The following is a 60,948-nucleotide window of genomic DNA, read 5'->3' on the forward strand; positions in this document are numbered from 1 at the left end:
AGTTATCCACATCAAAAAGTTCCAAGGGTATGATGACATCAAACCAAAAACCACGGGCAAAGACTAGACAAATAGTCCCTGTTATACCACAGTAACATTTGCTTGCTCATAGTGTCAAGTAGTCCAGGCTGCCTCTAAACTAATGTGTATCCAAGGATAATCCTGAACTTCTGCCTCTCCTGCCTTTATCTCCCTGAGCCAGGGAATATTGTCCTGTGTCTCCTCTTCCAATATTCCAAAGGTAATTTTTGAATTTTGACGTATGCACTGAGCAAAATGAGGTTGCACAATTCCTTACCGTGGAGACAAACATGAGGCATGAAACTGAAGTCTCCTATGTCATTCTGTCCCAAGACAGGTTTGTGGATTCTCTGACACCAAGAAGCAACAGCCCCAGGAAGAGCTTCTTTGTTCTTGCTAGACAGCAGTGTCAGTGCCTGACCACCAATCAACACCCTGCCCCTTTCTTGTCACCCAGTGAGATTGTAATAGCTGGGCTGCTGTAAACTTGTTTTCTTACAAAAAAAATCCCACTCTTGTTCTCTACAAACAGCCTGTAGATACCTCTCTAGTACACCATTTTAGGAATGGTTTTCCCAGTGGCTAGGATTCCCTTTTTCCTCCCTGGGTGGTTACCCTCACTCTGCTCACTCTGTCTCTTTGGAACTCTTTGTTTGTATACTTGGTGTGCCTTAATTTGACTTCTGGTTAAATCATTTGGACCACTGGCATGGGAGTGAATGCCTGAGAATACATGCACAGACACACAGACACACATACACACACACACACAGACACACACACAGATACACACAGACACACACACAGATACACACAGACACACACACAGATACACACAGACATACACACAGATACACACAGACACACACACACACACACACAGATACACACAGACACACACACAGATACACACAGATACACATAGAGATACACACACACAGAGACACAGACACAGACACACACACAGATACACACAGACACAGACACACAGATACACACAGACACACATAGAGATACACACACAGAGACACAGACACACAGATACACACAGACACACATAGAGATACACACACAGAGACACAGACACACAGACACAGACACAGACACAGACACAGACACACACACACACACACACACACACACACACCAGGAGGGGGAATCTCATCATTTCATAGCTTGAGAGCGATCTTCCGCTTTCCTTACTTCTGTCTGAAGGTCTCTCGGCAGTGTGCTCTCTGTCTCTGGAGGTGCTTATTGTCTTCTTGACTTTAAGGAGACTTAACATTCTAGTTTTTGTATTTAAAAGTGAGACTTCATATGGTCTTATAGTGTAGTGGTTCTCAACCTTCCTAATGCTGTGAACCTTTAATACAGTTTTTCATGTTGTGGTGACCCTCAATTATCAGGAATCAGCAAGTAGAAATGAAAAACAAACAGGTGGTCTTCCTGAGGCGGGTCTGCCTTAGATGAAAATCTACAACAGATTTGCTCTGGTAGGCAAGGCCCAGGAGAAATCCACCTTAGGAAAGATTACTGCTATTAATATGCTTTTCTGTTATTATTAAATATATATAACAACCACTAGGTATTAGCCTACCCTCTTGAGTAGATCTTTTCAGAATAACAAAGATGCTATATATACAAATAGATGATATTTTAATCTTTAATGATGATCCTATAAGAATTCCTAAAATTATAGTAATTATTAAGCTCCTTTATAATACACTGTTATCGAATCTTTTTGATAGTCAAAACTGCAATGATAACTCTGATATTCCGTAGTGTCATGAGTCAATTGCTTCTTAGATAACAAGAAGGCATCTACTACTCAGACCATATTCCAAGAGGTTGTAAAACCATTAACCAAAGTTCATAAAAAGGGAACTAACAATTTACTATAGGTGCTAGGACAGAGGATAAAACATTGACTGGGTTTATCTATACAAAACTAATATTTAGTCACAAAAGGTTATGGTGTTTAACTCTCCATGAACCTATAGAGCTGTGACAGATGACAAATGTTTAGCCAGATAATTTCTTCTAATTACTTATTCAATTTATGGTTTGAATTTATGTGTAATGCCAGGCATGGTGGCGCACGCCTTTAATCCCAGCACTTGAGAGGCAGAGGCAGGCAGATTTCTGAGTTCGAGGCCAGCTTGGTCTACAGAGTGAGTTCCAGGACAGCCAGAGCTACACAGAGAAATCCTGCCTGGAAAAACAAAACAAAACAAAACAAAACAAAACAAAACAAAACAAAACAAAGCAAGGAAGGAAGGAAGGAAGGAAGGAAGGAAGGAAGAAAGAAAGAAAGAAAGAAAGAAATTTATGTGTAAACTTTTTATCATGTAATCATGTATTCTGAAAGTTGTATAAGTGCTGAGGATGAAGAGAGGAAAAAGAACTGAGCTGAGATTTTGCAGGCTGCATTTCCATTAGGTTAGTGGCGGCAATCTGAGCCATCCGAGCCACCACCATGACGGTGGGCAAGAGCGCAAGATGCTGCAGCACATTGACTACAGGATGAGGTGCATCCTGCAAGATGGCCGGATCTTCATCAGGACCTTCAAAGCCTTTGACAAGCACATGAATTTGATCCTGTGTGATTGTGATGAGTTCAGGATTATCAAGCCAAAGAACTCCAACAAGCAGAAAGGGAAGAAAAGCAAGTCCTTGGTCTGGTATTGCTTGGGGGGTAGGGGTGGGGGTGGGGGGAGAACCTGGTATCCATGACAGTAGAAGGACCTCTTCCCAAAGATACTGGCATTGCCTGAGTGGCACTTGCTGGAGCTGCTGTCGGGCCAGGCATCAGCAGGGCTGCTGGCAGAGGAATCCCGGCTGGTGTTCCCATGCCCCAAGCTCCTGCAGGACTTGCTGGGCCAGTCGAGGTGTTGGAGGGCCATATCCCAACAAATGATGACCCCACAAGGAAGAGGCACTGTTGCAGCTGCTGTAGCTGCAGCCACAGCCAGTATTGCAGGAGCCCCAACTCAGTACCCACCTGGCCATGGGGCCCCTCCTTCAGGTATGGTGGGCCCACCTCTTGGCATGTGGCCTCCCATAGGTCCCCCAATGGAGCTCCCTCCTGGCCGAGGAACTCTAATGGCCATGCCCCCTCCTGGGATGTGGCCTCCTCCTCCAGGCACTTGAGTTCTGCTTTTATCTTCCGCACAGCATTACTGTGCATAGCTCAGAGATGTGGACCCTGTTCCCCAGGGTCAGGTTACCACAGACCTGTTTGTTTGTTAGGCAGTTCATGGAGTCTCACTGGATCTGGTTTCCCTTTCAGGGCTCCCTCCCTGGGAAATGTGCCCTCCAAGGCCCTAGACTCATCTTGGTCCTCCTCAGCTCCTTGCCTGTTTCCTTCTCAAAAGGCTGTATTACACAGTCCTTTTTCTCTGTGGCCTACGAAGCTGGTTTATAATAAACTAAGAGAATGTTATACATAAAAAAAAAAAAAAAGAACTGAGCTGAGCACATCTTTTTTAGACAGAACTTTTTAGACAGAACTGAAGTCAAGAACAACTTAGAAGTAAAGGCATAGCGTTGGGAGAAACGGCATTGAGAGTAAGGGCATTATTGTGACATTAGAGAAGGAGGAAAGAGCAAGATTAGAAGGAGAATGCAGAGTGCACTAACTTAGAAACTGGAGGTAACATAAAAAAACTGAGAGCAATGGAGAGGAATGTAGAGGAAAGAGGAAAAAGAAGCAGCAGAGAGCAGAAGGAGCAGGCAGGCTTCTCATTACCATGGGACAGAACAAGTCTTTTCTTAATAGCAAGGCGGGCTTAGTCTTTTAAAGAAAACAAAGCTTTCTTCTTACAGACTTGGGTTTAACTCATTTACCAATAAAAGGGTGGATGTTTTTTCTTTCTCTATGCAATAAAGATTGGAGCTCTTTTTTTTTTTTTTTTTTTAAATCCAGAATGAGTGAGTTTTTTCTGCACTGGTACCATGAAAGGCAGCTTGGTTTCTGGTTGACCTAAGGCTTGAAACCCTGGTGACCTTGCAGGGGACAGTAGGCATTTTGCCATGCTCCTGGACACCAGGCTCCTGGCATGAGGTCACAGCTCTCCATAGGTCTGTAGCCATCAGTCACATAAGGGCAATGCCCCAAGCCCCTGCACAGGTAGAGGATGCGACCACAGATCACATTACCTGAAGACAGATCTCCATGGTAATGAGGTACCTATAGGCCTGGAGGCTTAGCCAATAAACTTCCCTTCCCAGACACTCCTCCCTGCAAAAGGCATTTAACCTCAGACCCGCTCTGAGAAAGTGGGGTACGGTTTTACTCATTGCCACCATGACAATAAATACCTTAAAACTATGGGCTGTCCCTTTCCATCAGGATCCACCATGGGGAGCAATGGAGCAGGTCTTCACCTAAAGAGCTGCGTCTAATCTCCTGCAGAAGGCCTCTCAGCGCTCCCTGCCTTTCCCCCTCAGCCCCGGGGCTAGATCCAGCTCGAGGGCCCCCACTCCATTCTCAGCTCTTCTGCAGCATCCAACAATGTCTGAGTACCCAAGAACCTGAGAACCAGTGGCCCTGGCCCCGTGCAGGCCCGGGGAATCCCAAGAGTCCCTGCGCTCCCCTCACCCAGAGCCGGTGTTCAGCAGCTTCACTTAGCGCAGTCAAAACTCCTTTTTTACTCCTGCTTTTACCAGTAGAAGCCCTGTGGCAGAGTGGAAGCGGGACACCCCAATAACCCAACAGTACTTGGTGTGTGTGTGTGTGTGTGTGTGTGTGTGTGTGAAAGTATGTAATTATGAGTTAGTATAGTATGGGCCCATACTGGTTTGAATGGAGATTTTTTAAGAACATATATGCGGCTACGGCCATACCACCCTGAACGCGCCGGATCTCGTCTGATCTCGGAAGAACGTATATGCATACATCTGTATACGAATTTATGGAAGTTTATGCATACTTGATTGGGTAAAAGTTTTTCCTTCTGCAAGCATGATTCTCTTCTGGTTCAATGCAAGGTTATTGCTCCAAACTTCCCCTAGCCTGACAAGTGAGAGGCATCCGGACAGGAGGGAAAAGGCTCTAGCAATTAATCCTTGCTTAATCTCCTGCTGGTTTAAATTGAGGTGCTAAGTGCCAGAGACTTCAGTTTCTAGTCTCAGAGGAACTCAGAAGGCAGGCCAGCTACTGAAGCAAAGTGACTTAGATTAAAGATACGTAAACATTTTTTTTTTATTATACAGCAACCTTAAATATCTCATAAGACCAAGTCTTATTTCACACTATGCCCTTCCCCCTCCACTGCCTCAAGAAGAACCAAACAAGAAAGAAGACCTGCTGGGGCTGGCCTCCAGCACTCAACCATAATATTATTTCATTGCTACTTCGTAACTGTAACTTTGCTACTGTTATGGATCATAATGTAAACATTTTTGGAGAAAGAGGTTTGCCACAGTGGGTTGAGAACCACTGTTACAGAGGATCAACAATGTTTCCTCAATGTGACTCCACATTTCTGGAATGCACAGTGCAAAAGTCAGTGTAGAAAAAGCCAACTGTTTATATATGTGAACTGGGAAAGAACTAGAGATTGTCTCATCCAAAAATTATCCTGAAAGAAATCCTAATAGGCCCCATGACTGTGCACTTCTAAAGCAAAAAATGTGACTATTTCTAGGAAGCATTTTCACATACTTAACAACAGTTAGTCATTTCTGGAAACGATTTGATCAGTGCTACGGCTCTGGTGGAGTCAGCTTGACAGATGAAAGTCTGGAAGCTTTCTCATGAGGAAATAGTTTCAAGGAAACTTCCTCCTGGAGTTTTGGCCATCCCCCTAACCCATAAAATTAAATTTCCACGTTAGTCTAGTGTATGGATCCACGTGCCCTCTATTAAGCATTACCCTATAATAGTGCCTTTTAAGATTGTATCCTGAATTAGCTAAAGCCTCTCCCAGTGTTCCAAGATTCCAGTTAGCAGCAAGGAGCTTAACCTATTCAGTAACTAATTAAGCACTACAATAAAATCAAAGCCATTATCTCAGTTGTCTACAGTAAGAGACTAAAATTCTCACTGAGATAAAAATTTCATTACAGACTACATTCCATACCAAGAGTGAGTTAATATGCTATCCTAATTCTCCAGACAAGATAAAATTTAACAAGGCCTAGAGAATTTCGGGGTCAGTGACACTACATTATTCTTGAAGCCTGTCAAGAGTTAATAACCCCCTGGTGCTATTAACACTAAAGTGTGAAACTCTTGCCTGGCACAGGGCTGATCTGAGGCAGGATGTTAATTCCTAGTGTAAACATTTATCTGATTCCTGCAAATTCCCTTTGAAGTCACTCCTCTTGCATCTGTGCTAATCTCTAGGGTTAAACATTTATCTGGTTCCTTTTGAAGTCACTCCTCTTGCACCTGGAAAACTTCAATGTGCCTTATTCTGTTATGATTTACAATTTACTCTGTATTATAAAAAGTCTGAGGCTCGAGCAGAACATTACATTCAGATCCAACACCTCTTTTGCGTGTTTGTCTGTTTGTCAAATTAATCCTAAGCTTTGCCCACCTACTCTAGAGACCCGTTTTACTCAGACACAGGGACCCGGAGGGTCTGCGGCAGATCAGATTCTTGCTTACAGGTTAGTGTCTAAGGTCAAGCTGCTACAGAAATGAGACAAGGAGTCGAATTTATAAATATTAAAAAGACATTTGTTTATTTACTTTTGAGACACAGATTCACTGTGTACCCCAAGCTAGCATTGAGCTCTTGATCCTCTTGCCTCAGTCTCCCTAGAACAGAAATTAGAAGCACATGCCACTTTGCTCAGCTAAAGGATGGTAAATTATTTTTGTCATAATTTCAGATTTATTGAAAGTTGCAAGAGTGGGATAAAAAATGCTATGTGTCCTCCAGCAACTTAAGTTTTAATATTTTGCCTTATTTATTTTCTTTCACATCTTGTACGTACATTTTATATAAATGAAAATGTTTATAGACATTTTAAAATATTTTTCTTTTTTATTGGGTATTTTATTTATTTATATTTCAAATGTTATCTCCTTTCTCATTTTCCCTTCTGGAAATCTCCTATCTCATCCCCCCTTCCCCTGCTTCTGTGAGGGTACTCCCTACCCATTCACCTACCCACTCCCACCTCACCGCCCTGGCATTCCCCTATACTGGGGCATTGACCAAGGGCCTCTTTTCCCATTGATGCCAGACAAGGCCATCTTCTACTACATACAGGGCTGGAGCAATGGGTCCCTCAATGTGTATCCTTTGGTTGGTGGTTTAGTCCCTGGGAGCTCGGGGGTGGGGTGGTGTGGTGTTTGGTTGGTTGTTATTGTTGTTCTTCTTATGGGGTTGCAACCCCCTTCAGCTCCTTCAGTCTTTCTCCTAACTCCTCCATTGGGGACCCTGTGCTCAATCTAATGGTTGGCTGCAAGTATCCGCCTCTGTATTTGTCAGGCTCTGGCAGACTTCTCGGGAGACAGATATATCAGGCTCCTGATAGTAAGCACTTCTTGGAATCCACAATAGTGTCTCTGGATGACCTTTCCTTCAGTCTCTGCTCTACACTTTGTCCCCATATTTCCTTTAAACAGGAGCAATTCTGGGTTAAAAATTTGGAGATGAGTGGGTGGCCCCATCCCCCAGCCAAAGGCCTTGCCTAACCCCTGGATATGGTTTATACAGATTTTCTCTCCCCTTTTTTGAGCATTTCAGCTAATCTCATCCCCACTGGGTCCTGGGAGTCTCTTGCTTTCCTGGCATCTGGGACTTTCTAGTGGCTACATCCAGTTCCCCAAACCCCATTGCTATACACCTCTGTTCAAATTCCTGACCCTCTGTATATCATCCCCATCTTCTCTCATACCTGATCCTGTCCCCCTTCTATGCCTTCCCCCTCCATTTTTCCTCCCAAGTCCTTCCCATTCTCTACCTCCCATGAGTATTTTGTTCACCCTTCTAAGAAGAACTGACTGAAGCTTCCACACTTTGGTTTTTCTTCTTCTTGAGCTTATATGATCTGTGAATTGTATCTTGGGTATTCTGAGCTTTTGGGCTAATATCCACTTATCAGTGAGTGCATACCATGTGTGTTCTTTTGTGACTGGGTTACCTCACTCAGGATGATGATATTTTCTAGTTCCATCCATTTGACTGCGAATTTCATTAAGTCATTGATTTTAATAGCTGATTAGTACTCCATTGTGTATATGTACCACATTTTCTGGACCTATTCCTCTGTTGAAGGACATCTGGGTTCTTTCCAGCTATTATAAATAATGCTGCTATGAAAACAGTGGAACACATATTCTTGTTATATGTTGGAGCATCTTTTGGGTCTATGCCCAGGAGTGATATAGCTGGGTCCTCATATAGTACTATGTCCAATTTTCTGAGGAACTGCCAGACTGATTTCCAGAGTGGTTGTACCAGCTTGCAATCCCACCAGCAACGGATTCCTCTTTCTCCACATCCTCACGAGCATCTGCTGTCACCTGAGTTTTTGATCTTAGCCATTCTGACTGGTGTGAGGTGGAATCTCAGGATTGTTTTGATTTGCATTTCCCTGATGACTAAGGATATTGAACATTTCTTTAGGTGCTTTTCTGCCATTCCATGTTCCTCAGTTGAGAATTCTTTATTTAGCTCTATACCTCATTTTTTTTTGAAATTTTATTTATTTATTAATATTTATTTACTTATTATATGTAAGTACACTATAGCTGTCTTCAGACACTCCAGAAGAGGGAGTCAGATCTTGTTACGGATGGTTGGTTGCTGGGATTTGAACTCACGACCTTTGGAAGAGCAGTCGGTGCTCTTAACCGCTGAGCCATCTCACCAGCCCTCTATACCTCATTTTTAATAGGGCTCCTTGGTTCTCTGGAGTCTTTAACTTCTTGAATTCCTTGTATATATTGGATATTAGCCCTCTATTGGATGTAAGATTGGTAAAGATCTTTTCCCAATCTGTTGGTTGCTGTTTTGTCCTATTGACAATGTCCTATGCCTTACAGAATCTTTGCAACTTTATAAGGTAACATTTGTAGATTGTTGATCTTAGAGCATAAGCCTTTGGTGATCTGTTCAGGAAATTTCTCCCTGTGCAGACATGTTTGAGGCTTTCCCCCACTTTCTCTTCTATTAGTTTCAGTGTATCTGGTTTTATGTGGAGGTCCTTGATCCACTTGGACTTGAGGTTTGTTCAGGAAGATAAGAGTGGATCAATTTGCATTCTTCTGCTTGCTGACTGCCGGTTGAAACGGCACCATTTGTTGAAAATGCTTTTTTATACTAGATGGTTTTAGCTCCTTTGTCAAAGATCAAGTGACCATAGGTGTGTGGGTTCATTTTGAAAGAGTAGTAAACTCAATGCTCCAAGGTATGCTAATCATAAAACAGATAGCAACATTCCTTCCTCCACCCACCCGCTTCCTGGGTTCAAAGAGTGTTCATTCAAAGAAAGTCACCCTGACCCACCCTGACCATTGCTGGAACCTGCAATGCAAATGTGCTATTGTTAGGGGCTCTTAGAAACTGTCTTGAGAGTTAACAATTACCAGGTATTCCTTGTGACACCTGTGACTTTGTACTTCCTTGTGACTCTTATCTGGTATTTTTGGTATTTTCCAACAACGCCCTTCCCACCTCCTTGAGTTGTGTTTTTTTCCTTTAAATACCCCCTTTCTCAGCTACTCGGGGCGCCACAGTCCTCTACCCCTGCGTGGTGTATGACCGTGGGCCCGAGAGCGCTCTTGAATAAAAATCCTCTTGCAATTTGCAGCAAGAACGTTTCTCGTTGGTGATTTTGGGGTGTCGCCTCTCCTGAGTCAGAACGTGGGGGAGTCCTCACGTTGTGGGTCTTTCATTTTCTGGGTCTTCAATTCTATTCCATTGATCTTCCTGCCTGTCGCTGTACCAATACCATGCAGTTTTTATCTATTGCTCTATAGTATAGCTTGAGGTCAGGGATGGTGATTGCCCAAGAAGTTATTTTATTGTTGAGAATAGTTTTCACTATCCTAGGGTTTTTGTTATTCCAAATGAATTTGAGAATTGTTCTTTCTTACTCTATGAAGAATTGAGTTGGAATTTTGATGGGATTGCATTGAATCTGCAGATTGCTTTCGGAAAGATGGCCATTATTAATCCTGCCAGTCTGTGAGCATGGGAGAATTTTCCATCCTCTTAGATATTCTTCAATTTCTTTCTTCAGAGACTTGAAATTCTTGTCATACAGATCTTTCACTTGCTTGGTTAGAGTCACACCAAGATTTTTTTTTTTTTTGTTTTGTTTTAGTTTTTTGAGACAGGTTTCTCTGTATAGTCCTGGCTGTCCTGGAACTCACTTTGTAGACCAGGCTGGCCTCAAACTCAGAAATCTGCCTGCCTCTGCCTCCCGAGTGCTGGGATTAAAGGCATGCGCCACCACGCCCAGCTAAGATATTTTATATTATCTGTGACTATTGTGAAGGGCATTGTTTCCCTAATTTCTTTCTCAACCTATTTATCCTTTGAGTAGAAGAAGGGTACTTATTTGAGTTAATTTTATATCCAGTCACTTTGCTGAAGTTGTTTATCAGGTTTAGGAGTTCTTTGGTGGAATTTTTAGTGTCACTTAAGTATACTAACATATCATCTGCAAATACTGATATTTTGACTTCTTCATTTTAAATTTTTATCCCTTTGACCTCCTTTTGTTGTCTAATTGTCTTAGGCTAGGACTTTAAGTACTATATTGAATAGGTAGGGAGAGAATGGGCAGCCTTAGCTAGTTCTTGATTTTAGTGGGGTTGCTTCAAGTTTCTCTCCATTTAGTGTGATGTTGGCTATTGGTTTGCTGCATATTGCTTTTATTATGTTTAGGTATAAGCCTTGAATTCCTGATCTTTCCAAGCCTTTTACCATGAAGGGGTGTTGAATTTTGTCAAATGCTTTCACAGCATCTAATGAGATGATCATGTGTTTTTTTTTTTTTTCTCTCTTTGGGTTTGTTTATATAGTGGATTACATTGATGGATTTCTGTATATTGAACAATCTCTGCATCTTTGGGATGAAGCCTACTTGATCATGGTGAATGATCATTTTGATGTGTTCTTGGATTTTGTTTGCAAAAATTTTATTGAGTATTTTTGCATCAATATTCATAAGAGAAATTGGTCAGAAGTTCTCTTTCTTTGTTAGATCTTTGTTTGGTTAAGGTATAAATGCAATTATGGATCTGATGATTTTTTAAAATTTCCTTGGTTTCTGTTGTTACATCTCCCTTTTCATTCCTGATTTTGTTAATTTGGATACTATCTCTGTGCCCTCTGGTTAGTCTGGTTAAGGGTTTATCTACCTTGTTGATTTTTCTCAAAAAACCAGCTCCTGGTTTTGTTGATTCTTTGTATAGTTCTTGTTTCTACTTGGTTGATTTCAGCCCTGAGTTTGATTATGTCCTGCCTTCTATTCCTCTTGGGTGAATTTGCTTCTTTTTTGTTCTAGACTTTCAGGTGTGCTGTCAAGCTGCTAGTGTATGTTCTCTCCAGTTTCTTTTTGGATGCATGCAGAGCCATGAGTTTTCCTCTTAGGACTGCTTTCATTGTGTCCCATTTAGGTATGTTGTGGCTCCATTTTCATCAAATTCTAAAAAGTCTTTAATTTCTTTATTTCTTCCTTGACCAAGTTATCCCTGAATAGAGCGTTGTTCAGCTTCCAAGTGTATGTGGGCTTTCTGTTGTTTTTGTTGTTACTGGAGACCAGCTTTAGACTGTGGTGATCTGATAGGATGCATGGGATTATTTCAATCTTCTTGCATCTCTTGAGGCTGGTTTTATGACTGATTATATGGTCAATTTTGGTACCATGAGGTGCTGAGAAGAAAGTATATTATTTGTTTTATGTTGAAATGTTCTATAGATATCTGTTATATCCATTTGGTTCATAACTTCTGTTAGTTTCACTGCATCTCTGTTTCCATGATCTGTCCATTGATGAGAGTAGGGTCCCCCACTATTATTGTGTGAGGGACAATTCATGTTGTGAGCTTTAGTAAAGTTTCTTTTACAAATGTGGGTATCCTTGCATTTGGAGCATAGATGTTCAGAGTTGAGAGTTCATCTTGGTGGGATTTTTCCTTTGATAAGTATGAAGTGTCCTTCCTCATCTTTTTTGATAACTTTTGGTTGAAAGTCAATTTTATTTGATATTAAAATGGCTACTTCAGCTTGTTTCTTGGGACCACTTGCTTAGAAGAAATTTATCCAGGCTCATTCTCTGAGGTAGTGTCTGTCTTTGTCACTGAGGGGTGTTTCCTGTATCCAACAAAATAAACTTTCAACCAAAAGTTATGAAAATAGAAGGGAAGGACACTACATATTCATCAAAGGAAAAAAATCCCACCAAGATGAACTCTCAATTCCAAACATCTATGCCCCAAATGCAAGGGCACCCACATTTGTAAAAGAAACATTTCTAAAGCTCAAAGCACACATTGAACCTAACACAATAATAGTTGGACATTTCAACACCCCACTCACACCATTGAACAGATCATGGAAACAGAAACCAAACAGAGAGACAGTGAAACTAAAAAAAGTTATGTTATATCTGAGATAAAGTGGTCTTTTAGTTGGACAAAAAGGGGGAAATGTGGATTGCCCTGGTGCTGTTTGTATTTTGATGATAACTCCTCTTCCCCAAGAGAGTTTGCCTGGGACAAGGAGTGAATCAAGGGCTCAGGTGATTGTAGGTGAACCTAATGAATAAAGATTTCAAGGAACCAATCAGTGAGCAAGTAGGCAGGACTTCTGGGTTGGAGAGAGGAAGAGGGGAAGCAGGAGAAGGATACTTGCCTTTGGGACAGGAGAGTTGATGGAGGACAAAATGTAGGTAGCAGAGGGCCCCGGTTCAGGTGGTGGATCCCTGGGATCCATTACCAGAGGATTTGTAACTTAGAATAGCTTACAAATTAGGATGCTAGTTTCTGTGCCCAACAATGGTGTTACCTGTTGATTCTAGACTAAGTTTGCATGATATTTTCCTTCATGGTGTGTCTCAACTGGGTTCCAGAGAGAATGGTATGGGTGGGAAAGCATGGGTGTGCAAGAAGTGCACCCCAACTAACTGTGGGAATTTGAAAGCATGGGGCTCCCATGGCAATGACCCGCCATAGGAACTTAGGTAGCCAGGTGGAGAGATTTCAGAGCTCTGGGTCAGAGAACCTGCTGGACTGAGAACAAGCTGGCCTGTCTGCCAGTGCCTTGCTGGCAGTAATATGGATTGCTTATTAAATATTTCCCGTTACAGTTATGAACCAAATGAATTTAACACACACACACACACACACACACACACACACACACACACACACACACATATATATATCCAACATGATCAAGTAGGCTTCATCCCAGGGATGCAGGGATGGTTCAATATACAGAAATCCATCAATATAATTCACTATGTAAACAAACTCAAAGGGAAAAAAAAAACATGATCATTTCATTAGATGCTAAGAAAGCACTTTGCAAAATAAAACACCTATTCATGTTAAAAGTATTGGAAAGATCAGGAATTCAAGGTGCATACCTAAATATAATAAAAGTAATATACAGCAAACCAGTAGCCAACATCACACTAAATGGAGAGAAACTTGAAGCAATCCCACTAAAATCAGGGACAAGACAAGGCTGCCCACTCTCTCTCTCTCCATATTCAATATACTACTCGAAGTCCTAGCCCGAGCAATCAGACAACAAAAGAAGGTCAAAGGGATACAAATTGGAAAGGAAGAAGTAAAAATATCACTATTTGCAGATGATATGTTAGTATACTTAAGTGACCCCAAAAATTCCACCAGAAAATTCCTAAACCTGATAAACAACTTCAGCAAAGTAGCTGGATACAAAATTAACTAAAAAAAATTAGTACCCTTCCTCTACTCAAAGGATAAACAGTCTGAGAAAGAAATTAGGCAAGCAACACCCTTCACAATAGTCAGAAATAATATAAAATATCTTGGTGTGACTCTAACCAAGCAAAGCGAAAGATCTGTATGACAAGAACTTCAAGTCTCTGAAGAAAGGAATTGAAGAAGACCTCAGAAAATGGAAAGATCTCCCATGCTCATGGATTGGCAGAATTAATATAGTAAAAATGGCCATCTTACCAAAAGCAATCTACAGATTCAATGCAATCCCCATTAAAATTCCAACTCAATTCTTCATAGAGTAAGAAAGACAAATTCTCAAATTCATTTGGAATAACTAAAATCCTAGGATAGTGAAAACTATTCTAGACAATAAAAGAACTTCTGGGGCAATCACTGTCCCTGACCTCAAGCTATACTATAGAGCAATAGATAAAAACTGCATGGTATTGGTACAACGACAGGCAAGAAGATCAATGGAATAGATTCAAAGACCCAGAAATGAACCCACACACCTATAGTCACTTGATCTTTGGCAAAGGAGCTAAAATCATCCAGTGGAAAAAAGCATTTTCAACAAATGGTGCCAGTTCAACCGACAGTCAGCAAGTAGAAGAATGCAAATTGATCCACTCTTATTTCTTTGTACAAAGCTCAAGTCCAAGTGGATTAAGGACTGTTGTGGGAAATATTAAAAATGAATCCGCCAATTCTCTGCACTCCAACTGTACTCTGCCTGCCAACTCTCCAGTGGGGCCTGAGTGACAGGCTTCCCGAGCTCCTCCCGCTGGCATCTCTCTAGCTAGCCCCTGTATGAACATCCACTGTGTGGTTAGCCATCACAACACCCGTTTACCTGGTAGAATCAAGACTCTAGAAGCTTATAATTTACCAATCAGATTTATGTATCAACAATTTCTCAATTTACAAGATGCCAATAATTAAAATTATTATAATTAATTAATAATTAATAATTATTTTAGAACCAATTGATAATGATAAAAGTTTTATCCCAATTATTCTAACCTTATGATATCCTAACTACCTATGGGTGGTAAGAGCCACGCTGGTTCACCTCATCCATGTTTACCTTTCTCCTTCTCCCCTGAGACACTCTCTATCTCTCTGCAACTCTTTTTTTTGGAAGATCAAAGTTTATTTTACTACCTACATACAAAAACATATTGCACATCAAATAACCAAAATCAAAAAAGGGGGGAGAAAAAAAAAGAAAAAAGGGTAGAAAGAAAATGTGAAAGGTACTCTACTGAAGACTAAACATGTAGTTTATACAAAATAAACCTTCTGGAAATTGATCTTTTCAGTAGTTCAGGCTATGTCTGAATGGACATGATTAATCAGCTTAGTGTTTCAATGAAAGCTATGTTTGATTTTTAAATACTGTACACTTAAATAAGTAAACCAAACAAAGCCTCAATGTAGAACAGTCACTGCCAATATCACCCAGTATCCCTGCAGATGAGTTAATATGTATTTCCAGTAGTCTGCAGAATTGCCTCTACAAACAGCATTTAAAAAACACATTAAACAGACCAGTTCCCAGACTAAACTAATGAAGAAATTACAATTCAGTGCAAAATATTTTAGACTGCTTCATTCTAGTTTTCCTCAGGTGAAGAAGTGGTTGCATATTATTAAAAATGTAACAAAAGCAGCTAATGCTCTCATAAAGAATATTAAGTTAGGGACCCACTATTGCCTGAGCATTTGCCCCCGCCGGCAAGAACACACTCAGGACAACAGGAATCTTCTGCAGCAAAGCTTTTATTGCTTGCTTATCAGGAGGGAAGACCCCGAACCGGGAAAATGGCACTGCTTATATAGCCCACAGCATGACGTTTCAGCACCTGATGTGGTGTGACAGCTCCTGATTCGTTGCTCACCTATCACCCCATTACTACGCCGCGAGATGGGCAGTGACTAGGCATGAGTTCACTCTTGCACTTGTGCATAAGACTTGTTTACTAGTTAGGCGCAGTGGAAGCCAGCGCCATCTTATAATGGCGATTGCTCATGGCACACACGCGATTGCTCGCGGCACGGCTCTCCACATCTCCCCCTTTTTATTTTATTAAAATTTGAGGCTGGTCTAGGCCTCTGCAGGCATGTCCATCTGCTGTGGCTCCTGTCTTAGGTCATTCCTCCAATGTCATAGCCTTTCCTGTCATAGGGTAACCCTATCGCCACCGGGTCCCATGTCTTAGGTTGGTTGGTGCATGAGGAAAGTTGCCCGTCTCTGGATACCGCAGTACTGTGTGACAGTAACTGCTAAATGACCTAGGGCGAACTCTATAAAAGAGGCCAGCCAAAAAACGAATTAGTAAACCTCAGCGAGGTGTAAGTGCTGATCAATGAGTGTTGAGTCTCTTACGTCCCAGTACAATGTATCCACAAATCCGTGGGATGCAATAGCAGAGAACTCAGATGCCATTTAGGTCTTAAGCATGGACAGCCAAATTTCAGGGGAGACCCCTTGTTCAATGGCTGCAAGTGCTTGAGCGATAATGACCTTGTCATGGTTTTGTTGGGTTCTGAGCTTACAAACCAACCAGAGCATAAACACAAGCCCACAGCAGACGACAGCAGCAAATAAAGCCACCCCCATCCATTCCTTAAAATAAGAAAAGGCAGATGAAATCCAGGAGGAGAGACCGTCTGTCGATGCCACTCGTGTTGAGTTGATCCTGAGAACAGCTGCTCTCAGGGCCTCAAGGGTCTCATCGAATCTTTCAGACCAATTTCCTGCAAGATACAAAGAAATCTGCCTAGACAGATTAGCAAACATGTAAATATTGATTTTTCCCAAAGGAGGAAATATGTGTGACATCCATTTGCCAGATCAAAGAACGGGAGCTAATAGTGGAGCAGGACTGATAGCCTAGCCCTTGTAAAGAGTGTGATAACTGAGTTACGGGCCAGGTTTTTGGCCACCAGTGAGAAGAAATAATATTTTTGTCTGCTCCTGTATCTAAAATTCCCTTAAATTGTTTCCCTTTTATAACTAACTCCAAGGATGGCCTGGAATCTAAAGGCATTATTAAGTAAGCAGAATCATTTCCAGTAGAACCAATCCCTCTGGCAGCTCGAGGAATACCAGAGGAAGGAAAACAGCCATGTAGGCTTGGCAAAATTATTAGTTGAGCTATTCTGTCCCCTTGTGATATAGGAAAGACACCTTGAGGACAAGAACAGAGAACCTGAAGTTCCCCTTTATAATCCTGATCTACAACTCCAGGGTGGACAATAAGACCTTGTAGGCTGCAAGAGCCTGCCTCGTATATCTCTAATTGAATAACAGTCTTTAGCCCAATGATATCCTTTTCCACATTTAGTACACAATCCTGTTGCTGTCCTTTTTATAGGGGCTCTGCAGTCCTTTTTTTAAGTGTCCTGGTTTGCCACAATTAAAGCAAAGTTTGAGCTCAGTTGAATCCGAGCGCCTCCTCCCCTGCAGAATGGCTACTGCCAATCCAGCATTAGTAAGCAGCCCTCCAAGCTCACAGCAAACCTTTAACCAGTCCTGTAACCCCTTGCTCTTTCTAGGTGTAATTGCTGATCTGCATTCCTGCATAGCTTGTTCATAAACCAATTGTTCAATTAAAGGCATAGCTGCTTCTGGGTCTCCAAATATCCTCCCTGTTGCCTCCGTCATTCTGGCCACAAAGTCTGAGAAGGACTCCTGTGCACCTTGAGTAATCTTGGTCAAATGCCCACTTGCCTCTCCCTTCTTAGAGAGTGCCTTCCATGCCTTAACAGCGGCAGCTGAGATCTGAGCGTACGCTCCCCAATGATAATCTGTTTGGTTAGCAGCATGCTGTCCCTGACCTGTAAGTAATTCAAATGTCCACGTTCTTTGGTCCCCTTCCATGGTGGCATTTGCCCTTGCCTGCGTCTGGCAGGAGTCCTGCCACAAGGCTTTCCACTCAAGGTACATTCCCATACTGGGGGCTGCAGCTTTTACTACAGTCTGCCAATCACCAGGAGTCATAGCGTGATTCGCAAGCCTTTCGACTTGTGCTATAGTGAAATTAGCGCTGACTCCATAATTGCGAACTGCTTCTGCGAGCTCCTTAATCTGTATATACTCTACCGGAGCATGAACACGCCCTCCCTCAGCTCCTTCAAAAACTGAGAACACTTGTTGCACTTTTCTCTGTTCCTCTTTTGGAATGAATGAATCTGAATGATACCTCTGCACATAAGGCTCTGAATGGTACCTCTGCACATAAGGTTCTGAATGGTACCTCTGCACATAGGGCTGAGGTGCACTAGGACCCTGAAGCCGACAGTCCGGAGGCTGAGCAGCAAGCTGGCTTTTGCCAGCCGCTTTTTGCCTTTTTCTGGACTGAGTAGCTCGCTTTTTATCTTGCTGGTACCTTTCTCCCTTATAACGAACTGCTTCCTCCTCCAAGTCCATTTTTTCAGAGGAGCTAAGTCCTTCATCTGATTCTGAGCTACTAAGAGCTAGCTGCTTAAACTCATCTAGTGGCGGGTATAAGTTCCTTCTCCTAAAAACCTCCGCTGATTGATCTTTTTTCTTTTCTTTTTCCTTCTCCTTCCTTCCAATCTCTCCCCAGGTATTCTTCCCTGACATTAACTTTTCCTCGGGTTCAAGACCCGTGGAAAGGCCTGTATGCTTAATTGGTGCACCATGTTTCCTCTTTGCTCCTACTCTCTCTCCCCGCTTTACCTCTGATAGACTGTCTTGAATTTCGTCCAGAATTCTCTGCCCTGCCTTAACCACTTGTTGACATGTGAAAAGGAACAAAAAGGCTTCTAACACTGGAGAAAGTTCAAGGCATACCTCGTAAAGCTGTAATGTGTCCCGCAGTTCTGGTTCCGCCTCATGAATGAGGGACCTCCCTTGCGCCTGGTGTGATGGTAGTTCCCGGGTTTCGGCACCACTTATTGCCCGAGCTTTTGTCCCCGCCGGCAAGAACACACTCAGGACAACAGAAATCTTCTGCGGCAAAGCTTTTATTGCTTACTTATCAGGAGGGAAGACCCCGAACTGGGAAAATGGCGCTGCTTATATAGCCCGCAGCGTGACGTTTCAGCACCTGATGTGGCGTGACAGCTCCTGATTCGTTGCTTGCCCATCACCCCATGACTACGCCGTGAGATGGGCAGTGACTAGGCGTGAGTTCACTCTTGCACTTGCGCATAAGGCTTGTTTACTAGTTAGGCACAGTGGAAGCCAGCGCCATCTTATAATGGCGATTGCTCACAGCACACACGCGATTGCTCGCGGCATGGCTCTCCACAACCCACCCCACCCACCTCCCCATATCTCTGCCATATTTTGAAAACAAAATAACATTTCCTATAGCCAACAACTTTTTTTAATGTTACATATACTATTCTCAAGGCACATCTGATGATATATTTTTAACACAGTAGGTGTCAAAGTATGTTTAACATATGATTTTTCAGGATCCCTCCCCTTTCTGAACTCCAAATGGAGGAACTGAAAGTGCGATGTAAGACTGGTGATCTGTATTCTATCTTTGGCAAGCTTGTACAAGCACTGTTGTAACTGTAATGTAAAAGAACTGTAAACTAGGAACTTCCTTCAGTTATGAAACACCATTCAGGACTGCTGCTTCTTGAGTGCTGTCTTCTTTTAAGGTCTTAGTCTTTTCTTCTCCCGGAGAACGCGGTAGCTTAGGAATTTCATCTCCAGGAGCGCTAGTTGGACCATTTTATCGCCTTTTCTGAAGGACCATGCTCTTCAATCACATCTCTTGCCTAGCCCATTTTCATTAACTGAGGCTGCATCAGATTCAGTCATTCCATCCATTAGAACAGCATCTTCATCAGTCCTTCATCTACGAGACCGCCTATGACGGTTAGTACTTGTGGTGAGATTCGCTGGTGTCAGTGTCTGCAGTCTGATCTGATTCTGTATTATCAAGTAAGCTGTATGGATTGCTGCCAGGATCTTGAGCACAGAACTGATGGAGGATTTGCCACATGGTCCACCACGACCTCCTCCCCCAGAAACACTTCTGCCTCTTCCTCCTGGGCGTCTCCTGCTGTCTCGCTGATGTCGAGTTTCTCGATCTTCTTCTCCTGCCAATGACCAATCTCACTCAGCTCATCTTTATGCTCAGATTCTGTTTTGGAGGGGTTAGACAGCTCAGAATTTGTACCATAACTGGAGGTGAAGTTAAGGCCCTGATGACCTCTGCCTCTTCCACTATAAGACCTAGAACCAATCTGCCACAGCTGCTCATCAATCTGCAGATGTTCCATTCTTAGTTGTCCCACTTCCTTTAAGCAAGCAGTGTGATACTGTAGAAGAACGTGCACATTTCCTATACTCTCTTTAGTCTCTCGGCAACTCCTAACTCTGTCTCCCTTTCCCCTGTCTAATCACAGGTCTCCTGCTGCCCTAATGTAATTGTACAGGGAAAATCCTGTGACAAAGGACCTCCACGTAAAACCAGATAAGCTGAATCTAATAGAAGAGAAAGTGGGGAAGAGCCTTGAATACTTGGGCCCGGGGGGAAAACTTCCTGAATAGAACACCAATGGCATCTGCTTTAAGAGCAACAATCAACAAATGTGACCTCATAAAATTGAAAAGCTTCTGTAAAGCAAAGGAAACTGTCAGTAGGAAAAAAAAATGGCAATCTACAGATTGGGAAAAGATCTTTCCTAACCCTACATCCTACAGAGGGCTAATATCCAAAATGTACAAAGAACTCAAGAAGGTAGACTCCAGGGCTGGTGAGATGGCTCAGCCCTGCTCTTTTGCTCTTCTGAAGGTCCTAAGTTCAAATCCCAGCAACCACATGGTGGCTCACAAACACCTGTAATGAGATCTGACACCCTCTTCTGGTGGGCCTGAAGACAGCTACAGTGTACTTGTGTATAATAATAAATAAATCTTTGGGCTGGATTGAGCAGGGACTGAGTGAATGGAATTGACAGGAGTGAGCGGGGCCAACTGGAGCAAGCAGAGGTCCTAAATATAATTCTCAACAACCACATGAAGGCTCACAACTATCTGTACAGCTACAGTGTACTCACATACATAAAATAAATAAATACATCTTTAAAAAAAAGAGTGTAGACTCCAGGGAATCCAATAGTTCTATTAAAAAGTGAAGTACAGAGCTAAATAGAGAATTCTCAACTGAGGAATCTCAAATGGTTGAGAAGCACTTAAAAAACTGTTCAACATTCTTAGTCATCAGGGAAATGCAAATCAAAACAACCCTGAGATTCCACCTCACACCAGTCAGAATGGCTAAGATAAAAAAACTCAGGTGACAGCAGATGCTGGCGAGGATATGGAGAAAGAAGAACACTCCTCCATTGTTGGTGGGATTGCAAGCTGGTACAACCACTCTGGAAATCAGTCTGGCAGTTCCTAAGAAAATTGGAAATAGTTCTACCTGAGGACCCAGCTATACCATTCCTGGGCATATACCCAAGACATGTTCTAACATATATCAAGGACACATGCTCCACTATTTTCATAGCAGCCTTACTCATAATATTCAGAAGCTAGAAACAACCCAAATGTCCCTCAACAGAAGAATGGATACAGAAAATGTGGTACATTTACACAATGGAGTACTAAGCAATGATTAAAAACAATGACTACATGAAATTCACAGGCAAATGGATGGAACTGAGTGAGGTAACACAGACACAGAACACACATAGTATGCACTCACTGATAAGTGAATATTAGCTCAAAAGCTCACACTGCCTAGGACCATATGGAGTGTAGAAGGAAGAAAGCCCATGCTTTAGTCCTGCATGAAGAAGTGAACAGGATGACTGTGGGAGGTGGAGGGAGAGGGGGACCTGGGAGGGAGAGAGGACAGGAAGGAAATAAGGGGGCAGGATCAGGAACCTGAGGAGATGTGAGAGAGGCACAGAGGGTCAGGAAGTTGAACAAAAATATGTGTCGGGGGGCATAAGGAACTGGGGGTAGCCACTGGAGTCACCCCAGGACCCAAGAGGATTGACTTTAGCTGAAATGTGCAGAGAAGGGGGAAATAGAACCTGTTGAGACCACCTCCAGTAGATAGGCACGACCCCTGGTCAAGGGATGGGGCCACTCACCCATCTCAAAAATTTTAACCCAGAAATGTTCCTGTCCAAAGGAAGAGCAGGGACAAAAAAATGGAGCAGAGACTGAAGAAGGCCCAACCAGGGACTGCCCCACCTGGAGATCTATCATGTCTGCAGACACCAAACCAGACACTGTTGCCGTGGTCAAGAGGCACTTGCTGACAGGAACCTAGTGAGGTGTTTACTGGGGAGGTCTGGCCAGCAACTGACAAATGCAGGTGTGGATGCTTGGAGCCAACCATCAGACTGAGCTCAGAGAACCTGATGGGGGAGCTGGAGGAAGGACTGGAGGGGGTTTGCAACTCCATTGGAAAAACAGTACAGACTGGCCTGACCACACAGTTCTCCCAGAGACTACACCACCAACCAAGGAGTATACCTGGAGATATACTTGGCTCCAGATGCAAATGTAGCAGAGGATGGCCTTGCCTGACAGCAACGGAAGGGGAGGCCCTTGGTTTTGGGGAGGTTTGATGCCCCAGCATAGGGGAATGCTGGAGTGGTGGAGCAGGAGAGTGTGGGTGAGTGGAGGAGCACTCTCATACAGGCAAGGGGGAGGAGGAGGGCAGATGTGGGATGGGGGATTGGTGGTGTGGTAACCAGGAAGTGGGATATCATTTGACATGTAAATGAATGGAATGATTAAAAAAAAAGGGTGGAGATAGTGATGGAGAAGTATACAGAAGAGTCAGAGGGGGAGAGAGGGAGGATGGGGGGAGGGGAGTGGGAGAGGGAGAGAGGAAGGGAGAGAGGAAGGAGAGGGAGAGATGAGAGGAGAGGGGAGGAGAGGGGAGGAGAGGGGGAGATATTCTAAGAGGCAGAGGTCAGGGAAGACGGTATCAAAAGCAGCATCTTCTGGGTGTGGCAAGACCATCATACTCTGCAACTCAACCGCGGCTGTGATTCCTGTACAAGACCTGCTTAAGATCAAGCTAGAAAACACTTCAGCATGCGGTGGGCGGAGCTCTTCAGTTTAGAGCCCTGACTGAGGAGTGAGGGAGAGTTGTTGACCTCTGGGAAGGCTGATTACTACCTATGGGCAGTGCAAATTTGACTAGTGGTTTTTTGTTTGTTTGTTTCTTTCTTTGTGTGTGTGTGTGTGGGGGGGCACTAATTGGACAAATTAGAGGTGGATGGGGAGGTGGACCTGGAGGAATTAGGGGGAGGAGAAGGGGATGAATATAATCAAAATACATTTTATGCATATATAAAATTCTCAATTAATAAAAAAGGTATATTTTTAAAAGAAGTGCTGTTTGAAGAAGAAGAAAAGCATGGGGGTGGGCAGAGAAATATACTGTGACAAAGTTCCTTTTCTTTTGAAATCGTGTATGTGTTATGCCTGAATTCGTGCTCCTAAGTGCGGTGCCTGTGGAGGCCAGAGTTGGAGGATGAGAGGTGGGCGCAGCAGGCAGAGGCAGGAAGCTCTTGGGTTGGACCAGGCTACCTCGGCTACATAGCTAGACACTATCACAAAACAAAACAAAACAAAACAAAACAAAACAAAACAAAACAAAACAAAACAACATAGATACATAAATAGACCTACAACCCCCCCCCCCCCCCCCGCCCATCCCCACTCCATGAAACAATAACAAAATCATTCCTGATTTCACTTCAGGTCCGCTGAATCTCTGGGAGTGGAATAATAAATGTGTACTTAAAACCCACCACACAGTGGATTCCTAAGCATGAAAGTTTAGGGAGCAAAGGCGTGTCCTGCTGAAGATGGGGTGCTTTTGAAGTCCCCAGACCAAGCCAGGGGCTCTGCATTTCCTAAACTTCCTAGAAGTGTTGACGCCTCCCTGAGTTGTGGGGTCATGGGAGCAGGATGGAGAGGGTGGGAAAGCATCCAGCAGGAGTTGACGCACGTGCAATGGAGCAGCAGGATGTGCCTCACGTGGCATCCCTGAGACGCTTGGACTGCTGGGAAGGAAGGAGGGCGGCCTCCCCAGCAGGGGCACCCAAGGCCACGGGCAGGTGAGGCGGGTCGGGTGCGGTGCTCCAAGTCCAGGGCGCTCAGCACTGCCACCCGGACATGGAGTCCTGCAACGTGGAGCTGATTTTTGACCACATAGGACACTTCGGCAGGTAGGGAGACAGAACAGGACATGGAGCCAGAGTCGGGTGGCACGTGATCGGGGCGCTGAGGTGTCTGTTTCTGTCGGTTGGGATAGGTTCCACAGCTTCTCAACCCCCTATTTGCCCAATGCATGCACAAGTCTGGCCAACAACCCATGACCTGGCTTGTCCTTTTGTCCATTGGCCACAGGAGGCGCCGGACTCTGCTTGGACTTGGCAGGTGCAGGCAGTATTCGCACCCCTTCGGGTCAGTTGGGACTTGGTGTGCTCTCTGGACCACCAACTGGGGGAAAAAAACACTATTGGAAGGCACGGTCCCAGGTGTAGAAAACCCCCCAGCCCAACCGTGTTCTTTTCCACTGTCCAGGATGAATACCTATATGTACCCTAGAGTGCTTTCCCTTTGGGCCTGGCAGGTTTTCCTGGCTGATGGTTAGCCTTTGCTTTCATATAGATACCCAACGTATGCATGCATCCCTTAATTTCATGGTCACTGCAAAAGGCAAGTTGGAGTCCATGTCTGAATGACTGGGAAATGGAGGCAGTGTGCTCATAGAAGACCCATAGCAGACTAACGTGGGGGTGAAGGATCAGCTCTCACATAGGAACTATAATGGGCCTGAATGTTTCATTTACCACCACACCATCTGAAAAACTGGGTGAACAATGTACCTTAGATGCTTACAAATAACTGTAGAAATACATGTTGCAGTTAGAAGTGGTCCGCATATGTAGCCCTAGTTCTGGGAAGGTGACAGAAAGCTCCTGGCCAGCCTAAGCTACATAGGAAGATACCACTTAAAAGTGGGGGGCGGGGTTGGGAGCTGGAGAGATGGCTCAGGGGTTAAGAGCACTGGTTGCTCTTCCAGAAGACCTAGGCTCAATTCCAAGCACCCACACGGCAGCTCACCACGGCAGCTCACAACCGTCTGTAACTCAGATCCCAGGGAATCCAACATGCATGGGTACAGACTCACATGGATACCCGTTCACATAAAAAATAAAGGCTAAAAAATCTTTAAAAAGGTTAAAAATAAAAAGAAAAGAAACAATAAAAAGAAAAGGTTACCCGAGGTTTCTACAGACACTCACCTACATGGCAGATGGTAATAATGTCTCATTTTCTCCTTGTGTTCAGGGAGCTAATTAAAGCAATCATAGAAGTTAGTGTTTAGTTACAGTTTGAGGTTAAAAACCACTCAGTAGCCAGGCATGGTGGCTGGTACTTATAATCCCAGCCCTTGGGAGATGGAGGCAGGGACTGCTGAGTGCTTGAGGCCAGTCTGGCCTCCACAGTGAGTCCTAGGCCAGTCTGGATTCCAGTGGGAGACAGCTGGGCATGGAATCTGTACCACTGGGTTACTCAGGCACCATGCTGCTGTCCCCAGGCTTGCTCCATGATGGTGAGCGGGTTGCAGGGGGTGGACCTGGGGAGCAGCTTGCAGGAGGGAAGGGCCAAATGCTCACAGCAGAAAGTGAGGTCAGCCTGATAGATACCACCTCCTGTTTTCTCCCTCTGCTCTAGTCGGTCCTTCTGTTGATTTTGAGTTAACTTTATTTTGTGTGTGAATACGCATGGGCATGTGGAAGCCAAAGGTCAGCTGTTGGGTGTCCTCCTGGGTTGCTCTCCATTTTATTATTTTAAAATTTTAATTAAACTTATTTATATGTATATGTGCATGTGTGCTTTGTGTGTGTGTGTGCTTTGTGTGTGTGTGTGTGTGTGTGTATGTACAACAAGGCCAGAGTGGCTGTCATATTCCTTTGGAGCTTGAGTTAATGGCATTTGCTAGCTCTATGTGGGTAGTGAGACAGAGAACTCTGGTCTTTTTGTATGTCAGTAAGAGCTCTTAACCATCTCGCCATCTCTCCAGCTCCTCCTTCATACTTTTCAGGTTAGGGTCTCTCACAGAATCTGGAGCTCACTCAGAGGCTAGGCATGGCCAGTACAGCCTCAGGGATCCTCGGTTCACCCTGCCAACACTGATAATACAGGTACCTGCTGGCTCACCTGGCTTACCAAATGGGAGCTGGGGATCTGAGTTCAGGTCCTTGTGTTTGTGCGGCAGGCGTGGCAGGAATGGCTTTATTTGGCTTCCATATCTTGCTTGGGTCATAGTCCACTGAGGGAAGCCAAAAACTCAAGGCCGGAACCCAGAGACAGGAACTGAATTGGAGCAGAGCCCATGGAGGGGTTCCACTCCTGGCTTGCTCTTACATGGCTTGCTCAACCTGCTTTCTTATATAGCCCCAAGACCACCTGCCCAGGGGTAGCACTGAATGGGGCTCTCCCATATCAGTCAAGTTAAGAAAACTCACCATAGACATGCCTACAACAGGCCAAAATGATGGCATTTTCTCAGTTGAGACTTCATTTTTCCAAATGACTCACACTTGACTGTATACTGCAGCTTTTTGAGTAAAAACTTAATACCACTGGATTCCGCATCTCCCAGGCTGTTAGTGTGTGCTTGGTTAACTTTAACCAATTGCCCACTGACAAACAGCCAGGCTCTCACTGTTTTGCAGTTAGAGGCCCAGAGGCCACTGTGTTACAAGACATCAGAATATTTTCCTGTCAAGGATCTAGCAGAATGAGCAAACTTGCTGTTGACTTCAGGTCACACCGAGAGGTTTTATTACCTTCAAGGGGAAATGGTGACACTTGGTGCTCAATTGCTTGTTGAAAAGTAGAGATATTCTCATGTTCGGTTTGAAAAAAATAGTAAATATGAAGTTTTCTTAGGTTAAATTGGCTTTCTGACGACTTCCTTGTTGGGCAAAGGTTGTTTGCTCAATAAACTTGAACTAGCTTGCAACCTTGTATGCTGGAATGACTTAATGGGCATGGAACTAAAACTTAGTGAATGTACTTGAAAACACACACACACACACACACACACACACACACACACACACACACGAGAGAGAGAGAGAGAGAGAGAGAGAGAGAGAGAGAGAAGCACCTGCAATTATTTCTGTATTTACCTATCTATAAGCATATAAGTGTACTAAGGTCAATCTGATGGAAACCCATCGTATTTACCTGTGTCCTTTCCCCACTGATAGGCCAGCAATAGTCACTAGCTCCCCCCTCTTTTCTTTTATAGGTTCCAGATAGTCCTGTATCTGATATGTGCCTACCAGAGCCTCTCTTGTGGTATCCACTATCTGTCTTCTGTGTTCCTGTCAATTATCCCTGAGCATGCGTGCAAGCCCCCAGGCATGGTGCGGAAGGCTGTTTTCCACAACGTATCTGCTTGGAGGTTGGAGGACATATTGGCTCTGCGGTCACCAGAGCACAAAGATCACATCATGGTGGAGCTGCAGGATGGGGAGATCTGGGAACTCACGAGATGTAGCAGGACTTGGAGGGAGAACACGTCACATTTGGGCTATGAGTACAGTGGTTATAAGCATGACAGTCCTTGCTTCGATGGCTACGTCTATGATCAGAGCAAATGGAGGAATTCTGCGGTGAGAAATTTCAACCTGGTCTGTGATCAGAAATGGTATGCAAGAATGATCCAGCCCTTGATTATATTTGGCGTGATGCTGGGATCAATTACTTTTAGCTACCTTTCTGACAGGTAAAAATGCAATATTTAGCTCTGTTGCATGGTGTAGGATTCAACTTTCTGTCTGGGTTTCCTATGTCCAAAGGCCTAGTTATTTTCATACTTCCTGTCTAACGGGTACCCTCCTGCTGATCCATCAGTTAGGCACGCAGAGTAACACAGTGGAAAGATGACCGACTGAGCAGCCCACCTGGCCTTTGATGCTGCCTGTACTGCCAATTAGCTGTGCTTGCTGGGAAAACAGACGCATCTGTTTTGGAATGCTAGTTGCCCCACAAAATCATTCATCCTGAAGCCTTCTTTTTTTTTTTTTTTTTTAAGATTTATTTATTTATTTAATGTGTGTACACTGTAGCTGTCTTCAGACACTCCAAAAGAGGGCATCAGATTTTTGTTACAGATGGTTGTAAGCCACCATGTGGTTGCTGGGATTTGAACTCAGGACCTTTGGAAGAGCAGTCGGTGCTCTTAACCGCTGAGCCATCTCACCAGCCCCTGAAGCCTTCTTGAAAAGAATAATACAGAAGAAACCACTTTGAACATATAGCCACTAGATGGATAGTGATTATTTCTATATATTTTTTATTGAAATAGACTTGATTTTAAAGACAGGTGGCCTTAGGCCATAATATCTATGAAATGAAAATCTGATTAGCTGGCGTGTCACAGTCTCTTTGCACTGCCATAGCAAGAATGCCACATACTGGTACGTTATATACAATAGGAGTTTATTTCTCACTCCCAAGACCTGAGGGGTCAGCAGGACTCATAGCTGCTGAGGTCTGCTCTCTGGTTCCAAGATGATGTGTTATTGCTGAGTCCTCCTATGAAGAATACAATGTCCTTATACAGACAAAGAGAAGGGGGTGGGGCTGGAGAATTCTCCTGTCAATCTTGAGCCCTATGATAAGGGTGTAAGTTCATTCAGAAGGCGGGGAGTCCTCATGATCATCTTGGGCATTTTGAAGATTGTATTTCAACATTCATTTTGGAGTGCAGACCACCACTCACATCACAGGACAGCCATATTTTAAAGCATTCACATTAAAGTAAATGGAGAACTCTAAAATAGAGAAACCTTTATTGTGGAGCAGACACGGACCACTCTTTTAAGTGACTCTGCTAAAACATAGAGAGAAACGTGTTTAGTCTTCACAGCTGTGAGTTTTACAAGCATGTTTTGGGCACTGGCGACTCAAAGACAGCAAGCTTAGATCAGAAACCCTTGTCTCTAGGAGACAGCTGTGAAATATGTCTGCAAAGAAATGGCAGGGCTTTGTCGTGGCAGGGCCGTTACGTACTGTATCATGAACGCTTATAGAGATGTTCTTTACATCTGGCAGAGGGGTGCACAAATGATTATCTAAGCACTTTTTGTTGAGATGCGCTCAGTGCTCGATGCCAAGATGCAACATATTTCCAGCCCTAGGTAAATGTGCTGAAATACCTTTTTCTCTGCACACGGAATGTTCAGAAACCTGGAACAGAGAACAAAAGATGCTAACTCAAAGCAAACTGAGTTCCTTTGCATCTGGTGGGTTTGAGGAAGGTTGGAATGTCAGGAAAGAAGGCTGGGGAAAGGAAACGAGTAATCAGATATAGAAGTCAGGCCAGTGCTGGTTTCATCTGAGGAGCTGTGGGCGGTATAGTGGTGTGAGGTGAGAAAGGCCAGTTGAATTGAATGGTGTAAGCAGTTTAGGGTTGATGGAAAGCTGGGAAGGTGGACAGGGAGAGATGAAGATTCGTCTTGGAGGCATTTCAAAACTAATGCGATAGAGTGAAGAGTGTGCAGGGAGCAGGACGGGCTGGTGTGCTTTTGTGTGTGCCGGTGTGTGTGTGTGTGTCAGGGCAGAGGGGGCTTATGACTTCATGATAGGGGGTTTGGGAAACTTGTCAGGAATGTCAGGAATGGCGGACTGGGTCTTTTGGGGGGCCCTTTGTACTTGGAGGCTTTCCCAGTGGGTGTGGTTGGAGGAAGAGGAAGGAAGTAGAATTTGTTGGGCCATGTGGGGAAAGGGGACAAGCTGGGTGACTAAGGCTGGGAGACATGTAGACTTGTAGAAGGTGTGTGCGCGCATGTGCATGCATGTCATCTACTTGTCACATCTGTGGAGGAAGAAAATGCAGGGTGGCTGAAGACCCATTTGTCCATGACACGTTATTATTGAGGGTGGATGAGACTGAAGCTGTAAGGAAGGAGCTAGACAGGAAAGAGAAAGAGAGAGAGAGAGAGAGAGCCAGGTACATTAAGGTCTTGGAGGAAGTGGGTCAGGACAGGAAAGTGAGGGGCTTCCTCTTCCTCTTTCTCTGAGGGCCTGCGGTCATTCAGAGATGCTGTTCTACTGAAGAGAGTGAAGACATTGGCGTGGCAGAAGGGCCTCACCAGCAAAATAGTTTCTGGTGGTGTTCATGACTCAGATAGGATGGGGAAACATCATGGGTGTGGCCAGCAGTCCCCACTGATGTGTATGGAAGCTGAGAAGCCTAAGGAAGACTATGCAGGATAGGTTAGGTCAACTTGATATAAGCTAGAATTATCTGAAAAGAAAGAACCTCAATTGAGAAATGCCTTCATAAGGTATTTATGGGACATTTTCTATGGGTCTATGGGACATTTTCTTAGTGATGGACAGCAGAGAACCCAGCCCATGGAGTGTAGTGTTATCCTTGGTCACGTGGTCCTGGGCACAATAAAAAAGCAGGCTGAGAAATGCATAGAGAAAGTCAGTAAGCAGCACCTCACCATGGCCTCTACCTCAGCTCCTGCCTCTATGTTCCTGCCCTGCTTGAGCTCCTGTCCTGGTTTCCTGTGATGATGAACTGTGATGTTCAGTACAAACCAGATTAACCTTTCCTTCCTTGCTTTCTCATCATGGCGTTTAATTGAATCAATAGAAACCCTGGCCAAGACAAGTTGGTACCAGGATTGTGGGATATTACTGTGAGCCAGTTGCACATGCTGTTTCGGGGAGGATTATGGAAGGACCTTGGAACTTTGTGCAAGAGAAGCCATTGACTGTTCAGTGCTTGGTGAGCTGTTCGGTCGGAGCTTGGAAGGTCAGAATGTTGAGGGTAATGCAGCCGATGGAGGCCGGGCTTGTGAAGTTTAAAGACTGTGTAGGAATTCACAACAGAGAAATCTCACATGGAGGAGAAGCACTTAAAGAAATGTTCAAAGTCCTTAATCATCACAGAAATGCAAATCAAAACAATTCTGTGTTGTGGTAATTCTCCACCCAAATATGCCCCGGCAACAAAAACACAACTCCATTAATATGAATACAAGCTGTGTGCCTAGACCCCTGAGAACTTGTGGCTTCTCCAGGCCATGTGCTTCTGCTCCACTTTCCTTCCACCTCCTCCTCTGTGTCCTCTTCCTCTCCCTTCTTCTCTCTCTCCTTTCAGTTCCGCCTTCCCTTTTCCTGCCCAATCCCTGGCTCCAGCCTTTATTTTACAAATTAAGGTGGGAAGCAGGTTTACAGGAAATCACCTGAGTGCTGACTCATTCCTTGTTCGAATTCCTTCCCTGGAGAACTGAATTAGCATTAAATTACAAATAGCCCCAGAGCTATCCCAACAACCCCGAGATTCCACCTCATTCCAATCGGAATGGCTAAGATCAAAACCTCAGGTGATAGCACATGTTGGAGAAGATGTGGAGAAAGAGGAACACTCCTCTGTTGTTGGTGGGATTGCAGACTGGTGCAACCACTCTGGAAATCAATCCGGAGGTTCCTCAGAAAATTTGAAATAGATCTACCCGAAGACTCAGCTATACCACTCTTGGGCATATACCCGAAAGATGCCCCACCATACCACGAGGACACATGCTCCACCATGTTCATAGCTGCCTTATCTGTGATAGCCAGAAGCTGGAAACAACCCAGATGTCCCACAACAAAAGAATGGATACAGAAAATGTGGTTCATTTATACAATGGAATACTATTCAGCTGTTAATAACAAGGAGATCATGAGTTTAGTAGGGAAATGGATGCAACTAGAAAATATCATCCTGAGTGAGATAACTCACTCAAAAGGACATACATGATATGTACTCATTAATAAGTGGATATTAGCCAAAAAAGTACAGAATACCCAGGATACAATCCACAGAACTCAAGAAGTTTAACAAGCAGAAGGGCCCAAGAGAGGATGTTTCAATCCCACTTGAGAGTGAGAAGAAAATAATCACAGGAGGCAGAAGAAGGGAGAGACCTGGGTTGGAGAGGGGAGTGGGAGAGGAAAGGAGAACTTGATTAGGTGGGGGCAGGGGGGGCAGGAGAGAAGCCCTGAGGGCCAGCTGAATGAATGGAAACAGGCAACCTGTAGGGGGAGGGCCCCCCTCTAGAATGTACCAGAGACCTGGGAGGTGAAAGACTCTCAGGTCTCAAAGGGAGGGACCTTAGATGAAATGTCCTATACTGGGGGAGAGGGAACTCACGGAGCCCACCTCCAGTAGAAAGACAGGGCATCAAGTGGAGGGATGGGGTTGCCATCCCACAGTCAAAAACTCTGACCCAGAATTGTAGACTGAGGGAAAGGAGGTCCAGTGACAGGCCCAAATTGGGATCCATCTCAGGAGGAGGCTCCAAAGCCTGACACTATTACTAATGCTGTGGTGTGCTTATAGACAGGAGCCTAACAGGACTGTCTTCTGAGAGGCCCAACAATAGCTGACCAAGACAGATGTAGATACTCACACCCAACCATTGAACTGAAGTAAGGGACTCCTGTGATTGAATTAGAGGAAGGCTGGAAAAAGCTGAGGAGGAGGGTGGGAGGGAGGGTGCAGGGTGGGGAATGCAGAGGCAAACTGTCTGTACACAACACTGAAGTCTCTCTAGTATCAGTAATTCCGGGGTTACAACTGAGCAAACCATGGGGAGCAAGGCAGTAAGCAGCACCACACCATGGCCTCTGCATCTGCTCCTGCCTCCAGGTTCCTGACTTCCTTTGGTGGTGAACAGTGCTGTGGTTCACATTGGCATAAGTTAAATAAACCCTTTCCTGCCCAACTTGCTTTTTAGTCATGGTGTTCCATCACAGCGATAGCAATCCTAACTAAGACAAAGAATGTAGCCATGATAGTTTTTCATGACAAGTCCCTACGTGTTCGTATTTCCTTTTTGGCCCCAAGTAAACCTCCTGGCTAGAATACATCCATCCATATTTATATCTATCTCCTTAAAACAATTTTTCAAAGGTCACTCACAGGGGGAAATATATTTTCTTTCTTTCTTTCTTTCTTTCTTTCTTTCTTTCTTTCTTTCTTTCTTTTTTTCTTCCTTTCTTTCTTTAAGATTTATTTATTTTATATATGTGAGTACATTGTAGCTGTACAGATGGTTGTGAGCCTTCATGTGGTTGTTGGGAATTGAATTTTTAGGACCTCGCTTGGGTCGGTGCTCGCTCAGTCCCTGCTCACTCCAGCCCAAAGATTTAGTTATTATTTTACATAAGTACACTATAGTTGTTTTCTGACACACCAGAAGAGGGTGTCAGATCTCATTATGGATGGTTGTGACCCACCATGTGGTTCCTGGGATTTGAACTCAGGACCTTTGGAAGAGCAGTCAGTGCTCTTATCCACTGAGCCATCTTGCCAGCCTGGAAGTATATTTTCAAATCATATATATGTTAAGGATTTTGTATCCAAAATATATATAACTCTCTTTTGGGGGTGGTAGTGGTGAGAGAGGGTTTCTCTACATAGCCCTTCTGTCCTAGAATTTATTATGTAGACTAAGTTGGCTTTGAACTCACAAAGATCTGCATGCCTCTGCCTCCCAGTTACTGGGATTAAAGGTATGTGCCACACTACACTTGGAAAATATACATAACTCTTAAAATTCAACATAAAAAAAAAACCAAGAAAATTAATTTAAAAGCACACAAGAGATCGATAGTTCTTTAAGAACAAGTATGGGTGGCCACAGACACTTGAAAAGGTTTTCAACATCACGAATCATTAGAAAAATTTAACTTAGGGCCATGGTGAGGGAGTAATTCTTACTCATCAGGATGGCTACAGGTAACTCGAAGGTACCGGTGAGGTTGTGGAGAAACTGTGACTCTCATTGCTAGTGAGGTGGTAGAACCAGGGAAGCCATCTTGGATAACAGTCTGGCAAAAAAAAAAAAAAAAAAAAAAAAAAAAAAAAAAAAATCAGAGTGAATAAACCTAGGAGAGTTGAAAACAAGTTCTCACAAAATCCTATTTACAAATGCTCACGCAGCATTAAGAGAAGCCAAGTATATGCTTACTGGAAAAAAAAACCCAGAGGAATATTACTCAGCCATGAAAAAGGAGTCCTGCTGTGACAGGTGAATCATGAGAACATGCTGCCTAGAACATAGAAGATGGCAGACATCAGGCCTTTTGTTGTTTACTCTACTTATCTGAAATTTCCCAAACAGGCAAATGAGAGAGAAAATGGCTTGGTGATTTCCAGAAGCGAGGAGGACAAGAAGTGGGGAATAGTGTCTCCTAAGGTCTGTTCTTCTAGGGAGTTGACATATAGGTCTCAGAATAAGACAGAAACTGTGGTTACACAATCCTGTGAATCTACTAAAAGCCACCAAAGGGTTTAGCTGGGCAGGCTTTGTCTTAAAGCATTTGAATCATATGAAAATGGTGGGAATGCTATTTGATTTTGTTTTCCCCAGAGAAGTCCCTCTCTCAATAATGATACTGCTTGTGAGTCGAAGGTAGCAAGAAGTCAGTTTGGTTTTGAAAGATTTATTTATTTTTACTTTATGTGTGTGACTGTTTTGCCTACACGAGTATGTATATACCATGTACATGCCTGGTGCCCACAGAGGCCAGAAGAGGGTGTCAGATCCCCTGAAACTGGGGTTGCAGGCAGCTGCGAGCCACCATGTGCATTCTGGGAAAGGAATCCAGTCTCTGCAAGAGCAGCCGGTGCTCTGAACCAGGGAGCCATCTCTCAGGCCCACCTTCTCTCCCCCTCAGTCCTAAGGGGATGGTCCAGTGCTCTGTGCACATATTCGCAGCTTAGCCAGAGGCCCGCCACACTGAAGGGATGTTTCCTGAAGATGGGTGTTAACTCAGGATTTGTTTAAAATACATGAATATCTGAAATCAAATACATAATGTCGGTATTGTTTGATGTTTATGAACTGGACGAGCGAGCCACTTCAACCGTGGCAGCCACCCCAGAGTTTCCCTCTGTCCTCCTTTTCCAGATTTGGAAGGCGAATGGCCCTGTGGTGCACGAGCATCGGCGTGTTCTTCTTTGGAATAGCATCCCTCTTTATATTTGATTATCTCAGCTTCATGATCACACGCTTTTTCCTTGTGATGGTGAGTTGAACATATTGCATGTTAAACTTAACTCTTTTAGTTTAGTTTTGGTTTGGTTTTTGCCTGTTTAGACTCTACCGAAAGAGACCATGGGCTGACCAACCTTTGTCCACTGCAGAAGGCTTTCTGTGACTATTAGTACCTGTGCTTAATAAAATGAAATTAAAATGAAAAGGTTGCTGCTTACTAATCTTTTGTTTGATTCTGTCTGGTGCATGGCCTATATCCTGTAGTTAGGAAAGCATTCTTTTATTCTCGAGTGAGTGATTTTATCAGTCCAGTTGGAACCTGTATGCACACACCCGACAGGTAAAGGGTACTGTTAAACTCATTATATAATGACTTTGCAGAATGAGAAGGAGACAGAAAGCTTGTGTGGGTTACAGAGCGCAGGAGAGATCCCTGGACGGGAGTGGGTGTGAATACCAGCTTTGCTCACTTTGAGCACAGGTTAGCCCTTTTGAACCACAGTTTATAGTCTACAAACTTGAGACAACCGCACCTGTCTGGACAGGTGGGATGGAGTGCGAGCTCCCATAGTGACAGAAACTCTCACAGAGCAACATCAATGAAAGCAACACCTACACATCTTCTGTTTTGTTCAGTGCAGGACCCAAGCGGAGGGAATGGTGCCGCCTACTTTTAGGCTGGGCCTTCCCACATCAGTGAGCATAATCAAGACATAATCAACAGGCATTTGGGCAAACCAACCTGTTCTAGAACGTCCCTTATTGAGACTCTTCCCAAGTGACCTGAGACCCCCATTAAGTTTACAATTAAAGTTGACAGCAAGCAAGTAAGCGTGCTTGCCCCCATTTTCTTTGCACTCCTGCCTGTGGATGTGATGTGCCTAGCTGTCTTAAGTTCCCGTGAACCGCCAGGTTAAAATGAACTGCAACTTTGAATCGAAAGCCAAAACAAACCACTCCTACCCTAAAAACAAAAAGAAAAACAAAAAACCCTAAACCCAAACTAAAACAGAAACCTAACAGTCTTTTTTAGGGTTTCTATTGCTGCAATGAATGAAACACCATGACCAAGAAGCAAGTTGGGGAGGAAAGGGTTTATTCAGCTTACACTTCCACATTGCTGTTGATCACCAAAGGAAGTCAGGACTGGAACTCAAGCAGGTCAGGAAGCAGGAGCTGATGCAGAGGCCATGGAGGGATGTTACCCACCAGCTTCCTTCCCATGGCTTGCTGAGCTAGCTTTCTCTCTCTCTCTCTCTCTCTCTCTCTCTCTCTCTCTCTCTCTCTCTCTCTCTCTCTCTCCTTTTTTAAAGATTCATTTGTTTATTTTATGTATACTATCGCTGTCTTCAGACACACTGGAAGAGGGCATCAGATCCCATCACAGATGGTTGTGAGCCACCATGTGGTTGCTGGGAATTGAACTCAGGATCCCTGGAACAGCCGTCAGTGCTCTTAACCCCTGAGCCATCTCTAGCCCCCAACCTGCTTTCTTATGGAAGAACCCAGGATCACCAGCCTAGGGATGGATCCACCCACCCACTGGGGGCTGCGCCCTCCCACATTGATCACTAATTGAGAAAATGCCTTACAGCTGGATCTCATGGAAGCCTTTTCTCAGCTGAGGCTCCCTCCTCTCTGATGACTCTGGCTTGTGTCAGACTGACACAAACCAGTCTGTACGTTCACAAACCCATTAGCTTCACTATTTTTGCTGTAAGAAAAAAAATATAATCTCTGCAACCACTCCTCAAGGGATAATTTGCTATGGTTTTATTGAGCTTTTGATACGGAGTCTTTCTCTGCAGCCCTAGCTGGCCTTGAATCCACAGAGATCTGCCTCTCTCTATCTCCCCAGTGCTAGGATGAAAGGCAAGCAGCACCAAGACCACCTGCCTTGAACTTATCATTTGATCTGATCTTTGTTTATCCCAACAGGACATATTGCTTTTATAATCTGAGTTCTGCTAAATGAAAGTGAGGCATATTTTAGCCAGCGGTGATAGTGACAGCACTGGGCAGGATGGTCGAAAGTTGGAGACAAGCCTGGGCTATGTAGTAATAAATAAACAAATAAAACAATAGCAAAACAGCATTATTTTCAAAATAAGAAAAATTACCCAGTTTCTATTGCGGTAAGTTATATCTCACAAAGCTTGTCATTTGCAAGACCAGCTCTTAGTGATCATTGCTCTTTGGCATCTCTGTAGCCCCTCATAAGCAGGGTGCTTTGTCTGTATGATGCTCACTACCAACTGCAGTATAACGCAGTTCATTTGTAACTCTCTTATTTCACTTCGTGAAATGTTCATACTTTTTTGTTTGCTTGCTTGCTTTTTTTTTTTATTTCAGGGTTTCTCTGTGTAGCCCCGGCTGTCCTGGAACTCCCTCTGTAGGCCAGAAGTGGAATTGCTCCATCTTGAAATATTTTCCATCTCTTTAAGGAATTGTCATACTGCTTTCCACAGAGGCTGAGCCGTTTTACATCCGCACTAACGGCACACAAGAACTCCAATTTCTCTAATATCCTTGCATTTGTTTGCTGTTTTTTTCTTTTAGCAGATGTCTTTGAAACATATTTTTATCTTTATTTTATGTCTATGGTGTCTTGCCTATGCAAGTCTGTGTGCCACATGTGTGCAATACCCACAGAGGCCAGAAGAGGGCATTAGATCCCCATCCAACTGGAGTTAGCAGATGAGACTCTGGGATGTAGATAACTGCTTTGTAGACACTGGGCGTCAAAGCCCAGTCCTCTGTAAGACATTCCAGGCTCTCAACTGCTGAGCTGTCCCTCCAGCGCCTAGGCCCTACCTTAATGGATGTGTGATGGCATGTCACAATAGATCTGATTGATATCTACTTAATAGTGATGTCAATAACTTTTGTGAAGTGCCTACTTAAATTATTTGTCCATTTCTGAACTGAATTGGGGTTTTCTTTCTGTTTTGTTTTGCTTTAGGAGTTCTTTGTATAATCCTTTGCCAAAACAAACGTGATTCACAGACATTTACTCTAATTCTAAAGGTGGCTTTTATATTCTATTGCTAGAATTTTTTGAATCACAGAATGGTTGATCAAATCCAATCTGTTTATTTTTGTTGTTGCTGCCTGTTAAACTAAGGTTTTAAGTGAGTCTACCTTTTTCCCCATTAATCTCCATAAAGTCTGACTCTAATTGATAAGTCAGATGTTACAATGGCATTTAGATACAAAGACATGTGCTTTCAGAAGAAACTGACAATATCCCTTATAATGGAACTTTATTAGAAATTAAGCCAAGTAGCATCTAATACTTTTATCATAAATAGTCTCTGTAGCTTGCAACTCAGGTAGGGAGGGTGGAGAAAGATAAAAAGGACCTGCTTAAAGAAGAAACATTATTTCCTACTGAAATGGATTTGCAGGACTCAGACCCCTCATTCGTAACTGTACCATCATTACTGAGTCGCCTTGCCTTTGTCTTTCAGGCCTCGAGTGGCTATTTTGTGGTGGTCTTTGTCTATGTAATGGAGATCATTGGCAAAAAGGCTCGCACATGGGCATCCATACATCTCAATACCTTCTTTGCTATTGGAGCAATGTTGGTGGCTTTGGCAAGCTATTTGTTGAAAACGTGGTGGCTCTATCAGATCATCCTGTGCATCGTGACTACCCCCTTCATCCTGTGCTGTTGGATGCTTCCAGAGACTCCCTTTTGGCTCCTCTCAGAAGGAAGATACAAGGAAGCACAAGGCACCGTGGACACCATGGCTGTGTGGAATAAGTCCAGCTCCTGTGACCTGGTAGAGCTCTTATCACTAGATGTGACGAGGTCCCACAATAAAAGCCCCCACAGCATTAGGAAGCACAGGCTAGCAGATCTGTTTCATAACCTGGATGTCGCAAAGATGACCCTTATCGTTTGGCTGGATTGGTTCACGGCGAATTTGGGATACTACATGTTTGGCAAGGAGGTTATTCGGAGAAAAGAAAATGAACCCCTTTACCTCCTCCTAGTGGGTAAGCGTAAATGCGTGTTTACCTATGGCCCTCGAGGTCAAGTGTCTGCCATGTTCTCATTATCTTTAAGCTGGGAACAACATTGGTGACAGAGATCTTAGTGTTGTTCTACTATAGGACGTGTGTCACATTTGTCTGAAAAAAGGACAAGCGTTACAAGGTCCTCCCCCTCCCCCTCCTCCTCCTTTTCCCCCCATTTCCCTTGCTTCTTTCCTTCCTCAATTCCTAACCCATAGTTACTCCCAGTGGGTAACTTGTAGAATGTGTGGCTCATTCATACTCCACTTTGCTTCTATGCCTCTCTATCAATGCATGCATATAAAGTTCCATGGCATGGCATGAATGAGATCCTTTCACGACACACTGTTCTGAGGAAGATGATTTTCTTTTTGATACAATATGCCGAAAGTATAAAAATGTATAATAAACAAATATGCCAGATGTCCTTAATGTGTAGAACTAACTTATTACATGCAACTATTATTGTTTTTAAATTATTTGTTTATTTTATGTATGTGAGTACACTGTGGCTGTCTTCAGACACACCAGAAGAGGGCATCAGATTCCATTACAGATGGTTGTGAGCCACCATGTGGTTGCTGGGATTGAACTCAGGATCTCTGGAAGAGCAGTCAGTGCTCTTAACCACTGAGCCATCTCTCCAGCCCCTCATGTAATGGTTACTAACATTGTTTGTTTAATTTTAGTAAAAGTTAGAATGATTTTATATGAAGCAGACTAACTCTCAGGATAAGCGCATCTCAGGATGAGTGTGCAGGCTGAGGAGATGCAGGGAGATGGTAGGCATTTGGATTCCTCTGTCTGGTCTGAGCCAGTTGTCTCTGTGTGGGTGGCTGAATTTTATATTACCCCCAGCGAGATCTTGCTTTTGCATCTTTTTATGTCGACATCATACTTTCTCATCAAGGTACACATCTTGTATTTGTTTATTCCCACTCTCTAATAATTATGAGAGCAATCATTTTAAGGAGTGCATTTCTGGGTGATGTTACAAGTCTAGAAGAAATGCCCAGCCCTCTTCTGTACAACAGTTTGAGAAATTGTGTAGTCTTTCCTAGAACAGCACAACAGCAAATGGCAGCAGAAGCCAGTGGGGTACGGTGTACCCAGAGGAGGTTAGCGAGCTCCGGGATCCAGCCGCGTCCAAGAGTTCCATGTTTCCGATATAAGAGTCATCTCAGTACTCAGGAAGGGGAGGCAGGGGGATCAACAATTTGAGTTCATTCTCGTCCTGGGCTAAAGCGTGAGTTTGAGGCTAGCCTGGGGATGCATCAGAGTCCATGGTTTTATTTATTTATTTTTTTAAATCTATTAACTGGCTGTTACTAGTTAATGTACTTAAATTTGAAGTTCTTACTTTAGTTAGAAACTTACTACTTTAATTTTATCAAAAAATTAAACCACACTTAAAAGTTTTGAAGTGGGAGACAGCAGTGTTTATATATAATATAGAGGAAGTGTCTTGACCTTTCTCCTGATTGGCTGTAATGCCAATCTTCTTTTAGGATGAGGGAGCTGTTGAAGTGGGTTTGTCTATGGTGGACTGCTTTGACTCGTACTAGTAACTATGTGAAACTGGCGTCATGTTACTTTTATGATTAGAGATAGGTGGCAGAAGTCAGGGTGGTTGAATGTAGTTGGCTTGGTGGTGGTGGTTGAGGTCTTACATAAACTATGGCCAAGCACAAGAAATCCTGTTTTCTGCACTTCATTCACTCAAGACGCCAGACCTCTATGCAGCATGTGGGGTCCTAGTGAGCTGACCCCAGGATGGTGTAAAGGGTGTGGGTGGATTTTGTCAGACTGGTGGCCTCACAGGAAACACTGTGTCAAGCCAGTGAGTTAAAACACGGTGAGTCGCCGGGCATGGTGGCGCACAAAAAAACAAACAAAAAACAAAAAACAAACAAACAAACAAACAAAAAAACCACCACCACCACCACCAAAAAAACCCCACGGTGAGTCTTACCTAGGCTCCACAGGTAAGCTCGGAGTGCGCTGGGTTTCGGGCTCCTCCTGGGTGGTGGGCTGATGCGTGGGGCGACGGTGGGTCTGGGCAGCAGTCTCACAGAGGGCTCTCTGGGTCAATGGCAGGTGCTATGGAAATCCCTGCCTACATCTGTCTGTGCATCTGGTTGAAGAGGGTGGGAAGAAGAAAGACTATGCTCCTCTTCCTCTTGGTGTCCTCGCTCACCTGTATGCTGCATGTGGTGATGCCCTCGGTGAGTCGGTTTGTTTTCTTTATGGAACAGCTGTGGCAGGTTCGTGGAAAGACTTTAGTGTCTTTTAGTATAAAGACCAATTCAGACTTGTGTCCTCCTTTCCTCCTCCTCCTCCCTTCCTCCCTCCTCTTCTTCTTCCCCCTCCTTCTCCTCCTCCTTCTTCTTTTTGAGACAGGGTTTCTCTGTGTGGCTCTGGCATCCTAGAACCCATTCCGTAGACCAAGCTGGTCCTGAACTCACAGAGATCTGCCTGCCTTTGCCTTCCAAGTGCTGGAATTAAAGGCATGCACCAGCATCATCTGGCAAAGGTGTTCTTAAAAAAACATTCTTTTTCTTTTATAGAAATATTGTGTTCATTGTGAGAAAAAGATATAAATGGGATATATATGAGTATACATAGATATATAATATTAACGGGATATATAAACATTATACACACACACACACACACACACACACACACACATATATATATATCTTATAGCCCCACATGTCAAAGATGGTACATGCTGTATTTTAGAAATGCAGTGATTTCCTGTGAGGGAAGTAGATCACATCTGCCCGTGGTCCTGGAACTCTGTTTCTTTGAAACAGGGTTTTATGTAGCTCCAGTTGTTTTCAAACTCATCGTACAGCCAAGGACTACCTTGAACTTCTTCTCCTCCTGCCCCTACTACCCCCTAACCATCGAGATGACAGGCTTACAACTTCATGCTCAGTGTAGCTGCAGCTCGAGACTGGACCTCAGGGCTTCCTGCGTGCCAAGGAAACACTCCTGCCACTGAGCCATGCCATCTCCAGCCACTCCATGGCAGTTACTCAGCACGGATTGATCCCTCAAGGACTGTGTAGCATGTATCAGAGACAAGTGGATCAAGTTTCTGGAATGAAATTGATGATGATGATGATGATGATAGTAATAATGATGAAGTAATAATAATAGTAAACAGGTTGAGGGAGGAGAGTGGCTGCATGTCCGAGTGAAGTGAGAATTAGAGAAAGGGAGGACGGGTCTGGGGATGCACCTCTCAGAGGTGACGCACAGTGAGCGTGAGGCAAACCATGGAGGACGCCACACAACTGACATGTGACTCCGTCACTCTGAGGTTTATGAGAATAGATCCTCAGTGCCATAATCAGGCCTCCAGGTGGGAGCTGGTGCATTGGACAGGGACAGTGTAACACGTGCAGTTCTAAATATAAAGGGGCCTTAAAGGGAAGGACAGGCTTCCTGGAGAGGACCATCATTAATTGCAAGGATGAGTGGGGCAGGGAGGAAGAGAGAGAGAGAGAGAGAGAGAGAGAGAGAGAGAGAGAGAGAGAGAGAGAGAGAGAGAGAGAGAGAGAGAGGTTATGAGAGGGATGGCCCGGGAGGGGTGACCCAGAGGAGCCTCTTCAGAGAGCAACCCTCTTCAGGGCACTTCATGAAACCATGTCAACACCCTTCTAGAAACCTCTGGACTAATCTCCTGAACAAAGAAAAATCTGACTTTTAGAACCTCTGCTCAGGGGTAGCAGAGAGGGTTAACGGGTAATGTCACACCTCGTGGTCTAGCTTAGCGTAGTATGTGTGACAGAGAGCACCAGGGAGCCAAGTATCATGAACTGAGCTGTAAGCCGCAGCACAGACTAGTTTTTAACCCTGTCCAGATAGAGAGCTACAGCGGTTAGGGGTATGTGGCTCAGTTTGGATCTGGCCTAAAGGTACAGGCTAACCCTGAGTAAAGGAGCCATGAGGACATCTGAATAATTAAAAATCTGACAAGCCAAATATTCAAACAATTCCTGCTTTTCCCACAGTTGGCCAGTATAATATATAGTGTACATTGAATATAGTTACATTAATTTTCTGAGAAACTTGAATTTAGAAATTTATATTTTAATTATTTTAAAAATTACATGCATGTGTATGTATGTGCCTATGTGCGGGCATGTATACAGTGCCTGTGCGAGCTAGAGACATTGGATTCCCCCTGAAACCAAAACTGTAGGCAGTTGTGAGCCATCTAATAGTGCTGGGTCTTGAACTTGAGTCGGATGAAGGACCCCCCCTAAGCACACCAAGGTAGTCAACCGTAGCATATACGCAGAGGACCTAGGTCAGACCCTACAGGCTCCCTGATCGCTGTGAGCCCACATGAGTCCTGGTGAGTTGATTCTGTAGGCCGTGTTCTCAGTGGTGTCCCTGACCCCTCCGGTTCCTCTGACCCTTCCTCCATCCCCTCTGCAGGACCTCCCAAGCTCAGCCTAATGATGGTGTGAGGCTCTGCATCTGCTCCCATCACTTGCTGGTGGAAGTCTCTCTGGTGTCTTTGGTGACGATTCTGTTGGACTCCGGTCCCAGAGCACTCTGCAGGCAGAACAAACTGTAGGTCCAAGCTTTTTGTGGCTGGGTTGGTATCTCAATCCCTCCACTTGAGGCCTTGCCAGGCTACAGGAGATCATTGAGAACGTTGTATTTAAAAACGTGGCTTCTTAATGAGACGTCCGCTCTACAGCACAGAAGCAGTAGTTACCTCCCTTGCACCATGAACCATGTGAACCATGGCACATATAATTATGGAGTTTTGAAGACACCCCACCTGAATGCTACCTGAGCCTGCATTTTAATCCTAATTTGGAAATGGTGGCTCCTATAGCTATACCTTAGAATAGTTTGTGTCATTTTCTTCTACTATTATTACCTTCATTAAATGATAGTGTGCCAAGTTTAGAGCAAAGCAGGCTAACTTTTGCATATTGCATGAAAGTTAATTTATGTTATAAGTGACACCCTTTAATGGTAATGCTACCAAATTATCAGGGCTGGTGAACCAAATGTTTCACGTTACTGGATTTCCAAATCACTGTGTGATTGGCACACAGCATGAATAAAACTACTCAGGGCAGAGCAGTCTCCGCCAGTCTGAGAAATGTTTATCCACGACTTTTAAAAGGTAGTCAAGTTGGCTTGATGATGGCTCCTTTTGGATCTAGCAGAATCGTAAGAACTTTACATTTTTTAGTATGAGAGAAGAAAGAAAAGTGGCTGATGGAAACTTCTAGAGATAGAGCAGCAACTCACAACTTCAAATATATTCCCTTAAATAAAACTCCTCCTCAGAGATAGTGTCAACGTAGTGAAAGTTATTATGACTATTACTATTGTTATTATTTTATTCACACTACCTGGGGCTGGACCTGGAGCTCAGTGGTTTGTGTTTGCCTGGCGCGGGGAGGCTGAGCATTCAGTCTCTAGCACTGGAAAAACAGAAACAAGGTAGGATGCCAGTTCACTTAACAAACACTGACGTGATAACAGCGACACTAGCAGTTTTAAGAGGTACCCCAAAACCTTCTGATTTAACAGAATGTGCTGTATGCGCAGAGAGGGTGGAGTGATGGTTGTCTAGCTAGAGTGAGAGGCTCCCAGGGCTGCCATTATTATTTTTCTATTATTGTATCTTATATGTAAAGATGTTTGCCTGTGGCTATTGCTGTATACCATGTGCATGCCTGGCATGCTGGGAGCCTAGAAGAGGGTGTCTGATTCCCAGGAACTGGGGGACACATTCATACTGTGTGCCATGCAGATGCTGGTAACCCCAGTCCAGGTCCTCTGCAAGAGCATCGAGTGGTCTAACCCACCCTGGGCATTTGCTATCCACCTCCTGGAGGAGGGCAAGGGAGGAGACAGCAGAGTGTGGAAGGTTCTCGTGAGCTACCTCAGGGTGGAGCACTTTAGAGACTGCAGACAGTGGGTTGGGGACACTGGCAGGTTTTCAGAGATGTGTCAACGAACAAACAGAAATAGTAGACACTTTTACAGGATTGTGTTTTTAGAGACACTTTATAAACCTGACTTACACCCCCCAAATGCACGCTTTGCTTTGAGGGCTCCTTTCAGTCTGTCGGTGACTGGTGCAGCCCCAGATGGTCATCCTGACAGGCTGACAGGCTTCTGGAGTTAGGGGAGGACACATTAGAAACTCTCCCCCTAAATCCCACAAAGACAGAAAGTTTTTGCAACCCGTGAGTAAAGTTTACAAAATAAATGCAGACAGAAAATTTAACACTCTGTTCTCACACATGCCTGTTGAATAAGGAAGTTTTAAGTGATTTTAATGATTTAATATTTTCCTTTTTGCATGTATGTGCATGACTCCCTGCCCCAGGATTACAAGACTGCGAAAAGGATGGTAGCTTTACTTGTCAAGAGTGTTATAAGTTCCGTATTTGCCTTTATTTATCTTTATACGGCGGAGCTGTATCCAACAACCGTAAGGTAAGATTTCTTATTTTCCTGTTGGATTCCTGTTACTTTTTACTTACATCTCACTTCATCATATTTAGTCTTTAAATACAAATGTGGTCTTTCCATGGATGGTCCCCAGATCTCTGAGATACGGGAAAATTCCATGATGGTGATAATTTTGACTTTAAGCCACTGTTGTCTCAGTGTAGATGTGGGTTTCTCTTCTTCCCTCCCGGTCACCCAGATTATGTGTGTGTGTGTGTGTGTGTGTGTGTGTGTGTGTGTGTGTGTGTGTGTGTGTATCTAACAAACGTGACTTCCGTATTCCTCAAAATGATTCTGTTGAGGTTGGTATCATGGTCTCCAGTCTAGAGACTGTAGAGCTGAGCCTCAAATGAGATTAGGTTCAAAGAACTCAGATCTCCATTATTTGGCTTTTCTTCCCGTTCAGTGGAAATGTGCAGAACACTCATGGAAACAAATCCGGGCATCGTAAGGGATGGGCTGCTTGCCCAGAACTCAGGAACAGAGTGGGAAGAGCATTGAGGGCGGGGCTTCTGGGAGTTCCGTCAGACAGTGCTCAGCAGCTGACAGGATGGAGTGCAGATTGTATAAGGGGTCGTTGGGGACACTGTGTCACACAACACAGAGGGAGATCATTTATTTGTCAGCTCAGGCTGGCACCCCGATGGAGCTGCAGAGAAGAGAATGCTCTGTAAAATGGGGCACGTGGCCTGCTGTGGCCTCTTGGTGCCTCTGAGTACTTGGATGGGTTTCTGTCCAGTCCGGGGTTGGAGTGAAGGGAACTGTGGGCTCCCCTAGTTCCAGATCTATTCACAGCATACATAGCTGCTGAGAAAATGCATAGTATATGCAAAAGGATGGCTAATCCAACCAAACCATGTCGGCTGGTATTGCCAATATGTATATGATGGTATTTGTAAGACCAGTTTTTATTTAGTTGGTTGGTTTACAGCCATAGGTACATGTCCTCGAAAATAAGCCAGATGGGAAAGAAGAAAGGAAAGGAAAGAAGGAGGGAAGGAAACGGCAGGGTGCTGGGAGGAAGGGAAGAAGGGAGGAAGAAGGGAGGAAAAAGGGAGGAAGCGGGAGGAGAGCCCAGCACGTGACTATTTAATACACGGCACCTTGAACAGATTCCATAGACTTCCTGAACATCTGAAGATCTGCTTATGTGTGAATTCTTCCTCCGAGGAGCATCAAGCTTTAACAACTGAGTTACTTACAAATGTGTACGACCTAGAAAAGATAAAGCACAGACAGGGTTTTACACGGTAGCCTACGGTGGGCTTAAACTTGTAGCGATCCTCCTGCTTCAGCTTCCTCCCCAAATGCTAGGACTACAAATATGAACAGCCACGCCAAGGAGTACCCATGATTCAAAAGACTCACATTAAAAGCTGTCTTGGTTGGGCTGGTGATGGGACAGTGACAGGGCATCTGTGCGAAGCTTGCCCACAGTGACATGCTTCCTCTAGCAAGGCTCCATCTCCCAGAGATGCCAGGCCTTCCCAAACAGTGTCACCGCTGGAGATCAAGTGTTAAAACACGTGAGCCTTTAGGAGACATTTCCTAATGAAACCACAACATTCCTCCCCTGATCCCAAAAGGCTCAAGGCCAACTCATGATGAAAATGCAGTTAGTCCAACTTGAAAGACCCCTGCATTTTTTTAACACTCTCAACACCATGGCAAGGATCCTGCTGCATGGTACCGATTTCTGTATTAATTTCATTTCTGTTGCTATGATAAAAATCTCCCAACAAAGTAAAATTTAAGAGTGAAAGGGTTTGTTTTGGTTTATAATTTGTGGGGTGAGGTAGGAAGGAGCATGAAAACTGGCCAGCCCTTTTCCATCAGCAGAGGAAGTGGAGCCAGGCTATAACACCTCAAAGCCTACCTACCCCAGTGACATATTTCCTCTAGGGAGTCTCTACCCCCCAACCCCCTTTTTGGTTTTGCGAGACAGGGTTTCTCTGTGTAGCCCTGGCTGTCCTGGAACTCACTCTGTAGACCAGGATGGCCTCGAACTCAGAAATCCACCTGCCTCTGCCTCCCAAGTGCTGGGATTAAAGGCGTGCGCCACCACTGCCCAGCGAGGCTCTACCTCTTTAAGGCTCCAGAACCTTTGAAAACAGTGCTACCAGCTGGGAACCAGGTGTTAAAACCCATGAGGGGCATTGGGGAGGGTGTATTTCATGTTCAAACCACAGCTCCCAGCATGCCTGAGAACCTGGGTTTGACATGAAGTACTGAACAGAACTCATATCAGGTGACTTAGTGTGTTAAGCCTGAAAATTTCGAAAAGACCAAATCCATGATTGTTCAATTAGGGCAAGCTTCATTTAATACTGGCCAGGGAGACAGACAGTGGCCAGGTCCATTCCTGGGTTCCCAGAGAATGACACTCAATTAGGTCAGCCAGGTGCTCATAAAGGCAGAACCCACAAGGCTATGGTATTTCCCCCTCTGTCGTTCAAGGGGGACCAAGCTTCCATTCTGATATATTTCCTGCCTGTGTACATTTGCCTACATGTGATCAAGGATCCTGTGCAGTTGGGGCTAGCAAACTTGTTTACTGAAGTGGAGGCTTTGTGACTTGTTATCTTCCACGAACAACAGGCCCCAGCATTCCAGGAAGGGCTTACAGGCTAACCTTAGCCCTTATATTCCTCCCTTGAGTTGTATCCTGAGTCAAGTCCTTGACTCTGTGGCGGGTACCCGTACATTATTCGCTCTTACAACTGCAGGTTATAACTCGGTTATAACTCTAGCTCCAGGGGATCCAACACCTGGACACATGTGGCACGTGTGTACACACTCACTCACACACACACACACACACACACACACACAGACACTCTAAAACAAAAAGTTAAAATAAGTCTTAAAGACATTGCTTGACATTAATAGAACAAGTATTTTGTTCTCCGAAATTCCCATACCCTACCCTAAACAAACCTACCCGATCCTTGTTATTAAGCTTGCTGTAAACACACGAGCCTCATTTAAACAGTAGATTGGGCCGGGCGTGGTGGCACACACCTTTAATACCAGTACTTGGGAGGCAGAGGCAGGTGGATTTCTGAGTTCCAGGACAGCCAGAGCTACACAGAGAAACCCTGTCTCGAAAAATCAAAAAACAAAACAAAACAAAACAAAACAAAAAAACCCCAGTAGATTAAACCCAGTAGATTGATGTCGGCTTACGCCTTGCTTATGTGCATGCTCATATATACACAGCTGTCTCATACAATGAAGGTAGAATTCGTTGGCCGCTTATTTGATTGAGTGCGGGTCCAACCCTCCGCACCCTTTGATTTGCTCGTTCCTGGTAGTTGCCTGTGTATTAACTCTCCTGGTGTTTTCAGGTGCTTGGCTGTAGGGAGCAGCAACATGGTGTCCCACGTGTCGAGCATCTTCATCCCATTCACCAGTCACTTCTCCAAAGTCTGGATCTTCCTGCCGCAGGTCCTTACCGCTTCCTAGACACGGGGGTAGCTGGCAGGCAGCACAACCAATGTTGCTGCTTCTTTCCTTCCTTCCTTCCTTCCTTCCTTCCTTCCTTCCTTCCTTCCCTCCCTCCCTCCCTCCCTCCTTCCTTCCTTCCTTCCTTCCTTCCTTCCTTCCTTCCTTAGAAGGCCACTATAATCACTGTATAATAGAGGTCTGTAGAAACAGGCTAGCTCACCAGAGGGTAAGTAGGGAGGTGCGGGTGGTTTTGTTGCCCACTGACTGCCTTCAGCAGCCCCCCCCCCCAGTTACTATCCATTTTATTCCACCCTTAACCAGCAGCCAACAGCAAGCAGTGCAGCAGGGGTCTACCCAGTATCACCTCTTGGGCTTCTGTCTCACCACCTAGCTCTGCCCTTGCCTCTGCACTTCCATAGTGGGTATGCTGCTCTGGGAAAAGTTTGGAGGGTGCCTGCTCCCTCAGAGTCTGTGGTGCCCTGAGGGCCTTTCTGTGGGTGAGGCTTCCTTTCCTTTGAGTTCTCCTGGTCCTGGCAATGTGAGCTCTTGGCATGGGTTTGGAAAGTGGAGCAGTTTCGCTCAGTAGCATGGAAGGACTGAGAGGCCTGAAGGATGGGTGGATCACTGCTATCCCAGGTCTACCTGGCTTTGGGAGGAGGAAGACAGGGATGGTGACACGTGACACTTCTATTCTGGGACTTGGGATCCTCAGCACAACCGCCTTCCTCCTCCAAACCCTCCCTGTGGAGTTGTTCCTCTATGCTTCTTGGTCTCTCTTAGTGCTCACTTCTCTTCTGACTGCTGCTTTTTTCAAGATTTCAATGTGCCCCTCCTCCATCTCTTTCAACTCTCAAATGTGTCTTACAACTAGGCTCCTGGCTATTCTTTCCAGACATCTTTGGAGCTGGTAAGTGATTTGGAGACCATCTTCTTCTTGCCTCCCACTTTTAGCCAAGTCAATGACTTCAAACACAACACGTGGACACAACCTCTTCTTCATCCCAGGGTTCTTTTCTACTTCACCTCACATCTGTTGTCACAGCTCTCATTGTCCTGAAGAGCTCCCTTCTTATTGCTTGAGTACTAATACATTTGTGTATGTGTGTGCAGGTTCATGTGTGTGCATGTATGTGTGTGCAGAGGCCAGAGGTCAACCTCAGGCATTCCTCAGGAGCCACCCATCTTTGAGGTAGGATTGGTACCAAGTACTCTAGGGTGGATGAACAGCCAGCCCCGAGGGATCTACCATCTCTCTGTCTCCACAATGCTGGGATGGCAAACATGCACTACCACTAGCCTTTTTGTGTGGGTTCTGAGGAGTGAATTGATGTCTTCATGCTGTGTAGATAACATTTTATTGACCAAACTTACTCTTCAACACCATGCCAATATATTTTTTGTAGAATATACTAACATAACCTCAGGAGAAACCAAAGTTTTGAGTCCCACCAATATCTTGTAGACATAAGTGGAAAGCAAATTACTCTTTGGGAATCATTGGAGTAATGGAATCATTGGAGTTACTCCTTCAGAGGAGTAACTCCCACACCCCAGGAACAAATGCTCAGCAAAGTCTGCCTCTTTAGGGTACCAGAGCCCAGCTTCTTTCATCAGTTGATTTGGGTTGAGAAATAGCTGTCATCAGTGTGACTTGCTTTTCTCCCACTCTGGACACATTGGCAAGTGCTCTTGGTTGGGGGTTTTAACTTTTTCAAAGCCTAACTTTAATGATGGTTCTTAAACACTTTAACCTCTCTTCTAGTATACCACCCACCAGAGGTAGTGGAAAAGAAAGGACATGGGGGAAGTGGACCTGTTTAGAAATGGTTCTTTGGAGCAAATCCTATCTGTGTTGTCAGGAAATCAACAACAGCAGCACGATTCACTCACAAACACTTCGGGGTATACCAGCAGTCCAGTTTGTTAGAATTGGGATAGAAAACATGAATCAGCAGTGGTGATACAACAGCAGGAACAGCCAGGCCTCAGCTGAGTTGGCATGAGTCAGCAGGAGGGACCAGGGCCAACAGGAATGCCAGAAGTTCTCAGCTCTGCCTCTCTTGCCAAAGCGAAGGCTCAAGACCAAGAAGTGTTAGCTATGCAAGCAAGCCCAGTCCAGCCTCCATCATTGTCACTGTCCCCTGAGTCCTGTGTATACTCCCTCCAAACATCTCATGTCCTCCATGGGTCTTGCCTCAGCACATGAATCTGTTGAAGTGACAAGAAGCCACAACATGCCACCACAAGTTTTTGGTGCATTTCTCTCTGTGGAGTCCCAACAAATGGAGCTCAACTACACAATGTAAGGTAGACCGATACATGTGTGTCATTAGCAAAGACCCCTTTATCATATGTTTTGTCACATGCTTACTTTAGTGAAACATCCTCTCACCTGTGTCTGCTTCATTGAATGTTCCTTCACGAGTCTGCTTTAGCCTTTCGCCTGTCAGCTTCGCGAGTCAGCTTGAGCAAAATGTTCCTTTACATATCTTCTTTAGCAAAACATCCTTTCACCTGTGTCCACTTCAGGAAAACACTCCTTCACGTGTTTGCCCAAGCAAAACACCGTCCAACACAACTGAGTTTCCAAAGGACCCTTAGGTTTCCATTTTAGAGGACTATCCTGTATTAAATATGAAGGGAAAATGGTGGTCTATAAAGGAGGCAAGTTATCTCCAAGCTCCAAACTGTTATGCCAAGTGAAAAGAAAACCATGAAGATGATCAGATGACTCAAGTGAAATTGGTTATTCTTGCTAATAACTGCCTAGTGCTGAAGAAAAGAGAATTACGTGGTGTGCCTTGGTGGCCCAACCTGATGTCGTATAGGAAACATTACAATGGAACTAGCTCTTATTGACCTAATTATTTTGAAATCATCGATAGCTTGCTGGAACAAACAGAAATAAAGTTAGCTCTGCAAATTTAACTTGGCAGAACTTGTTTATAGAAAAAGAAAGAACATGGGCGTGCAGAGGTCAGAGGTTGACCTCAAGGATGCACAAAGAAGGAGTTCGGGGAAAATCCGCCACCCATTTTAAGGCAGGGAATTTTGTGAAAGCATCTCCTTTGAACTAGCACTTTATTTTTTCTTTTGGAGAGGGAAGGAGGAAGAGAGGGAAGGAGGGAGGGAGGCAGAGATCACAGAGATCAAAATGTTCTTTAAAGCAAGGAGCAAAACTCACAAAAAGAAGACAGACAAGTCCATAAAAGCAAACTACTATAAATTCACACAAAAAGTCGCAGGGAAGGATATTTGCAAAGTGTTTTAAGGGCTATAGGATAAAAAGGATCTTTTATTTAACAGATACCTAAGCGGGCTTAGTTTTAAGCGCTTTCAGATGTTGTTGTTGTTGTTGTTATTATTATTATTATTGTGTTTTCGAGACAGGGTTTCTCTGTGTAGCCCTGGCTGTCCTGGAACTCACTTTGTAGACCAGGCTGGCCTCGAACTCAGAAATCTGCCTGCCTCTGCCTCCTGAGTGCTGGGATTAAAGGCGTGTGCGCCACCATGCCCAGCATTATTATTAATTATTATTATTTGTAGAAAACAGATACTGCTGTTTTCTCTTGTACAAGCAAGAAAAGAGACCTGCAGAAAGTAATTATAGCAAAAGTCTCACACCTTAAAATCATCAGAATGTGGGTTGAATAAGAATTCCCCCTCACCCTCCAGTAGACTCACCAGGGAGTGGCACTATTTGAAAGGATCAGGAGTTGTGACCTTGTTGGAGGAAGTGTGTCGCTGGGGTTGGGCTTTGAGCTTTCAAAAGCTCAAGCCAGTCTCTTTGTCTTACTCTTCCTGCTGCCTGCAAGTCCAGATGTAGAACTCTCCACTGCTTCTCTAGCACCATGTCTACCTGTGTGTTACCATGTTCCCCACCATGATGATAATGGACTGAACCTCTGAAACTGTAAGCCAGCCCCAATTAAATGTGTTCTCTTATAAAAGTTGTTGTTGTCACAGTGTCTCTTTACCATGCAGTGGAACAGTGACTAAGGTAGAAGTTGGTTTCAGGGACTGGGGTTTTGCTGTGACAGGCCTGACCATGCTGCTTGTGGACTTTGGATTAGGAAAGCCGTTGAAGCTTTGAGCAGAGCTTAGTGGGTCATTCTAGGAAGAGTGTGGAAGACAGTGGTGCTGAGAGCACCTGAGATTACAGTGGCCTAGCTCCAGAGGTTTCAGAGGGATAGAAAATTAGTAAGTGGGCTAGAAATCATTCCTGTGATATTTTGGCAAAGAATGTGGCTACCTGAGGCTACATTGAATGAAGAGTTTTGGATTAATGGTGTTGGCAGAAGAGATTTTGAGGCAGCCTAGTATTTACTGTGCCACATGGTTATTAGTGGCAAGTCTTATACAGATTTATAATGAAAAGGAGCAAACTGGGCAAGAAAAAAAAAACCCCAAATATACAGTTTGAGGAGAAAAGGAACACCAGGAAGTGTAATGGAGCTGAGCTCTGTGCTGGAGGAGATAAACAGATTGAAGAAAAGCCTGATGCTAAGTGAAAAAAAGGGAATGGTGCCCTCAGGGCAAGGCCCCACCCAGCTGAGCTTCCAACTGGTGAAAAAGAATTAATCAAAAGTTTAAGCAGTGAAGCTGATGAAAATGTATTTGAAGTTCCAGCTCCAGCAAACAGAAGAATTTGTCAGCTTAGGCCACATTGGAACCAAGGACACAAGAAGGGGGCTGTGGACTCTCCCTCTACAGCTAAGGAAAGCCACTGAGGCCAGGCATGTGTTAGGAGTGTCCCTGCATGGAGGCCCAGAGAGGCCATTGTGTGGAGCTGTGAAGATGAAGCCTGAGTTGCTTTGGAGACCCCGAGAAGTTGGAGATGCCAGAGCCATGGGAGAGCTCTGCCAAAGAGAGCTGCAGACTGGGTTTGCGACCAGCCCAAGAGGGAGAAACTTGGTCAGTCAACAAAGTGAGAAGGAGGTGGAGATCTGAAGAGCGCTTTGACATCAGACATAGAGATACCGAGTTTGGAATTTGCCCTGCTGGTTTTCAGTCTCGCCTTGGTATCCTGCTAGGTGAAAAAGCAGGAATGAAAGGGGAAGTCTGTATCCTAAGACTTGCAGGCATCAGGGAGGGGAGAAGAGCTAACACTGACAGCCAGAGATGTGGCTGGAGCATGGGGCATGAGAGTGGACTGCTAACTCAGGCTAGGGTCAGAGAGGCTTCGGGCAGGGAGGGACCTTTTGTCTGTATACAGAGTCCAGGAAGAGTTAGCCAGGTGGAAGCAGACATCATGCACAGGGAATGGAAAAACAGAGGTTCCGAGGGAAAAGGGACACTGGATACAGGCACTGCGGCTACCAACTGTTGCATAGAGCCTGGGACGATGGCAGAGAGCCATCAAGCTATAGGCAGGAAGGTCATATCCACAATCCCTGGTGGCCCTTGATGGCCTGTTGGGTGTCTGAGGCCAGGAAAAGTCACTGGAAGGACTGGAGAGATCCTGGGAAGAAGAGCCAATGTGACTATGATGCAGGTGGGATACTCACAAGATGTCCAGGATGAGACCCTAAGGTGGGTGTTCCTGCGTAGCTGGAGCTCAGAGATGCAGATCTAGGGGACCTAAGAGCAGAGCCCCTGGAGCAATGATGTTAAGGTGGAATGAGGGAAATGAGGTGGGGAGACTGAAGGGCCAGCAGGAGTGAGTGGCTAAGCTCCACAGGTCACATCACAGGGGCACAGCAGGGGAGAACAGCAATTAGGATAGAGCAGGACAGGAGCTTGTCCCCCTTGTGCCTGGGAAGAACAACTTTGGGGTGGGGGAGCTGTCAAGCCGTAGAGGGGCAGGTCCAGGAATGCTGGGGAAGGGGATGGGCTCAAGGACACCTAAGGATAGGATGGGCAAGGGGACTCAAACACACGTCCTGCTTGATAATATATCACAGCGGGAGTGGCAAAACCTTGAAAACATGTTCATTGTGAGACAGTAATGACAGCTAGTGTGTATTCACTGTTCATCATGAGCCAGGCACTGGTCTCAGCCTTAACTACACCACCACCTCAGTAGTCCCTGTAGGCAGGTATTGATACCCTTTGTGCATGTGCCATGAGCGCATTCGCATGAGTGTATCCAGTATGGGTGGATGTGTAGAGGTCAGAGGTTGGTACCAGGGTTCTTCCTCAACTATTCTCTCCACTTTAAAGACATCATTAGTATGTGTTGTGTGAGGTGTGCATGTGGGTATGAGCACCGCAGCTTGTGTGCAGAGGTCAGAGGATCGCTCTGTAGTGCCTTTATGTGCACCCTGTCTTTACGGGCTTCCACCTTTCTTTATGTATAGTGTTCTGGGGTTTGGGCTCATGTTGTCAGACTTGCGCAGCAAACACCTTTACTTGCTGATCCATTCTTCTGGCCCTCCACATTATATTTGAGGCAGGGTCTGTCCCTGAAATGGAGGTTGCTGACTTGTCAGACAATGCTCCAGGGATCCGGCTGCCTCCGTTTCCCCAGTGCTGCCGTGATGGGTGCATGCTGCTCTACCTGGCCTTTCATGTAGGAGCTGGGGATCTGAACTCAAGTCCTCACGCTTGTGTAGTAGACACCTTACTGATTGAGCCATTTCCCCCAGCACCAATGGGTGCCATTCTTAGTTCCATCTTATAGATAAGGAATCTGAGGACATTAAATAACTCATACAAGATCCAAGAGGTGCCAAGTGGCCAGAACTCAGGCAGAGTGGATATATGGATGATAATGGCTTGAGACTGGTTTTTATTGAGGGAGACAGATACCAGGAAGAAAAAAGTGAGTTGTGGGAAGGACAGAGGATTACTGGGGACAGTGACAAAGATGGCTGAGGGGTGAGACCAGAGTCTTCCCAGAAGGGAGGGATTTGCCTGAGTAGCAGGGCAGAGGTCTGCTGTGGTGTTTTTGAGGTTTGTAGGCTGAGGAGAGCTGGTCAGAGTGGTAGGATGAAGAATTGGGGACTTGTCTACTACCTGGCTGGCAATTATTGCCGCATGGCATGGTAAGGACCCCAATATTCTGGAGGCTGAAGTAGGAGGGTTGTGAATTTATGCTTAGCCTAAGCTGCATAGTGAGATCTTATGAACTTTTATAGGAAGTGAGATCCACAGGTCTTCGCCATGCCACACAGCAATGAATTCTCACTGTCTTTGTTTCCCTTAATTTCTGTAGGTTCCAACTCATTAGAAGTTTCATTTATTTATTTGTTCCTCTTCCTCATCATTAACGGATATGATGGCTACAAAGATTCCATTTTTATGATAGAGATCCATTTTGGTATCCACCAGTCATTTGTCTCTGACTCCAGTCCCTGGAAGATAAGTTCCCAGGTCCCCCCCCCCCCCCCCACTCATCTACTTTCCACTCAGAAATGTAAAGCCATGATCATCTTGTTGTTTATGTTACAACAGACTGCATTCTGGCTCTGTAACCTGCCTATGCAAGCTTTCAGGTCACCTTGACTACCTAATCTTGGCAGAGCAAAACATCTCTTGGCTTCCTTGTGCAGATGTTCAAGGTTTTAATGGTTTTTGGCTTTAAAAATCCCTCCCTCACTCCCCTTCTCATGGCAATCTTCAGCTTGGCCCAGAGATTGTTGTCCTGCTAGCAGTAATCAATAAATCCTTTACTTATAGTTGGATTGAGTCTGTGATCTTGTCCCAGGGGTCAGAGACTCCATGACAATGGATGGTGCAGTGTACTAGTTCCTGACGAGTGTTCAGGGTTGACTTAACTCGAGCCTGGCTTCTATAGATTCTGGCATCTAGAAAAAGATGCAAGACTCCCCCACCCCCGCTCCCGCCCCCACCCCCAGACCCCATTCCCTTTGCCATAGTTCCCAGGGCAGAGTTTGCAAGGGAAGTAATGCAAGCAGGAGCTGGCTCTTCCTCTCCGCCAGATGCTTCTCAGTGGTTTGTGAATGAATGAATGAATGGAGATTAAGCTCCAATGATGCTAAAGTGAACTCCCAGCCTAACACAGGCACCTAAAGACCTCAGCAAACACATTAACGTCTAATGTCAGTCCCAACTCTGTTGCTGTCTGAATCAGGTCCGGTACTTCTTATTCTCTGAAAGTCACATTTCTTTTTTTGTGTGTAACTGTTATTGCTATTTATTTATTTATTTATTTATTTATCTATTTATTTATCTATATGTTTATTTAACATATTGTCTAGATTTTATTTGGGATCCTGGCCATACTGAGTGGATTGTTGTCATTGAAGCTTCCAGAAACCCAGGACACACCAATGAAATCTACTTGGGAGACGACTGAACAGCAGGTGCCAGAAAACAAGGATAGTTTAGGCGAAGGCCCTCCTGATAGTTTTGAGAGATGGGATTCAAGCAGAGCCCTTTCTTTTGCTGAGAGGTGGGGTTTAAGCAGAGCCTCTCCTGATGCTGAGAAGTGGGGTTCAGGCAGAGTCCCTCCTGATGCTGGGAAGTGGGGTGCAGGCATAGCCCCTCCTGTGACTGAGAGGGGTGCTTCAGGCAGAGCTTCTCTTGAAGATGAGAGTGGGGGTTCAGGCAGAGCCCCTCCTGAAAAGAACACTGAGATGGAAAATGAGATAGAAAACATGAAAGTGAGTAACCTGGGGGGATTCTGATGGTGATAAATAAATATCTTCCATGGTGCCCAGCACCCAGGATGTTGGCATCAGTTACTTTGTGTTAGAGAGGTGTTATTCTTCCTTTCCACATGTTACTTATGTATCTGCATAAAAAATGTGAGAAAGTATTAAACACTGTTTTGTAAAAGTAAATGAAATAAAACCAGTATGTGTTGGAGAATGGCTTTGTGCACTGTGTATTCAGATGTTGATTTCTTTGCCCAGAGATTTGGTTACAGTACAGACCGTGGGATTGTCTTGATTACTAAATCATCTCCTGTATCAATGTTGTATAAAGACTGCTCCCCAATTTTCTCTGATTTGTTAATAAAAAACTAATCGGTCCATAACTGCGCAGAGAAGGCAGGGCCAGGACCAGGGTCCCAGGAAGAGAGAAGTAGGAGAAGGACCACGGGGAAAGAGAAGAGGTAGAGAGACCATGTGGAGAGCTGGGGTTGAGGCAGAGGGTCCAGGAGGAGTCATGATGAGCATGTCACCAAGGGATTTGCCATGAGGACACACATGGAACAGAATAAGCCAAGGTGAGACTCAGATTGAAGGTAAAGGGCTGTGTGAGTGGGAAACAGGTAGCTGAGAGGGTTAGAGTAGATGAATATCTGCTAGTCATAGTGCTTAAAGCTTGTTAATCATAGGGTTCTGTGTCAAGTATTTGGGAGCTAAAATGGGTTAGAACAGGAACAGACAAGCCTTACATCCTTAATTACTGTGTTTATTTGGCACCCAACATGGGGGCATAGAATCCAAGCCTGGTGAAAGGCAAGAGAACAAGCACTCCCCAGGAACAGAGCAGGTTCCTAGATAGACACAGGACCTGCCAAGGGATGAACTCCTGTGCCTGAAGATTAGCACTAGCACCCAGGAGGCAGCGACTTGTAATGGTTTCCTAGCAACAGCTCTGGGACAAGCCTGCCTTCAGCACATACTAGCATCCCAGATTCATGTGCAGCTCTAAGGTTAGCCACGAGCTAACACAGCTGGTGGGTTCCAGGGCTGCACTGCGTTTCTCCCAAAGCATCTGTGCAAAGTGGGAAAAGCCTGCTGATGGGGAGGGGCCAGGCATCGGGAGAGCAGTGCCCCAGAGCTGGGAGGATCACAAGGCTGATGGGGATAACAGAAGCCTCTGGCAACCGGGAGCCCCAGATCAGAGGATTAGGCTTGCCATGACCTGGCAAACACCAACTCAGCCCAGTGTAGCAGAGTGGCATGAGAGCTCAAGACAGATGGCAGAATGCATGGCAGCCCAGAGAGGTCCCCAAACACAGATGCTGCAGTTTCTACCTCTCCCTGTGAGTGGAAAGACAGGGGCAGAACTAATCACTGCAGTGTCCTAACCTAAACAGCAGAGGGAGACGGAACACACAGAAGAAATCAGATTTGTGCTTGAATGCTAAATTAAAAGAGAGAGAGAGAGAGACTGGGTATAAAACATCATAGACAAATAAATAGTTTGAAATTAACAAAATGAAGTTCATAAAGAGAAAAATAACTTAAAAAGAACAGCCACATAAAGATGGAAAAGAGTTTAAGAAAACTTATGTACAGGAAACAATATTAAGCTTAGAAAGCATTAAGAGAGAAATAAATAAATACACCTGGAAGATAAGTCTCTAAAACAAAGAGAGAGAAAAATAAACTGAAATCTCCAGAGGAAGGAGAAACTTAGAGAGATTAAAAAAGGAAATATTTTCCATGCAAAAATATGGAAAACACGATAGAAGAAGGCATTTGGACCCCATATAGTTTTGTTTTGACTGTCAACATAAAAATACTTATATGTTCAGTAGTGGTACAATTTTATATATCCCTTTAAAGGAAGATCAAAATAATGCAGACTTAGATCAGGAGAGGACTGAGAGATGGAACACTAGTTACAGGCCATAGTACAGAGGTGAGAGGATTCTTTAAATCAGAATCACAGATCTTGAGAAGAACTCAACCTGGATCCTACAGTGACAGCAGAAAAGATAGTTCCAGATGAGAAAAATCCACACAGGCTTGAGGAAGTAGATGAGCAGCCCATAGAGATACAATATCCTAGTTAAGGATCTAGATTCTCCTTAATGATGCTACCTTAGAGCAGTGACATACACTAGATTACATGTTTTGTAGACATTGGATAATTAATATATGTACATATGTTAATGTATCATAAAGTTGATACTCAGAATATCAGAATGATTCTGCTCTGAGTTCTGAAAAGGCTGATTCTGAGACTGCACATTTATTAGAGGCGATGGCTTTCTTGGAAAATGTCTTTACAGATTGAACCTGATGATATGTCAAAATGTGTATCCTTTAGAATACAACAACTTTTCAGACATATGGCATAAAAAATGTTACAGATGTATCTTATAATCCTACAGGTCAAACAGTTATGGAGAGATCTAACAGGACTTTAAAGGAAATGCTCACAGAACAGAAGGGGACTATGGAATGTCCCACAGATAGATTAAATAATGCTTTATAACACAGCTGCTGAGAAGCACTGGACTGCTGAATTAGATCAGCATAAACATGTGGTAACCTCAGAATGGGAGGCAGGGAATGTGTTGCATTGGGGAAGAGAATATACTCTTATTTCATCAGGAAAATCTATGGATTCCTTCAAAATGAATAAAAATCAGATTAGACCAACTGAGACCTCCTAAAGATTGTGACTGCAGTCAGAAAGAAAGAAATCATGAAGACCAACAAAACAGGTAACTATTGTTGGTCCCTCTACTTGGGAACAGCTCTGAGACTGGCTAAGACGTGAAATGTCTTTAGTTAAAACTTCAACAAAGCATAGCCAAAAAATCTTGTTGGCTACATGGTCATCAAGACTTATCCATGGGCAGGGGGCGGCACTGGGCAGTGGTGACCCAACATTTAATCCCACCACTTGGGAGGCAGAGGTAGGTGGATCTCTGTGAGTTCAAGGCCAGCCTGGTCTACAAAGCCAAAGCTACACAGAGAAACCCTGTCTCAAAAATAAAACAAAAACAAAAACAAAAACACCCAACCCCCCCAAAACAAAAAACCAACCAACCAAACAACCCCCCCTCAAACCCCCAAAACCCAAACCAAACCAAACAAACAAAAAACAAGACATGGCATGGATAAAAATTTATTAGCTTGGTTATATATCCAAGCTAACTTATAAGAGAAAGGCAGTTGTGTTACCTGCTCATACAGAAAGCAAACAAACAAAAAAGCAACAAAAAACAAAACAAAAAAAAACATCATTAGTTAATTGTGCACACTGCAATTCCATACATATGTTACTGCAGAAATGTATATTACCTGTGAAAGTTTATATGTTTATAGACACCAATGAAGTTAAAGCAGCCCTGACAAGATACACCGTGAGGATGCTGAAAAGGATGCTAAAAT

General features: G+C 44.3%; 1 protein-coding gene and 2 pseudogenes across 2 annotated transcripts; 2 read left to right on the forward strand and 1 right to left on the reverse strand.

The window, feature by feature from the left end:
• On the forward strand, positions 2,498-3,180 carry Gm18671 (predicted gene, 18671; annotated as a pseudogene).
• Positions 19,265-20,278, reverse strand: Gm17795 (predicted gene, 17795; annotated as a pseudogene).
• On the forward strand, positions 23,927-57,738 carry Slc22a16 (solute carrier family 22 (organic cation transporter), member 16). 2 transcript variants are annotated; one of them, NM_027572.1, is made up of 8 exons: positions 23,968-24,127; positions 27,229-27,708; positions 34,904-35,021; positions 38,461-38,992; positions 41,108-41,235; positions 45,390-45,499; positions 48,862-48,961; positions 57,124-57,738. In NM_027572.1, the coding sequence occupies exons 1-8, from the start codon at positions 24,075-24,077 to the stop codon at positions 57,550-57,552; spliced, it is 1,950 nt and encodes a 649-aa protein (NP_081848.1). In that variant the 5' UTR covers positions 23,968-24,074; the 3' UTR covers positions 57,553-57,738. The 2 variants fall into 2 exon arrangements, with proteins under 2 accessions (XP_006512913.1, NP_081848.1); XM_006512850.3 differs by lacking the exon at positions 27,229-27,708 and having other exon boundaries at positions 23,927-24,127.
• Positions 57,739-60,948: the final 3,210 nt, after the last annotated feature.

The sequence above is a fragment of the Mus musculus genome, chromosome 10 (assembly GCF_000001635.26).
Source record: "Mus musculus strain C57BL/6J chromosome 10, GRCm38.p6 C57BL/6J".
NCBI lineage: Eukaryota > Metazoa > Chordata > Mammalia > Rodentia > Muridae > Mus > Mus musculus.

Bases quoted from the DNA above. Each gene is read 5' to 3' on its own strand.
- Slc22a16 (NM_027572.1), top strand. From the start codon at position 24,075: ATGGAGTCCTGCAACGTGGAGCTGATTTTTGACCACATAGGACACTTC. The intron at 45,500-48,861 runs GTAAGATTTCTT...TGGTGTTTTCAG, and splicing joins CTGTATCCAACAACCGTAAG to GTGCTTGGCTGTAGGGAGCA. The intron at 48,962-57,123 runs GTCCTTACCGCT...CATATTGTCTAG, and splicing joins TCTGGATCTTCCTGCCGCAG to ATTTTATTTGGGATCCTGGC.